This window comes from Olea europaea, chromosome 18 (genome assembly GCF_002742605.1).
Source record: "Olea europaea var. sylvestris chromosome 18, O_europaea_v1, whole genome shotgun sequence".
In the NCBI taxonomy this organism is placed as follows: domain Eukaryota; kingdom Viridiplantae; phylum Streptophyta; class Magnoliopsida; order Lamiales; family Oleaceae; genus Olea; species Olea europaea.
In genome coordinates this window covers 22756135-22816029 of record NC_036254.1, presented here as the reverse complement: position 1 = coordinate 22816029, position 59895 = coordinate 22756135, and the positions used below count along the sequence as shown (strand labels likewise).

Here is a 59895-nt window from a genome sequence, read left to right as displayed (position 1 = left end):
AGAAATCTTGAACAACTTAGTTTAAATAGATGGACTAAAGGTAAAGAAGTTAAACAATTTCTAAATGAATATCATTACCTTGTCTCTATATCAGGTAATACTTTTAATCAAAAATTAGGTAAAAAATTATTCCATAAATTACCAGGTCCTTTAGGATTAGAAATAACAAAAAAGTGGAATGAAAATAAGAATGTTATAGAAAGACCAAATCATTTATATAGAAAAATCAGATCATTTATGGAGTATAGGAATAAGAACACAATTCATAATGCAATGTTTAGAAGAAAAATGTGTTGAATTACAAATCCAGAATCAACTAAAAAAGACAGATTATAAATTTTGTAAAGATATTTTTACACCTTAGACTTATGGTAATAATTTTAGAGAAAAGAATAAAAGAAAATATGATAAAAGAAAAACTAGTCAACTTTTTAAGAAAAGATATTATCTTAGAAAATCTAATAGAAAAAAGCCTTATTTAGATGAAAGTAGACATGTCAGAAAATTTAAACCAGAAAGAAATTATCCTAATAAATTAAATTGTTATGTTTGTGGAGAAACAGATCATTTAGCTAAGACATGTCCAAAAAAGATAAATAATAATGATAAAAGAAGTACTCTAGTAGAATGTACTAATGAAGATTTGTTAGAAATAGATGAATATATTTCAGATAAAGAGTCAGTATATAGTATTATATCAATAGAAGATTATAATAATAATTGTAATCTAGAAGAACAATCAGATTATGAAAATTTCATACTTCTAACCAGGTATGATAAATTCCTGGAAGTCTACCTTGTAAAACAACATAACACTTAAATTTTTTGTGGTCTTGACTAAAGTGTTCTGAAAGAGCATATTTAAGCATGCTAAAAAATATTTTTGATCTTTTGGATTCTTATTGTAAGATATCCATAAATTGTCTAAAATACATTTTTCTGATTTAGTAACTGAGATATGAGAAAGTGTCTTAAAACTAATATTACTGTTTGGAAAATAAAATAATTCTATATTACCAAATCTTAACTTATCATGAGTCTGTAATATATTTGTCTGAGAACTTGAACTACCAACAATTGGCAATCTTGGCCTAGGGCCTCTTGGTCTTTACATCTGCAAGAAATAATCAGTCATATTCTTTATTTTTAATTATTCTACTTAAAATATCTGCTATCTGATTATCACTACCTTTAATATGTTCAAAATGAATCTTATTTATTAAAACTGTTTTATCTGGAATATTATAAGCATCATCTATTGTATTATCATTTAATCTTTTATAATTATAAAATTATCAAATTCTTCTTTTTCTATTAATTGACATTCTCTTTCTTTACTACACTCACATTCTTTTTCTATTATCCCACCACGCTTCTCAGAATACTCTGATGGAATATTCTTAGTATAAGTAGGTGCACAAAGTGAAAATTTTTGTAATTGCAAATAATATTTACTAATTAATATGCTACCATTATCTTTTTGAAAAATTTGTAAAGAATCTTACTGTTTGATAAAGTAAGATTTGATAGCATAGCTTTTTACTGTTTTCTTTTTGACGTTTTGAAAAAAGCAAAGATTCCTTGCTTTTGAAAAACGCTTCCTCTCTCTTTTCTCTCCTATAAAAGGAGACCATTCTTTCATTTGTAAACACACAAGAAAATATATACAATACAAGTTTTGAATTCTCTCAAATATGTTCTAATTTTCTTTCTCTCCCGAAAGGGAAATTCTTAATTGTTCTTATTCTTAGATAGAATAATATCCCACAAAAATATGTTGTTTTAAAAACTACCGATGGATCATTCCGGTAGGTATGTTTTATAGTTCTAAGATATGGTGCTAATAGTTAATATTAGTTCCAAATCTTGTAAGAACAATTTTTGTTCATAAATTTTTTATTTTGTAAAAGTTTTATGATTTTTGTAAAGAGTTTTATGTTTCATGCTGAGTATATGATAATAGCATGTCTTAACTCCAAGTTAAAAGTTTAAACTGTTTTTAAAATAAGCCCTGAGTGACCTCTCAAAGCGTAAAGGCCCAGTGAACAGGCTAGGAGACACATAGAAGAGGGAAAGGGATCACTATTTTAAGAATTCTTGTTAAGGGAGTGCCAGTGGTGTCCTTACAAGAATGGAGTTAGGCCCAAGTTCATATATCTCAGATGGCATGATTTTATTTTTAAAAAAAAAAGGGATATTATTTTATCAAAAGAAAAAGACATTTAAATTAAGAAGAGTACTGAATAGGATTTTTATAATTTATCCTAACGACCTCCTATAACAGCCTTAAAATCCTTGAAATAACCTCTTTTTCAGGGACCCCCCTCTTTTGGTATCAGAGCTTTTGTTTCGGTGCTGGTGATTTCAGTATATTTCTTCAGATTTTGTAAAAGGTATAACTCTTTTAATCATTAGAAATTACTTACTTGTTTTATGATTTTTAGAATTTTACTTGTAGATCTAGAAAAAATATTCTATAGTTTTACATACAGTCCTTCAACTAATGCAATCATGCAATTAAGTCCAACTATTAAAAAGGCAATTTGGTCCTTTGACTACTAGAATCAAGCATTTTGGTCCGTCAACTATTAGAATCAAGTACTTCGATCCTCCCAACTATTACAAAGGTTCTTTAATTGCCATAAGGTCAAGGCACTCATATTTCACTCAAGAAGCACATGTTCAAATCCCTCCTAGGACAAATATGATATTAAGGGCCCGTTTGGTAGGGATTTTGAGAATTGATTTTTTTATCGTTAGAAGAAAAGTGGGGTCCACATGTGAGAGAAGAAGTCAAAAATTACGGTTTGAATAGTAAAATAACGATCAAAAAATCAATTTTTTGGAGCAAAAAATCTCTACCAAACGGAGCCTAAATATTGTTCTAGCCCATTTTGGTAACAATTTGTTTAGATTGAATCGAATCCAGTTTCCATTCAACTCACTTGATTGTGACGGCTATGGGGTGATTTGAGCGATTATTGATTGATCATTCTATAATAAACTAATTAAAGTCATCCCGATCGGACCATTGTCCAATTCATTTTTAGGGTTGATCGATTCTTCTGATCCAATTTTAATAACTATAATATACATAGAATACTTTTACAATAACCATCTGATACCCTTAATTTGTCAAGGAAGATAATGACATTGGAGGCGGTAGCTATTGATTCAATTTTCAGATTTTTTTGTATTTAAAATATTTGCTTTCATCTATATTATATGGGTTTTGTTGTTTATAATGAATTGTAAGTATAAATTACATATTTATCAATCTTACAAAAATATTTCAAAAATAAAGTTATAAATCATATTAATATATTAAATATTTTTGAGATATTATTGTGAATGTAGGAAGATTAGTATACAATTTAGAATATTTTTATCAACATATCATATCCTAATATATATTATTAAGTTATGAACGATAATTGTTTCTCAAAATACATCATTTTGTTACTAGAGATAATTGTTTCTCTCACATCCCACTTTCTCCCTTTCGTAGTTACTCTCTCAAGTTCAAAAATCATTTTTTTGAAAAATCCTTGGCCCTTCTGTTATATAGCTTTCATCATTGCCTTGAGGGACACATTTGAAAGATTAAGCCAAGCGAGGACGAATTTGGAGCGAGGGTGTTGGCTAGCTGTAGTCCCCTCCCCACCCTATATTTTTTTGGGGGTAATTTTCCATTTTTTTTTTTGGGTAAAAACAAATTTTTAATATGTAAATTTTTTTTCACATATTAGCTCGCCTTGAAATTTTTTGCCCCAATCTTGAATTCAATCACAGATCTGCCCCTGAAGTCACGAGTCTACTTTTAGCATAATCACCTTTTCTCCCATTCGAAAATGCATTGTTAGAATTGCCTAAATTCCCCAGCCACTGTATCCCCAATATGTCATTTGTGTTTCCTAGTTCTAAGGGCAAGAAATCCTCCACTATTTTCAGCCTTTGCATCTCCAATGTAACTCCCTTACAAATTTTAAAACCATGGCATTTCACTTCCAAGAAGAGTGACTTTTGCACCTGGAAACGTGGGATTTCAACTTTTGGAGCACCACGTCCAACGGAGGTATGTTCAATGTACAGTGTCCATTGTTTGCTAACTCTCTTTTCTTTTCATGACAGTAAAGCTAATTCTTTTTGTGTTTACATGCAGACTCAAATCTATTAGGAATTTACTTATTATGTACAGCGAAAATAAAAACCAATTTCAATTCCCACCATAATTCATCTTTGTGTTTAGATAAGAATTGTGATAAAAATTATACCTTTTTAGATTTGCCAACGTCTTTGCTTAATCTTTGTTCCAGTAACCATGATTTGCCTCCCACGACTGTTCAATTGTTCAACCTCCAATGAATTCCACACAAAGAACAGATTGCAACCCCCAGGATTTTTTCCTCTTGTGTTAGTAAGAATTATAAGAAATCTCTACAAATTGAAAATCATAGCCACGTATTTATATTAGCCCAAATGGGCTTGGTCTAACCCGGTCCAATATTTAATTAAGTCATTTAATTAAATTCGGTCCATGAATTAATTAATCTAATTAATTAATTTGAGCCTATAAATAACCAACCGAATTAATTAATTTATCCAACGTTTGATTAATTTAATTAATCGACAAATTACAATCTTCCAATTATCTTTTGTGTGCGACCCATTAGGTCCCCGATCATGATATCTAACGACGTGAAATATTATTTTAATATGCTCAAAATTGATAAATTAAAATACCCTTTTAATTTATCACTAATTCACACTTGCCGTCCCAAATTGACATTCAGCAATGTGCTAGGGTAATACATGTGACAAAAATATCACGTGGTATGACAAAACTAAACTTGTTCGTTTATCGTAAAACTATAATCCATTCGTCAATATAATTCGATCAATTATGAGATATAGAAGTGTGTCAATCTCTATTATCGATCATATCTTTTATTTTACTATTAAGTCAATATGAGTCAAAAACTCCATTTCGACTTATAAGTATACCTTGACCAAGGATTTCATTATCAACTTAATTGAACGAAATGCAGGTCATAATCTCTCACTATTTAAGAATGGCAAATCCTTTATTGGTCATTCACAACCTTTATATGATTCTTGACATACCCAAATGATGTCGTATTAGAGGCCCTTAGTAGAGCAACATCCAACACGGTCAAAGCATGACTGTCCTCATATAAGGCACTATGACGACCTCAAGTCCAAGGAATAATTCCAATACCGAATGTTAGAGATTAACCATTGACACTTAAATAATTATCCATGTGAAATTTCTTAGCGGGTCTCCGATATTTCGTTCTATAACAAAACATTCACGCGTTCATTTAAGTGTCACCACACTTTAACTTGTGAGATCAACTACTTACTTTACAAGTAAGAAAAGTCACACGTGATGGTCTATCCGTAATAACGATATCCATATCTCGTTATTATTTACGACAATGGATTATTCAAGATCCAATCATATGTAATTTGTCTCTCACAATCACAACTCCTTGTGATTAACAAATTACTTAAATTTGAATTTTCGGACTCTATTACTTAATATTATTCATCAAAAATATTAATTTAAATAAATAACAGATCTTACAAAAAATAAATGCATTAAATATATTAAAAGTATTTACAACCTAAATCGATTGGATTTAGAGCATAACACTTACAAATTTCGATTTACACTAGATCCAATCACTCATGTATCTAATACCATAAACGTCAACATGACGATCATGTTCTTGTTGTGACAATGACTTTGTCAATGGATCTGCAATATTGTCATATGTGGGAACTCGCTCTATCTTTACGTCATTTCTTTGTATAATCTCCCCGATAAGATGATATCACCTTATCACATATTTGGATCGTTGATGAGACCTTGGTTCTTTCGCCTGTGTGATGACTCCATTGTTATCACAATACAAAGATATGGGATCAACAATGTTAGGAACGACTCCCAATTCATTAAAGAACTTCTTGATCCAAACAGCTTCCTTCACTGCTTCAGAAGCAGCAATGTACTCAACTTCTGTTGTTGAATCATCAGTTGTCTCCTATTTGGAACTTTTCCAACTAACCGCTCTATTGTCAAGAGTAAATATATATCCAGATTGAGACTTGCTATCATCATTATCAAATTGAAAGCTAGCATCAGTATACCCATGAATCTTTAATTCATCTCCTCCATATATCAAGAACACATTTTTAGTCCTTCTCAAGTACTTAAGAATATTTTTAACTGCTACCCAGTGTTTCTCACTAGGGTTTGCTTGAAACCTGCTTGTAACATTTAGAGCATATGAAACATCTGATCTCGTACATAGTATTTGATACATGATAGATCATCTCACCGAAATATAAGAAATATTATCCATGCGATTCTTTTTATCATATGTTTTAAGACACATATCTTTTTTGATATAAATCCCATATGGCATAGGATACAAGCCTCTATTGGACTCTTCCATGTTAAACATTCTCAAGATTTTGTCCGTGTACGAAGATTGGGATAAGCCAAACAATCTTTTAAATCTATCTCTACAGATCTTGATTCCCAAGATATACGCTGCTTCTCCCATAACTTTTATGGAGAAATTATTTGACAACTATAATTTTACTGATTGAAGCATTGGGATATTGTTTCCCATTAATAATATGTTATCAACATATAATACTAGGAATACAACCGCACTCCCACTTGTCTTCTTGTAAACACACGGTTCATCTTCATTTTTGATAAAATAAACTTTGTGATTGTCTCATCAAAATGAAAATTCCAGCTCCTAGAGGCTTGTTTTAATCCATAAATGGATCGATTAAATTTACATATCTTGTTGGCTTCTTTGGATTCAAAACCTTCTGGTTGTATCGTGTACACCTTCTCTTGCAAGTTCCCATTAAGAAAAGCAGTTTTGACATCTATTTGACATATCTCATAATCATGGTATGCAGCTATTGCAAGCAAAACTCGAATGGACTTCAGCATGGCTACAGGAAAAAAGGTTTAATCAAAGTCAACACCTTGTCTTTGTGTGTAACCTTTTGTTACTAGCCTTGCTTTGTATGTATGGACGTTTCCATCCGCATCGACCTTTTTCTTGTAAACTCATTTACAATCTATGGGTTTTGTCCCACCAGAAAAGTTGACTAAGGTTCAAACATTGTTCTCATACATCGAGTTCATTCGGATTCCATGGTCCCTTGCCATCTTTGCAATTCAACACTTAACTTCGCTTCTACGTAATTTGTAGGTTCATCATCCTCAACTAATAATACTTGATTAGTAATCGTGAATTCTTACCTTCTGAGAGGTCAAATGATCCTACTTGATTTGCGGTGAGTCGGAGTGTCTTCAGGAGTCTCTGCATCCTGATTAAGAGTCTGTCCATCAGCAAGTGTGGGATCGAACTCAGATTCATCTAATTGGTCAACAGTATCAGTGGATTCTTGAACTTCTTCAAGTTCTATCTTACTCCAACTACCTTCTCCTAGAATAAACTCTTTCTTTAGGATTATGGCATGTCTTGAGATGAGCACCTTCTTCTCAATAGAATTATAGAACTGATATCCAATTGTCTCTTTTGGATATCTCACAAATATGCATTTATCATATTTAGCCTCAAGTTTATCCGATTCATTTCTCTTTACATAAGCATCACAGTCCCAAACTTTCATTCCCAAACTTTCATGTGAAATAAGTTGGGTATTTTTCCTCTCCATAACTCGTATGAAGTTTTGTCGACCAATTTAGATAAGACACGATCTAGTGTGCAGCACGCAACAATGACCCCAAAATAATTTTGGGACGTTTGCATGGCTCATCATTGATCGTACCATGTATAACAATGTACGATTCATCCGTTTAAATACAACATTATGTTGTGGTGTATATAGTGGAGTCCACTACAAAAGAATCACATTCTCTTTTAGATAATATAAAAATTCTCCTTTAAATATTCTCCACCTCGATCTGATCTTAGCATGAGAATATTTTTATCAATCTATTTCTCTACTTCAAGTTTTAATTCCTTGAACTTTTCAAGTACTTCATACTTGAATTTCATCAAAGAAACATAACCATATCTAGAATAATCATTAGTAAATGTGATAAAATAAGAGAAACTACCTCTATCGATGATTGACATGGTCCGCATACATTAGTATGTATTAGTTCCAGTAGTTTTGCAGCTCTTTCTCCTTTCCAGTAAAAGGAAATTTGGTCATTTTACCTAATAGGCACGACTTACATTTGTCAAATGATTCAAAATCAGTTGACCCCAAGTATCTATCTTTATGTAATTTGAAAATGCGTTTGTCATTGATATAACCCAGTCAGTAATGCTAGAGATAGGTATTATTTAGATTATCCTTTTTATGCTTTTTATTTTCTATACTCATAATAAATGACTCAGTATCAAGAATATAAATTCCATTTTGCAACACACCACAACCATAAAAGATGTCATCTTTATAAAATGAACAACGATTATTTTTAACATGAATTGAAAAATCATTTATATCCAAGCACGAAATAGAAATAATATTTTTAGTAATGACGAGAATAAAATAACAATTTTCTAATTCTAATACTATGCCCGAAGGTAAAAGTAAGAAGTATGTTCCTACAACTAATGCAACAACTTTTGCTCTATTTCCCACACGTAGGTCAAATTCTCTTTTCTGCAGTGGTCTATTTCTCTTTAATCCCTACATATTTATACAAATTGAGATTCACATATGGTATATAATACCCAAGAAGCTAATGACGTAGACATATTAACCTTAATAATAAAAATACCTGAAGTAGAAATTTCAAAAGACTTCTTTCCCTTTAAGCTAGAGAGGTGAGCTTTGCAGTTCCTCTTCCAACGACCTTTCACTCAATAGTGATAGCACGGGTCATCAAATTTGGTATTATCCTTGCCTGCTTTTATTGCTTTGTTATTGCTCTTAGCCTTCTTGGATGTTTTTTTAAAACTTCTTTTGATTTTCCTCTTAATGTCTTTGGAGAATTGAATGGCTAAGACATGCCCAGTGCTAGCTTTGACATTGGGCTCTACAGTTTTAATCAACTCAGGGAGTGTGCATTCAATCTTATTCATATTGAAGTTCATGATGAACTGTGAATGACTATTTGGCAGATATTGTAGAACCAAGTCAATAGTTAGTTCGTGGTCCATGATAAAAATCCAATTGAGCATGAGCACTGACTGAAGATCCCTCAGCCATTTTGCACAGGTATAGTTGTTTGGAAGTCTCATACCTCTTCACACGAGATTGTTCATCATACAACTTCTTGAGATGAAAAATCATAGTGTAAACATTCATACCCTCTTGTTACTTCTGCAACTCATGTGACATAGCTGCAAGCATTACACATACTACAGTGTTATCGTCATCACTATGTTTGTTGTAAGCAGCCACCTCTTTCTCAGTGAAATTTTCAGTAGGTACCTCTGGAAGAGGCTGCTCAAGGACATACCCAATTTTCTCATGTTTGAGAACGATTCTCAAATTGCGATGTCAATCGAAAAAATTTGGTCCGATTAGTTTGTTTGGCATCGAGTGTGCCTCTCAAATTCATATGATTACTCATGATTCATAACTATAAACGAGGAAAGATATATAATCAATATGTATTGTAATGCATTTGCACAAATTTAATATGGACTTTAATTAAACGTGCTCCCACTATTTAAAATAAATTCAAGACCCCCATACATAAATTATTGAAATTCACATTTGATTCCCAGTGGGTTGGGATCTCATCTGTTATATCAAGATCTTGAGTGTATTCAACAAACCTCAATAAAACAAATGGGTAGATACTATTATCAATTGTATCTCTATGCAACTCTCAGATCATTAAACTGAAACTCTTTATCTTCACACATCTTATGTGTTAGCTTAACATACCTCTAAAACTTATCTCATTAAGTGTATTCAACAAAAGATAAATTTTAGTTAAGTCAAATCATCATTCAGATATATTAAATATTTCATAGCGTCAAATATATCCCCAATAGACCAACTTTGAGTGTACTCAAGAAACTGAGATCGATTTAGAATTTTCGCTTTTCACTATAATGACAGAAGGTAAATAATAGCGACTTAATATTTTAGCTAGGAATTTAGTATACAATGGTCTCATCAAATAATCATATATATATATATAATCATGCATCAACTATGCGACTAAATATACAAATAGTAGTATGGATGATTATGAACTTATTTTATCTAGTTTTCCCGAATCAAAAGAAAAACTAGTTGGTCAATTCCTATGGAGTATGACACTGAATTAATAACAATGCACCATCTCCATGGTTCCTCCATTTTTTCGCGCCTTCAATTAGTCTAACTGCAATCTGTATCCTATACTAGTTGGCAACCATACCTAAATGAAATTGGACTCGCAGGTCAAAAAATAATAAAGTGCTCGCAGGCTCATAACAACAATAATAATAATAACGGACTCACATATCCAAAATTACTAATAGCTCGTAGGCCCATAAAACGACAAGAATTAAATCAATCGTTCAACACATCCGCATGGTCGAGTTCATAATCATCCATACATGGACATTCATCACATAAATGTTTCCTATATGTCTAATATTATATGCAATGTCTCAAGAATCTAGCAATTATAGTCGTCAAAACTCATTTTAAAAATTGGATAGAAATAATTAAATAATTAATCATATAAATTAATTAACTTAATTGACGGGCATATTTAATTAAAATCATATTTTAATTAATTTTTGGATTAGAGTCCAACTCTACTCCATAATCATAGGGCGAAGTTATTTAATTAAAATCAAATTTTAATTAAATATCAAACTCTAATTTCTTTAAAATTGTTTTAGGATAGGGTAATTTAATTAAAATCAAATTTTAATTAATAACCAAATTGGAGTCCTAATCTAATTTCATTATATATTGGGGTAATATTAATTAAAATCAAAATTTAATTAACATAAGATTAGAGTCCAACTCTAATTAAAATTGAATTAATAGTTTGATTTAGGACAAAATTTCTATTTCAAATAAAATTCAATATGGGATTAAAGTTAAATATTTAAGTTAAAATATAATTTTAACAAAATATAAAGTCGTCAATTTTAAATATAATTTTAACTTTGGGCCAATTTAAAATATGGGTCAAACCCAATTAACACACAAATTTAAAAACTCATTTTAAAATTTAAATTTAAAACACCTTTTGAAATTTACATATTGACCCAAGTTTAAAATTAAAAGCTGACCCTTCTAATTTAACAAATTGTTGAACATGTCCATGGTTTAAAATTGTTAATCTTAAACACTTTCATAATTGCAGGAGCCCCCACGAAATTTCACAAATTTCAAAGGAGGCCCTCAACCCCAATCTAACCCTAAATGTCTATAAAGAAAGAAAACCCTAATTTTTTTTTTGTTTTATCTTCTGCATCTGTCAGCGGCTGCAGCCGCCTGATCAATCAAGTTTTTTTCTGTTTGTTTTTCAAAATAAAAATTTGCAGAAATATAAATACTTTAATTGCTAGATTCAAGAACATGATGAAAAATTAACTTTTGATTTCATAAACATATAAATCAATTACTAACAAACACAAAGTATGTTCTGATATCACCGTTGGGAATTTACTTATCATGTACAACGAAAATAAAAAACAATTTCAATTCCCACCGGGATTTATCTTTGTGTTTATATAATAATTGTGATAAAAGTTATACCTTTTTAGATCTGCAAACTCTTTTTGCTTAATCTTTGTTACAGCAATCTTGATCTACATCCCATGATTATCAAATTATCTAACTTCCAATGAATTTCACACAGAGAACAGATTGCAACCACCAGAATTTTCTCCTCTTATGCTAGCAAGAATTATAAGAAATTTCTACGAATTGAAAGCCCTAGTCACGTATTTATATTAGTCGAAACGGGTTTGGCCTGACCCGGTCCAATATTTAATTAAGTTATTTAATTAAATTCGGTCAGTAAATCAATTAATCCATTAATTAATTTGGGCCTATAAATAACCAACACAATTAATTAATTTATCCAACGTTTGATTAATTTAATTAATCGATAAATTACAATCTTCTAATTCTCTTTTGTGTGCGATCCATCAGGTTCTCGATCATGATGTCTAATGATGTGAAATATTATTTTGATTTAATCAAAACTGATAAAACACTCTTTTAGTTTATCACCAATTCACACTTGTCAAGCAATGTGTCCGAGCAATACATGTAACGGGAAATATCACGTGGTATGACAAAATCAAACTTATTCATTTGTCGTGAAACTATAATCCCTTCGTCAATATGATCCGACCAATTACGAGATATGAAAGTGTGTCAATCTCGATATCGATCATATCTTTCATTCTACTATTAAGCCAATATGAGTCGAAAACTCCTTTCAACTTATGAGTGTACCTTGGTCAAGAATTTTGTTATCAACTTAATTGAACGAAATGCAGATCACAATCTCTTACTATCTAAGAGTGACGAATCATCTATTGGTCATTCACCACCTTCATATGATTTTTGACATACCCGGATGATGCCGTATTAGCGACTCTTAGCAGAGCAACATCCAACACTGTCAAAGCATGACTGTCCTCATACAAGGCACTATAACGATATCAAGTCAAAGGACCAATTCCAATATCGAACGTTAGAGATTACCCACTGACACTCAGATAGTTATCCATGTAGAATCTCTTAACGGGTCTCCAATGTTTCGTTCTATAACAAAATATCCATGCGTTCATTTAAGTGCCTCCATACTTTAACTTGTGAGATCAGTTACTTACTTCACAAGTATGAAAAGTCACACGTGATGATCTATTCGTAATAACGATATCTGTATCTTGTTATTAGTTACGACTATGGATTATTCAAAATCCAATCATAAAGTAATTTGCATATCACAATCACATCTCCTTGTGATTAACAAATTACTTAAATTTGAATTTTTGGACTCTATTATTTAATATTATTTATCAGAATATTAATTTAAATAAATAATAAATCTTACCAAAAGTAAATGCATTAAATATATTAAAAGTGTTTACAACCTAAATCGATTGGACCTAAAGCATAATAGAGCATAATATTTTTACAAAATCATCAGTGTTGAGACATGGAAGTGGATAGATGGAATATGGGATAAAAGGGTTCAAGAAATCAAGACTGAGGCCTCGGTTGTAATTGAAGAAGAAGATCAAGAGAAGCCACGACTTGTGATGCCAGTAATTTTCTATAGGATTCAATATACACTTGGGGACATACCTTCACCTTATAAGTCACTTGTTTTGGTGTACCATATCTTGAGATGCCATGCTACACATATTTATCCTGCTGTATTGTACTGCTTTCAACATACGCGACGTTATTTTACGTGCAACTGGTCTTTGTTTTTAGATATATTTTGGTTTGGCTGGTACACGACTGAACAATTTTTGATACCATACTGAGTTTTGCAAAACTAGTTATGTAAAATTGATGCATACGTGTAATGATTTTCTTTTATCAAAGTTATGCTATTTGTATACAGTCTCTGTACCATCTTTTTATTTGTTAAAATAAATAATGTTCATTTTTGCTTTGTCAAAATAATTTTGGTTTGAACATCAATTTCTTTGAGAGTTCCACAGCTTTTGATTTGTGAGTAAAATGCATTCCAGTGTACTTTATTGTCCTATGTGTTGAAAAGAAAGGTTAGGGAGGTCCTATTGTTGGCACACGAGGAGTTCGTTATTGAGACTATCGAATGCTATGTACTACATGTCATTAAGCTTCTGTTTGATATAGATTAAAATCTGATTTTAATTTTAAGTTAAAGTCAATAATTAATTATAATTACACATATTATGTGATCCACAATTTTTAGACTATAAATTCCATCAATTTTTTTTTAATAAAAAACTACTAAAAATTTGATTTTAATATACGTCAAACAAGGGCTAAACAAATTTAGTCGTCACAAAAATTGGCGTCAAATGCTTTAATTATTTTAGATATTGCAATCCATCTCTTGGTGGTTGGTTGTAGGACTTGCAGCTTCATCTGTGTGGAGAGTGCTCATAAACGAGCTTCTGTAGCCATGGAGATATTATGGATTGAATGTATCATTTCTCTATATCGTCTGCAACTCTTGGTGATAATTTTTAATGATATGGTTTGTTCCCAAAAAAGTAATAAATAAATAAAGAGAAGAAAGAAAGAAAAATTAGCACCTTGTTTTGCTTGTTTATACTTAAAAGTGGAGTTTGTACGAGTTCTACTCAAGTTAAAATAATTTATCCTACGAGAAATAAATGAACTTTTATCCGCACCCGCAAATTTTATTCTCCTTTTCCTATACAAAGTCCAACCAAATAGTTCATGGAAAAAATAAATTATTCTTTCTAATTGAATTCTCATTATCCTAATGTCAATATCTTCTTTTTGTGCAATGCATTTTGCTGTCTCTAAATAATTTGCATATCTGTTGATAATAAAACCATCTTGATTAACATCAAATTCCATTCGGTTTGATGTTGTTGGAAAAATTAGACATGCATAAGTTATAGGAAAAATTGCAGTAGCGTTCCTTAACATTTTCATTTTTTGCAGCTTTTACTTTAAACTTCATTTTGTGCCAGTGAATATCTCTAACCTTTTATAAATATGCACCTGAGGTTTATCTGGATGGAAACCGTCTAAAACACTATCAATTGACTGGAAAAATTCCTTGAACTATCTGCTATCGCGACGATTTTATTGAATGTTGATACCTTTTTTGGACGATTTTTTGGATGTTGATTCCTTAATTTTTTCGATAAACTGACGGTATTTTAGACGATTTTTGTCCAAATGGACCTCAGGTACATAATTATGAAATGTTAATAACCTCCACTGGCACAAAATGAAAGTTAGGGTAAAATATACAAAAAAATGAAATGTTAGAGACCGCAGCTACAATTTTCCCTAAATTATATTCAAATAACATATCTTTTATGTGCATAAAATCGAACAGAATTTTGATTTACCAAAATCAATTACATAAAGTAGAAAAGACAAATGCATGAATATGAATTTGGTCGAGGCAAGAATTTGACTCTTTCTTCTTAAAACGATAATATCCTGCACGGGTGCTAATAGTTTTCCGGCATTCGTCTCCCAAAATACAATGATCATGTCTCGCAATAGGAGTACTTCAAATTTATGTTTTGAACCCTCTTTATGAAACTTGGCTCCAAATAAATGTAGAATTTTGAAGTAAATATGCATTAGTATAATAATGCAATTATGAAGTATATAAATGAATGAACATATGAGGTCTATATATATATATATATATATATATGTTGAAAATGTTTGTCTCAAAAGACACAACTTATAGAATAGACATAACTATTGGAATTAATCTCTATATTTGAAGAGAAATATTTCTAGAAAAATGGTAATTTCAAAAGTCATAATATTTCATATAGAAAGATATCTTTTCAGCGAAATAATTTATAGAATATTTCATAGTATTCTACGTAATTTTTCAATAATTCACGTATTCAAGTGAATTAAATTTGACTTAATTTTTCATTCACCAAATAACAACTTCCACTTCAATAATTAACAATTGGTCAAAACCAATATCATATACAAATTTCCAGCAGATGCTTATATCACAGCGGCTAGAGATGAGCCATTAGGATTGAAATTATTTTCTTCTCCAAGGAAAGTTTTTCTGAGTGCATTTTTGCTGAAATTCCATGCACAAGTTCTCCAATTGAAATGGTATAAAGGAAGGAATCTCTGCCCATAAATGGCTAGGAGTTCAATTGCTGCAAGGATGAACTCAAATTCTTCCTTGGGCATGTAATGAAGAAAGCTCACTCTTGTCCATTCTGGATTTATTCCAACATAACCCACTACACATAAATCGATTTTACTATGACAAGTTAAGGAGTATGAGTTTAAGTCCCCTTAAAATCTAAAATGATTAAACTTATCAATGGCTGACCTGAAGGCGAGCAATTGAGACTCATCCACATCGAGCAAACTGTGTTACAGGCTTGAATCCTGAAGAGGTCATTCAAAGGTTTGGCAACGAATGGGCCTTGAAGCGGCTTATCTCTGGTGTTTCCAGTTATTCTCCACATGTTTACCTTAGGCATGGGCGGAGCCATGTACTGTTGAGTGCGGGCAAATGGACTTTTGGCCCAAGCCCATGGTCAATCCAATTTTTATTCCTTTTATTATTATTATTATTATTATTACTTTCTTGATCATGTGATTTTTCTGTTTAATATTAGGGCTTTTGATTATGTGAATGTTGAATATTGCTAATATTTGTGATGGATTCTTGAAATTTTGATTTCTATCAATTAGTGATGATTTTATGGTGTTCTTCCAATTTGTAAAAATTAGTAGTTCTTTTCTTATCAATTAGTATTTAATTGTCATTTGTGATTTATTTTAGTGTGAAGTGTCAATGTAAAGATTCTTTAAAAGAAGATATTTCGTAGAAAATGTTGATGTGGAGATATCGAATAAAATAGATTTCGATGTTATACAACTTGCTATAGATCCAAGAATAAGGAAGAAGATTTTTATCTTATTGGTGTTGTCGCTATGTTATTTTTAGCATTGTCGTAATATCATTAAATCCAGAATCGAAAAATTCGAATTTAAATTTTCCCCGCACTGGACAAAATTTCTAGCTCCGCTCTTGACCTTAGGTGATGAAGAATATGTAGTAAGAGTACATAAGAAAAGATAATATGGCTTGTCTCAATGGTTTCGTAACAAATGTATTCTTCTATCCAAAAAGCAAATGCTGTTCTGGTTTTCTGAATGATTTGTAGAGTTTCAGCATCTTCTCTTTGTTCTATGTTGTCAATGTATATAGTGTCCTGGATTTGAAAAAATTTAGGATTGATCAGTAACAATTTAGGGTAGTCTATATAATCCTTTTGTCTTGCCGTTCGTTTATTGCTATAGAAAAATATAACGCAACTAAATTCTTAGGCCATCTTTAATCTTGCACCAAAATTTGGGGTAAATTTTGCATTATTTTACACCAAATCTTACATTAAACTAAAAATAATTTCCAACCCATTATACCAAAACTTACATCAAATAAACAATGTTTAAATATTTTATTAATTTCTTTGATTTATTTGAAAATTTATTTATTCATTTGTTCTACCACTACATAACTTACTAAATAAATAATTACATTAAATTAATGAAAATATTGAATTCATTAATAAATTAAAAAAAGGTAATTGGCACAAAACGTCCCTACCTTTCGAGTGTATTGTGGAAAACGTCCATACCTTCCATTTTTTGACATTTTTGCCCATATTTTCACATTTCTTTGTGTCGAAGGTCCTTTTCAATTTTTGGGTGTAAAATAATCAATATGTCCTCCTCTTTAAATAAAAGAAAAAAATAAAAGAAAAGAAAAATTGCAACTATAGGCGAAACTTCTAAAAAACCCCCCCCCCCCCCCCCCCCAAAAAAAATTTCACCTTCTTACCATACCTCACGCCCATGGCACCGCCAATTGCCGACCATTTTCAGCCACCTTCCGGTTAGCTTGGTAGCTGGACAAACATACCAACTTGAAGCCCTCAATTTCATCTTCACAACCTATCCAACCATTAGCCGAAAATCTAAAGGAGTTGGCCAAAAAATTACGCCAAAATTGGTTGCTCACGCAATATGAAATGACCAAAAATGGAGGCCAAAAACTCTATTTCCAACGACACCCATGGCACACCCATCCTCGAGGTCGATTATGCTCTTCATTGCGCTCCTATAGATGTCTTCATATCATCGAACAAAGCTGAAAATCAAAATCTACAGCCAGAAAATCGGAGTTTGCATTCGGCCGGTAGTTCTTGAGTACAATCTTGAAAATTGATCGTTTGGTTGATGAATTGATGCAATTGATGGAGGACCCATAGTTGTGACAACATTAGTTGATGATTACATGCTAGAATTGGTGGATTGGAGCCCTGTAGCATTATCAATCGAAAGGGGATCAGTCAAATTTCTTTATGTACGAACTGTCGAGGCTGTTTCTACAATTTCTGGCCAAAATTGACGATGACCCATAGGTTCATTAGGTTCGCCTTGAAGAAGCGTTGCTAGAAGGGTTGGTCTGCGATCGTCGATTGTGACATCGACGACGAAAAATGTGTTTGAAGTTGCCATTTCGCTGCTGAAGAAATCGCCTGGTTCTACAATTTCTGTTTAAAATTGATGATGACCCATAGGTTCATTAGGTTCTTCTTGAAGAGGCGGTACTAGGAGGGGTGGTCCGCTGTCGTCGATCATGACGTCGGCGTCCAAAAATGGAGTTGAATTTGTTAATTTTGCTGTTGAAGTTGCGTGGACAGCCTATTTTGGCGCGATTTCTCGGTCAATTTCTTTAGATTTCCGGCCAATGGTTGGGTGGTCGTGAAGAGGAAAGTGAGGGCTTCAAGTTGGTATGTTGGTTTGACGGTCAAGCTGACCGGAAGGTGGTTGAAAATGGCCGGCAAGTGACGGTGGCGCCGGGGTGAGGTGTGGGAAGAAGGTGAAATTTTGGGGGAAGGACATTTGCACTTTTTTAGAAGTTTCGCCTATAGTTGCAACTTTTCTTTTCTTTTTCTTTTATTTAAAGAGGAAGACATATTGATCATTTTACAACCAAAAAACAGTGAAAAGGTCCTTCGATGCAAAGAAATGTGGAAATTGGGGCAAAAATACCAAAAAATTGAAGGTAGGAACGTTTTCCACAATACACTCGAAAGGTAGGGACGTTTTGTACCAATTACCCATTAAAAAAATGTAGTACAATTAATATAAATAACCTTGTATGTGGTTGTTGTAATGTTTTCGTCATAACTTTAAATAATCGCATTTGTTACATTTTAAAACATTTTAAGTATTTTTATTTTAATTCATTCCTTAATTATCGTTGATCGCACTATTAAAATTTATTAGAAATAATATAATTTATTGTATTAAAAAAATGTATAAAAAATGGACGCAAATATCCTTAACCAATTTTTTTATATTTTTATAAAGTGAAATAGAAGGGCAAACTTGTATAACCATTTTGGTGCAATACATTGGAGTCGATTTGCACCAAATATTTGGTGCAAAAACGGTGCTACATTGGATACAATCTTGGCAACCACAATAAACTATGTATAATATTTGGTGCAAAAACGGTGCTACGTTGGATACAATCTCAGCAACCACGATAAACTATGTATAACGGGCCTTACTCATCAGTAGAATCCCAGGAGAACTTCGATTATCAACAATCTGGTCACTTAACTTCATTATAACAACAATTAAACCACTCTGTTTGTGCAATGGCCGTTAAAACCAAAGCCTGCTTAAAATTATCTCATTTTTGTTGGATATTGGTTAAATAAATTGAGAATTGAAAATCGATTAAAGTTCGTATCGAATTCGGCCAAATACTCAAAAGCTCGACTCAATCCGTTTAGGCAAAATTGTTTGCCACTTCGCCGCTTCGGAGCGCACAAACGGGGATCGACCTGCCCGGTCAGGTCGCGAGGGTCGAGGGGGCAGCGCCCCTCGTGGGGGGGTCGGGGGCAACGCCCCCGAAAGAGAATTTTGATTTCTCTGCATGTATTGAAGGGTATATTTGGCATTTCGAAAACCAATATCGGATGAATGAGAAATTACGAAAAAGGTCTCAACCATTAGTGAATAGACACCTTTTCATAAAGGTGCATTGTTTGGAAAGGGTGCATGGTTTGGCCTCAACCATTTCGTCCACACCCCTTCATGGTCTATAAATAGGACCCTTTGGGTGTCCTATTCCTCACAGTTTGATATGCAAAAACGTCTCTCATCCTCTCTTCTATCCAAAATCAAAATCATTTCATTTATTTTGATTTTCTTTCATTTCATCTGTGGAGTACATAAGCCTACATTTGGTTCGTTGTACTTGTGTTTTGGAGTGCTACAAACACAAGTGTAGCCGTTGTATCTTGGGAGTCGATTGCCGAAATCCGTAGGCACCGTTGCGGGGCAAATTCGACTTAAGGACAAAGAGTCCAACTCTTGCCTCGGCTTTGTCACCATCATTATACTTATTTCGGCGTCACTATTCACAAAATTCTTCCAACAATTTTAATTTCAAAATTTAGTTAAATGATGATATATCATCTTAAAATTAAGGACACAAGTCCCATGACCCATCATTTAAAGAGACATAGAATGGGTACTTTCCTGAAACACCTTTACTGCAGAGAAGGGGACATGAAGAAAGAAAATATGTTGATTTCGTAGAAAAACTTAAAAAAGAAGGATCGCACTAGACGCATTCTTGAAAGAACGTGTTGTTTTAGTACTATTGAGACATTATTATTTGAAATCGAATAGATTCTCTACTAGATACTGCAATAAATTCAGTTTAATCGCTATGCTACTAACTCTTTTATAAAAGTATGTATAAAGAGTAATCTGTTTAGGTTTTCCCAAGAAATTGCAAATGAAACTGATAGAACGATGATTTTTATTTTTATTTTTTTCAGAATTAAATAGCTACTATGCAAGTTGGTATTGAAATATCACTTTTTTAGTTCACGTGGCAAGAAGCTTTGGCTTGTCCTGTCTGAATCCAAATATGAACAAATTGTTACTTCATTTTCATACCCATACTTGGCATACTTGTGACGAAGATGGACAAGAAAGCAAATCATGTCCAAAGATTTAATGCATAGTGGACGTAGTTTGCATACCAATAAAAATTCGCAGATCGCCTTGTCTAATACCAGCAAGTTCCGAGGCCCCAGAAATACAACGGTAAAAAACCCATAAAAAACTAAGAGCGCTCACTTAAACTAGATATACTGAAAAATCTAAAACTTAATACTTGGCCTACTACAATTGGCGTGTTAATTTTGGTCTATTGTTCCCTCTTCCGGTTTCCTACCAACAGTGATCACTCATACGAACGAAAGTCCATTTAGGTATGCAGAAAACGCTTGTTAAAACCTGAAAATACATGACAAGAATCTGAACAAATATCTTCAGACCTGAAATAAACACACACTCCAAGAGGGTATGTCCTTTTTAAGATGTGATCCGTCACATATTTTGGTTCCTGGCCAGCTTCCAAGGAACGTTAATCAATATAACATTTTCCAAGCAAACTCTTGCATTCAATTCAAGAAAACATCATAAAAAACCCAGTTTACAGTGCATATTCATAGTAAACTCTCTCTCCCACCAAAATCACTGTGAAATGGGGTTTTCGTTGCTCTTTTTTCTCCTGATTTCATTACGTCCAACAGTTTCTGTTGATGGAAACTTGGATTTGATCCAAAAGACTTGCAAACGCACAAAATACTATGAACTTTGTTTATCTTCACTCAAATCTGATTCCACCAGCCCAAAAGCAGACATCAAGGACTTAGCCCTTGTTATGATTAGAATTGGAATGGACAATGCCACGGCCACCAATTCTTACCTTTCTTCCCAAATGCTGAATACCACAAATAACACACTGATGAAGAAAATCATCAAGGAATGTGCTGATAAGTATGCCTCTGCAAGTGAAGCACTGTATAATGCAGTTCAAGATTTGGGTGCAGAATTATATGATTATGCTTACATGCATGTAATGGCAGCTGCAGATTATCCCAATTCATGTCATGATGCATTGAAGAGATATCCAGGACTGATTTATCCACCTGAAATTGTAATAAGAGAAGATGGCTTGAAGCAAATCTGTGATGTTGTTTTGGGGATTATTGATACTCTTGGTTGGTAGCTGGCTCTATATTATGTCCTGCTATCATTATTGTTTTCTTTTTTGTAAATTTCAGGAGGGATTTCGATATCTTTTCTGAATTCAGTTTGCTAATCTGTGTAGTAGACTCAATGAATGTCAATCGACGTTTTATTGGGTTTAAAAATAACTTCTTCGAAAAGCATCTACATACTTCCAAATTTAAGTACATTTAAACTTCGTGACACTCTTCAATGTGGCATTCTGATGCTTGGATAAAAGCTATCCAGGTCATCCAATGTAAAAAATCATAATCCCACTTATAATATGTTCTGAAAAGCATTTTATACGCTGACCTAATAAATTTTCTCGTATGCCTCTCTTACTTTCTTTCATTTTTTTTTAAATCCAATGTACCAAAATATCTTTAATATTTTAAACAATGCTTATTAGAACATATGGCTGTTACCAAGTGATTGAACTTGGCCTTCGTGAGAACTGCTATTCAGAAACTCAGCCTAAAATATTTCATACAGCAATATTAACTTGTGCAAATCAACTCGAGCAAAAAAGACGAACTAAGCTTTATTCTCCATAAATTTATAGTTAGTTTCCCATATCCTTTTTCACACTCTATTCAGTTTATTACACAATCTATTAACTCGAGCAGAAAACATAAATATAAAGTCTACCGGTGTGCTGAAGATTGAATGGCTAGTCGAAAATGAACAAAGAAAAATAATTGGTTATCCAAGAAATGGAGATCACTCTGCAGAACTCAAAAAGGAAAAGGTAATATGACCACCCATTAGTGACATGCAAAAAGCCAAAAATAAAGTTCACACAAACCATTTGCAAATTGTAAGCTAAATTATATGCACTTTAATACCAAAGTCCAATATCATGAAACAATGTTAGTTTTCCATAATATACACAGTTTCTTTCCCCTTGAACATTGTTTATTATGCTGAAATCATTTGGAAACAGCAAGATTGCAACCCCTTTTTGTACAGATACATTTAAAATTGCAAGTTGAATACTGAATGCATTCGAAGTACAAAACATCGTTTCACCCGGGTTTCTTTGACCTCTACAAACTTCTGAACATCTCTCTTTTTCACATATGCACAAAAAGAAGCAGAAAAGAAAAAAAAAAAAGAAAAAAAAAAAGAAAAAGAAAAAAAAGGTCAATGGAAGGAACAAAAGAGCTACTCCAAAATTGGGAGCTTCAGATAGGATAATAAAGCAGAGAAACACAAGAATGAAGCAAAACAAGAATGCACAAGAAGCCAATACTGTCTACAAAATATGTGGAAGTTGAGAATCCAATCTCTGCTGCAACTCTTTGATCTTTTCTGATAGCTCAGCCTTTTGCCCCTTGTAGCTCTGCAACAGGTATTCTTTTCCCTCTACCACTTCCTTTAACTCGCTCACTTCCCGTCTCAACATCTCAATCTTTCCCTCATCTCCTCCCCCATTTTCTGAGGACTCCACATTACTTTCAACTTTAAGATACCCATTTGAATGGCCATTCCTGCCTCCGGTTGGCCACGCTGGAACCATAGGGGGATTGTCACTAGAATCCACATGCCCCACGCAATGATCAGCAATTGCCTTTCTTAATCTCTGTATTTCCCTCTCTGAATCGAATATATCCCTGTTAGCAGCATCCAGCAGTGATTGGAGATGGGAAGAATGCGAAAGCTGAGCACCAAGAGAGTTCTGAAGTTCCGTAATTTGATCCTGCATTTCCAATATCATGTCATCTCTTCTCTTTAACTGCCGTCTCAACTTTTGTATCACTTCTCGCTTGCTGAAAATATCAGAACCAGATTCTGAGACACATGGTGAGTCAGAGCTGTTTGACTGGTGGAATGGCTTCTGAAGCAGCTCAAGACGATCAGGAGAAGATGCCCAGATTGCACCATTCTCTTTGCTAAACTCAGAAGCAGGCACAGTGACTAAAGGAAGTGCTATTTCAGGTTCGGTAACTATTTGGCCATTGCACTGTTGTTTGATTTCCACCATGTTTCGAGATCCTGTTCCACGAAATCACATAAAGAATTAAAGTGTGAAGGTATGCATACTTTTTGATAAGTGAAAACCAACTTTTACCCACTCTCACATGAAATATCTCATTATATCTTCTAGAAAAATCAGTACGAAGCATTTTCTTCATAAAATGAAATCATATTAAAAGAAAAAAATGTACAAGTTTCAAAAGAAACTAATTTAACTCTCAGAACAACTCAAGGATAGAATCATGACTGAAAGTTTGAACCTGAATAACATTTGTGGCAACCATGCCCATCTCGAGGAAAACAATAAGAATTTGAATGCAAATGGCTGTTCCTTGACTTCTTCTCGTCAGTAAATTTTCCACTTCCTACATTGTAAACAACTATTTAGAGCATATAACAAATTTACATACAACAAGAACGATTTCAGCTTTATTCAACTAAGAGTTGGCTACATGAATCCTTTTTCATCACTCAGTTCGGTCTAGTGCTACACCCCTTAGAAGATCTAACGAAATCAATTTTTATTTATTTATTTATTATTATTATTATTTTTTTGTGACAACGCAAATATATTGTGTAATAATACCTTTTAAAAGGTTGCTGCTAGTTTCTGGTCGTTTGGCGTCAAGGACCTGCTTTAGCTTATAACCCAGACGAACTGATAATGTACTCAACAGAGCACCGCCTGCGATAAGGACCCAGTTAGGGCCCTCACCCTGCAAACCTCTGGAACTCCTAGGTACCTCATTGGTCCTTCGCTTCATTTCATAAGCTATTGAACGAATGGATGGGAATCTTCTGGTGCATCCAAGTAAGCCCTATATCCAAAGTTCAACACAAATTCCTTACTAGGTAAAATATATGAGGCAAAAGCTTTACTTACTCAAATGTCAGAAGTACTACAATTGTAACAACAAAAGGACCTTCATGAGTGAAAGATGGAACAACCCAATAGTAAATTTTTTTCCAAACTCTCCTTTCTTAATCTACAAGGAACAGTAAATTGTTCATTAAATTTATTGACTGCCCTATTGATGAACTGCATCCAGCTTCGGACTAATCGAGAAATTTTGTATTTTACTTATTTTGCATTTTTATCATAACCACCCTTCTGGACGAGTAGGAATTTAGGGTGTTTCTGGATCTTTTATTTATTTATTTATTTTTTTTTTACTTTTTTTGCTTTGCTCTCTACCTTGCCTATCACATGATTTAAATTTTAACTATTTTGTGGTATCATGATGTTCACTACTTTGATTGTTGAGCATTAACTAACTTATGGATTTATAATATTTACCACCCTAGTTCTAAGGTGATTTTGAGCCTTAAAAAAAAAAAAAAAAAATTATGCAACCAACCAGCTCTTTGGGTGATTTTGTATTTCTACCACTTTGTGGTTTTTTTTTTAATGTTTACCATCATGGAGGCAATGTAAATTTTTTAGCCTTACCCAATTTAGGGTCTTTTGTGCTCACCATCCAACCTTTCGAGTGATTCTGAATTCTAACCATTCTTAGCATTAATCAATTTATGGTGTCATGAGCTCACACCAAGCGTTTCAGGTGGCTTAGAATTTCAACCCCCCCCCCCCCCGGGTGTCCTCGTCCAACATATTTGAAGGTTTGCCACTTTGTGGTTGATAAATATTAATAAGATATCCTACCAACTTCGATCTTTTTGCATTAAAAGTTTGTCTATAATCATGCTACTGTCTATTTCGCCTTTTTCTAACTTTGAAAATGTGAGTACTTTTGATTTTCATTATAATTGTGTCATATCACAACTTATGAATGCAGCTCTCCGACATTTCAACAACCAGGTTTAAGAGAAGCAGGGAAACTTGAATGCTAATGGCCCTTACTTTAACTCAAATTGAACTATTCTCCATGAAAATACAAGAACAAATTACAAAGAAATAAATGACATTTACTGATGCATACCTCATAAAAAAAACTACTAGTTCGATTATCAGTTCTAATTCTTGTTCCATTTCTAACTATAATCCGATAGGCTCTAATCCAATCCAACACAAACCAAACCCACAGCTTCATTTCTTAGAATCAAATATTAGTACAGGAAAGAGAAAAAAATCATGCATACAACAAATGCACTCACGCACACACATTTAGCCGCATGGGGACCAATATATATTATAAAATACGTCATATTTATTGCACAGAGAGAGGGAAAAAGGGAGTTTTTACAGACTTACAGCAATTTATAGCGGCGGCGTCGAATCAAGGTGTAATGAAGACATAAACAGTAGCATCAGCTGAAAAAATCACATTTAACATCTTCCTTGATTAGAAAATAAGGGTATTTTAGGGTTAGGGTTTTTCTTGATTTGTGAGGGGAAAAAAAAAGAAAAAAGAAAAAAGAAAAAGCAGAGACCAGTTTCCGTAGGTAAGAGACGGTTAAATTTTGAAGGAGAGAAAAAGAATATAATTAATAAAAAAAGTTCAATGCCAAATGTGAAGTGATCAGAGTGAAATTCTATATTCAGATAAAGTAGTATATTAGGAAAGAGAAACATACAATCAAAAATTTCTGGCACGACAAAATTTGTTCTGGCAGTACAATTTTGTGAGGTGGAAACATGCAATTAGCCCTTGGTAACCATTATTTCAATTTTTTTTTTTGCTCGTACTCATTTTTAACTATACATTTACAATAAAATATTTTTCACGTACATCTAAAGTTTGTTCCTATTTTTTAATCATACATTCTCTAAATATTTAGCCGTTAAATGGAGCCTAATTTTTGAAAATGCCTCTCTTGTAATAATCATCACTAGAGGTCACCTAGTGAACAACATTAATCAACATTAAACAAAGTCAGAAATTTTTTTTAATACTATCGAAGTAAGTTATTTACTTTCGCTTCATCATAAGAAGTGGCAAACTACATATCCGTGTCCAAATTATTGTCTACAGGGCAACTTATTCCACTTGAGAGGCTCTTGATGGGGGCTTGTACCTCTCAGATCAATGCTCGATATTATTAGATTAAACGTTGTCTTTTTAATATTTGCAAAGGTCCATATTTTTATTACGGAATATATGGATCATAACTGCATCCTCATAAATGAACTCTCTTATTCAACAACCAACCAACGATCAATAAATTATTGATTGTGTTCTTGATGGACTTGATCTAAATTATGATGTTGTGGTTAATACATAACACACTATGTTCACCATATTCTCTTCTGACGACATCTAAAATATGCTTCTCGATTGTGAAAATTGATTCGAATTATATCACCATACCACTCAAGATCAATCCACCACTACTCTTCTTGATTCCAACAATCGTGATGCTAAGCGTGGTTATAGTAACCACGGCAGAAATCGAGGTAGCATCTATAACAGTGGTTGTGAGGTATCAGCATTGATCGTGCTATCAATTTATTCTTTGCAACACCAATTAAGGATATTACAAGAAATGACAGCTACTATATCGTAATAACACTGCATCTTCCTCGTCAAAGTTTGGTAACTCGACAATGGTGAAGTACTTACCTCGTCCAACCACGCCAAATTTTGAGTGGAAAACAACAAAATGTATCGTCAAGTTAGTATTAGCTTAACGGACTCAACAAATGATTCAGTTTATCACTTCATGAGAAAAATAATAGATGACCATTTTAATGAGGTAAAATTGCAGTTTTGGACCTATAAAAAAGGGCCCTTTTAAGCGGAGAATTAAATTTTTGGTCTTACTATCCTGAAGTTATATCATCAATAAAAGAAACTAATGAACATGGCAAGCAAAAATGGACACAGAGTTTACCAAAGATATGGTACTTGCAATAAAGTTGTAAGAAATAACAATATGGTTTTCACATTTATAAACAGTTGCTGTTGCAGTTAGTATTACTATTACAACAGTGTAAAAAATTGAATCTGATCAGTAGACAACAAAACAATTGATACATTTCCCCTTTTGTTGGACAAAAGAATCGAAAAATGAACAAATAAAATATGTTTCTTAACAGGTTCTTCCGCTCATCTTTACTATACACCTCTGTTCAAAATTTGCTGCTATTTTGACAACTGCACAATTCCTTGGTCTTTAACTGGACGATACCTTGGCTGGATTGTGAGCTAGATATCATACATTCTTGAATCTGCATAAAAGAATACAATACTTTTCAGCTACTAGTTCAATCAGATCTAATAAAACAAAAATTAAAGGATCACTCATCCAGCTCAAATGATTATGGTTCCTTTCTCTACTTTATTTCATTTATCACTTTTACATTATTTTCAAGGATCGGAATTAATGTTCCCAGACGAAAACGATAGAGAGCCATCTCTAAACATCATGATGCAAGATGCTTAAAAGACCTAGTATGAGCCCTTGAGTAATAGTTGAGAATGCCCAGGATAAAGATATGAAGTGTAAGATTGGAAACTCTTTATCAAAGTAAAAATTCAAGGTGTAACAGTCAATCAGAAAAAGCAGTGGCATGGGCTCGCTATTTAGAGAGGGGTCATATATATTTATCTAAATTTAGTCTTCAAAATGACATCTCAGGTGCAAGCCAGTATCATTTCTTATAGGCCTGACACGTGGATAATTTTCAATTTTTATTAAGTAGGGGGTAGCAAGGTTTGCTTACGACTTTTCATTTCCGTGAACCAACTCATTTCAAAGCTTAAGAGTGTTAGGCTGGAAAAACATTTATTTATTAAGGGTCTGTTTGATTTAGAATTTTTGAGAATACATTTCGTGAAAAGAAATTTTTGAAGATTGTGTTGTTAAGAAGTAGGGACAAGGTATAGGTCCACGTTCAAAATTATTTTATTGAGATAATGTGTGGTTGAAAATGTGTTTGGTAAAACGAGTTTTAAAGAATCTGTATCACATGAGCTAAATTTAGTCTTCCACCCTAATAATTACAGAAGCTCTCTAAGAAAGTAAAGTTTCAGATCCATTAAATCAGTTACAATATCAATATATATCACACGATTGTCATCCAAACTATCAAGAGCACAAAAAGAAAAGGTGTATCTAAACTTGCTCAAGAGTTGTGTATTCTTTCCATGGAAAGTGAGATAAAAATTCAAACTGAAATCATACTTAGTCGCAAATGAGTTGGTCAATGGAACTTCTATACATACTTATACGTCACGATGTGACCAAACCATAAGCAGCATAGCGATAAAACACCACTTCAAACTGCCTAAGAAAGAGAAAAAGGGCAATTCAACGTACCTTGTGCTTGCACTCGTAGAAGCAGGTTCATTGCTACCAAGCAGATATGAAATGACTATCTCATTCCATACATCGGGTACTCCGGGTAGACACCAGTGGCTACAATCAGATAAAGATGGCCTGTCACTCCAAGTACCCACATGTGCATCACTTCGAAATGCCGACATCGGAGTTATATGCAAAACAGTAACAGGAACTGTCATATTGTTTACCACCTCGAATACTGCATCTGAAAATGAACTACTATCTTTCCCCCCAGCTTCTAAAAGTGGAAACTTTGTGACATTGCATTGCCTCAGAGTTAGATTCCTGGTGCAAAACCAAGCCACCATTCTTTTGATAAATCTCTCACAATGAGTCAAAATACACAGTAAAGAAGATTAAGGGGCAACTGATGCAGATAGAAATTGCTCACTAATTGTAGCAGCAGCTTCATAACGAACAAAGTATCACTTTCAAAAGCCTTTTAAGAGTATAGTAACCAAAATATTAAAGATCGTTCAACTTTTGAAGGCAAAATTATGTATTTATCAACGGAAGTAATATGAGGTGAGTCCCAAGGAATATGATCCCTGTCTCAATGTTTGACATATAATACCAGCTAAGGTAAAATATTAACTCTGTTCCATTTTAAGGAAAATGGATAATATGACAATGAAGAGGATCCGTTATATATAAATGCAAGGAAAACCAACATTTGCAGCAAAGTGAAGTACAAATTTGACAGCATGAATATGGAAAGCTAAATATTGCTCAAAGAAAAGCATATTACCTCCAGTGAGAAGGCTCAAAAGTTCGGAAGAAGACCTGTGTTCTTTTAGGATTTATCATGCTCTCGACCCATGAAGACCAAGTGCTTAATGCCCTTCTGAAGGCAGAGGCAATCGGCATTCCAAGCTTTAGTGAATTGCCAACTTGAAAATAGCATCCCCTGTCATGACAAGGAATTCAGAAGTTAGCTAAAAACATACATCAAAAGACAGCCATACACTGTGAGAGTCTCCCATTTGAAACAAAAAAACTACTCAACTTATTAGAAAATTTTTTATGTGCCATTATTTTCTCCAACACTATCATGTCAGACATCACATGCAGACAGATTAATGTAAAGAACATTAAAAGTACAATATGGTATTATGTATCTTGATATAACAGACCATTAACAACTTATGGGCAAAAGCTGGAACAACTTGTTGTGAAAAATGCGAGTCTAGAACTTATCTAGATTAGTAAATGAGTCTCAAAAGCCTATCTAGATAAATTAGGATGTCCAAGTCTTACATAAATTTCCCAAATGAAGAAACTTACGAGCGGGACAGTTAAAAGTTACCTAAAAAGGATAGAAGGAATCCCCAAGAAATAATGCAACAATTTTGAGCAAATACGTAAAAACCGTTACATTTCATTACCCAAGGGGGAAAAAAGGTAATAGTGTATCCGAAGATTCAGGACTATATGTTATTTAAGCAAGCTTGCCTTTTCAGGCATAGGATAGCAATCTGTTTACGTATAATCATAATGTAGAAATCCCATATCAGTTATGGGATTATTGTTATATTAGTGTGAGGTATAATTAGAACTAAGTTAGGAAATATCTTATCTTTCTTAAGTTAGAATATTATTTTCCTTTTCTTCACAATTGTATTGTATTATATATTGTGGCATAATGCTGTAAGATTAACCAATCAAGTGGGAAACAATTACTTTTCATCGTGTCTTTATTGTCATTATGGTATCAGAGTCGGGTTATATCCAAACCCGACTCTCGATGGCCAAAAACACCGCCAATAGTAAAAACTTAGCCTCCTTTGAAATAAAAACTGGTGAAATTGAAACCATCCCTACCATGATTCAAATGGAGGTGATAATTCCTCCTTCCAACCCACGGTGCAGAAGCTCAACGGTAGAAATTACAGAGAATGAGCTCAATCAATTAAATTGGGGGTCGATGGGAAATGAAAAATTAGGTACCATATCGGCGATACGAAGAGGCCCATGGATGCAACACTCCAACAAAAATGGAAATCTAAGAACTCCATGGTAATGCCTTGGTTAGTCAATTCGACGAAGCCAGCAATTGGCAAAATCTATCTCTTCACAGGAATTGCAAAGGACATATGGGACACCGTTCGAGAGATGTACTCCGACGCGAAAGATTTGTCCTAAATCTTTGAAATTAAAAATATATTGTGCCAGGCCAAGCAAGGAGAAAGGGATGTCATTGAATATCACATGGAGATGATTGTCCTCTGGCAAGAATTGGACCGCAACATCGATGAACAGTGGGATTGCCCAAACGACAGTGTTCGATACAAGAAAAGAGTGGAGAATGAACGAGTGTTTTAATTCTTGGCTGGGTTGAACAGAGAACTAGATGATGTGAGAGGCCAGACTCTTGGTCGCTGGCCACTACCTGCCACACGCAATATCTTTGCCGAAGTAAAGCGCGAAGAGAGTCATTGGGCTATTATGCTAAAGAAGGGCCTGATTTGGGAGCCTAAATGTTTAGAGAAATTCAAAAAATTGGATCTGGCCCGAGACAACAAAAAGGTTGTCCATTATGTGACCATTGTCGAAAACCTAGTCATAAATAAGATACATGTTGGGATTTGCATAGAAAGCCCTCTGATTGGAAACCAAGACAGAACACCAAAAATCATTGCTACTAAATTACAATTGATTCCACTAAAATACAAAACTCTACTCCGAGCAATGCATTTAATTCCGAGCAACTAGAAGAACTCTACAAAATGTTTTCCAACGTTCAGTCATCTAGCTCGTTAACCTCCTTGTCTCACAGAGGTAATTTCATTGAGCTCTAAACACCACTTCACTTTCCAAAGTACCATGAATTATTGATTTTGGTGCATCCGATCATATGACGGACTCCCACCATCTATTCCTTTCATACTCACCTTATGCTAGTAATCTTAAAGGAAAAATTGCAGATAGCTCTTTCTCCCCAGTAGCTAGAAAAGGAGTATTCGAATCTCTAATTCCATCACACTCGAGCATGTTCTACATGTCCCAAACCTATCCTGCAATCCACTATCCATTAGCTAATTAACAAAAAGTTCAAATTGCTCCGCTAACATTTTTCTTCTCACTATGTTTTTCAGGACTTATTGTTAGGGAAAACGATCGGTACTGCTAAAGAGTGTGAGGGACTACTACTTTTACAAGATTTATGTGAGTAAACAACGTCGACTTGTTGGTCGTGATTCTGCCTTTGTCCATAAGAATAGTGAAATTCCTTTATGGCATTATGGAATGATTCATCCTAATTTTTAGTATCTAAAATATGTATTTTCTTCAATATTTTTGAATAAAATACCTTCTTATCTTGAATGTGAAATTTGTGAACTTGCAAAATATTATCACTCTTCATTTGTACAAACTATCTAAACTGTTTACTGTAATTCACAATAATTTATGGGGACCATCATGAATCCCTAATCTCGCCCAAACAAAATAATTTGCAATGTTCATCAACAATCATAATCGAATTTGTCGGGTTTATATGCCAAAAGAAAAAAATTGATGTTTGTTCCGTGTTCATAAATTTTCATTCCATGGTTCAAACCCAATTCCAGACAAAAATCCAAATTCTGCGCACAAATAATGGCACAAAATATTTCAATGATAGCTAAAGATCTATCCACAACAAAATGGGATAATCCACCAAAACTCATGTATCGATACACCCCAGCAAAATGTAGTTGTCAAACAAAAAAATAGACACCTACTTATGGTAACTCGTGCCATGACGTTCACTACAAATATAAACAAAACTTTTTAGGGTGATGCTACTTTAACATCAGCCTATCTCATGAATAAAATGTCTAGCCACAAACTCAATTTCGAAACTCCTCTCCAAAAATTTTAGAAATTCTTCCCTTACTCTCGTCTTGCCGTTGACCTTCCTCTAAAAGTGTTTGGATGTACATCCTTTGTCCATATACATTCCCATCATCGAAATAAGCTCAAACCTTGTGCATTTAATTGTGTATTCATTGGATACTCACCTACACAAAGGGGTATAAATGCTATGATCCAATCACAAAAATAGTGTTTGACAGCCTTGATGTCACTTTCTTCATAACAGTCCCTATTTTCAAAATCCTCTCACCAGGGAGAGAACTTAAGTGAAGATTGGTTCTTGAAAATCTCTTTTCATCCCTATGAATCTATCTCGAACACTGAACCTACAACACCATCATGTCTCAATATGCCATCCACTGAAGGTAACTTGAATTCAAGGAGGAGCAGAAAGAACAACATGACAAAGAGTTCATAGTTTACTCAAGAAAGTCAAAATTAAAGTATAAGGAAAAACTCACACTCGAAGCACCAAGAGAGTTAAAATCAGTGATAGCTCCAGTAAGCTTTCTCCAAAATCACCTGACACTGATTTACCTATTGTTCTTAGGAAACAAACTAGATCATGTACTCTTCACCTTATCTCAAATGTTGTTTCTTATAAAGCTTTGTCTCCAGGATTTCGAACTTTTGTCTCTATCCGTGTCAGCACAGAAATTTCTAGAAATATTCACGAAGCCATGAAAATTCCTAGGTAGAGAAAGGCAGTTATGGATGAAATGCCTCGGAGACAAATGAAACTTGGGATGTGATGGAACTACAAAAAGGAAATAGAACTGTTGGATGCAAATGGACCTTTAATGTGAAATATAAAGCAAACAAAACAATAGAACGGTACAAAGCTCGCCTGGTTGCAAAGGTATACACTCAAACTTATGATATATATTACATAGAAACATTCGTACCGGTTGCGAAATTGAATGCAATTTGAGTTCTCCTATCACTAGTAGCAAACTTGGATTGGCCCCTCCAACAACTTGATATTAAGAATGTATTCTTGAATGGGAAGTTGGAAGAAGAAGTTTACATGATATTACCACCTGAATTCTCCAAGAAAAATGAAGAAAATAGAGTATGCAAACTAAAAGTCTCTATACGACCTTAAGTCATGGTTTAACATATTTGCAAATGTGTTGAAAAATCAGGGATACCAACAAGGGCAGTCAGATCATACTATATTTTTTGGAGTATTTGAAGATGGGATAAAGACCATTCTAATCGTATATATTGACGACATAATTCTTACTAGAGATAATGCAGTCAAGATAGAGACTAAAAAGGGATCTAACAACAGAATTTTAAGTAAAAAACTTGGGACAAATGCAATATTTTTTAGGAATGAAAGTAACCAAATCAAAGAAGGGTATCAGTATTTCGCAACGAAAATATATTCTGACCTCCTAATTGAAATTGGTATGTTTGGGTGCACAACAAGTGACAACCCTATGAATGCGGGAAGAAAAATAGAGAACATCGGAGAATCAGTTGAAAATGACAGACATTAACGACTAGTTGGGAAACTGATCTATCTAGCACACACTAGACCTAATTTTGCATTCACGGTAACTATGGTAAGCCAATACATGCATTCTCCAAAGAAGCTCATCTAGAAGCAATATACAGGATTCTGATATATCTCAGAGGCTTTCCTGGTAAAGGAGTACTGTTCAAGAAAAATAAAAAGAAGGAAATAGAAATATTCATTGATGTAGATTAGGTAGGAGCAATAGAAGATAAAAGATCAACCACTGATTATTAGACTTTTGTAATGGAAAATTTGGTTACTTTAGAGTAAGAAACAGAATGTAGTAACCAAAAGAAGAGCTAAAGCAAAATTTAGAACAACCACTCAAGGAATATATGAAAGACTATGGCTAAAGAAACTCTTGGAAGAATTACAAATTGCAATGAAATTTCCAATTAAACTTTATTGCGATAACAAAGCAACTATCAGCATCTCACTCAATCTTGTTCAACATGAAAGAACCAAACACATAGAGGTTGACAGATACTTCATTAAGGAGAAAGTTGAAAATAGAACCATCTGTATGATCTACGTCCCTACCAAAGAACAAACTATAGATATATTCACCAAAGGGCTACAAAGACAAATCTTTGATGATTTCAACTACAAATTGGATATGATTAATATCTATGACCCAACTTGAGGGAAAGTGTAGAAATCCCGAATCAATTATTGGATTATTGTAATATTAGTGTATAGTATAATTAGAACTAAGTTAGGAAATATACTTTCTTTCTTAAGTTAGAATATTATTTTCCTTTTCTTCACAATTGTATTATATTATATATTGTGGCATAATGCTGTAAGAATAATCAATCAAGTGGGAAACAATTATTTTTCATCGTGTCTTTATTGTCTTTACACAACACAATACATGACTGGTTTGGAAATTTTTAACACCATGAAGACTGCTAAAAATTATGCAAGTCCAAGTAATCATGAATTTGAACGTAGAAGTCGAAAAGTTAGTAATAGTAGGACCAATTAGATTTTTTTCTTTCATTTGATGATATCATAGGGACTAGAATGCAATCATATTTTCTTAACAACATTCTTTTAATATTCTTCAATACACCATAAATGACAAACATTTTATTTGGAGCCCTCACTTTCCAAACTATAACAAAATATACTATATCATCAAATTCTCCTAGAGAAACAGAGTAGTAACAGCTGTAACATCACCAAAGATGATTAATCCAACTCTTCAACTTGGAGGGGAGAAAAGGAGGGGAGTGGGGGTTAAATCTTAGAATACATGGGAGTAAAGAATTAAAGCACCACAATTTAGTGGCTTTGGGCTGTTGTGAGTGTTATTTGCCCAAATGTATGTGCTTGTTTCTTAGTGCTTTTAAGTGCTTATATGTTGCGGGTCCTATGGAATGTGGGGATAAATTGTGGATCCTAAGAAATGTGTGGATAAAAAATATGTTTAAAGCTTGATTTATAATGTAAGCTTTGCCAAAAATGCTTTCTGTCAAAACAATAAAGTGAGACCAAGATTTTTGTTTTGCCACAATTGAAGTGGAAAACACCAAAACGTTCCTAAAAAGTATTTTGATCCAAAAAACTCATGAAAAAGTTCTCCTAGCCAAATGTAACCAACTAAGCAAAACACTCAACCTCTGTCCAACACTATTATAAAGTGAAGCAGTTGAACAAAATCAATCCTGAGTGGTTAAGTTTAAGAATCATTTTCTCAAGAATAAAGGTTTTCCTTGTTAAGAACTTCAATTGTACTATCTACAGTATAAAGAGAGAGGTGTCTGGAGGAGGAGCTGATTGTAGAGCTTTTGTATATTTACTCATAACTGCGTGGAAAGATCTAATAAAAACACTTTCAATCAATCACTATATGTATAGAAATGGAATAGACGGGACAATGAGAAATTCAAGCTTAAAGGAAGAAGGAAACTTACATTCCAAAGATCTTCCCAGGAATCCACCATTGACCAGAATTGAAAATAAGAACATCTGAATCAATCCACTCCCTACTGATATCATCCAACTTGTCCAACTTAAGTGTTGATCTAACTCTCCTTGGTACATGTTTAGGTGCCCAGTAGTGTTGCACAAGGAAAACTGATCGGTAGAACTCGATAGTGAAGTTAAAGGAACTGAACCTTACGCCTAAAAATCTAATTTGTTTCGTGATCTTGTTCCCGTTGACTTCATACACACTATTCTTATCTTCCAGACCATTCATTAGTAAACATATTAAAGACTCCCACTGTGTTCTACTCATCGAATCACCAACAAAAACAACTCTTTTATTTCGGAGTATTTCCAAAACAAGCTGCACATTAACTTTCGGTATGGCACAATTCTTTGGCTTCCACCTCCATTTTATATAATCATTATCCGTTCGACCATTGTCCAGGCAGTTGAATCCTTGCTCTACAAAAGGGCATTCCGACGCATTGTACAAGGGGTAACTATCATCCAGTACCCAATTTCCATTATATACATCACATGTATCTTCTGAACCACTGAAGTTGGAAAATCTATCCGCGTGGTCATGGAATGTATGGGTAAGATTTGGTAGGACATATAAGTACCCACAACCAATAACAAAGAAAAAGGAGACCAAAGAACCAATCACAATTAGTGCACAAAACAGGCGAGGAACCCAAGTTTTCCTACAAAATCCGGGGCTGTTAATACTTGCAGCCCTCTGCTTAAAGGAAACACTTCTACTAAAACTACTCATAGTCTCAATAGGTAGCTAGCTCAAGACCACCACATTTGACCGAAATAACTTCAAAAATTGGAATCAAGATTACCATTAGAGATCCCTTGTAGGGCACTCAATTCACTGGAAACCTTATTGCCATAGAAAACCAATCAATACACTAACCATTTACCAACCAATCACCATCACACCAAATTTAGCTGCAATCAGTAATATCAACAAACAGTAATTTTGTAACTGCAATTTCAAAACATCGAAATGCCATGAAGTATAAAATTATTCAAAAATCCAAAACTTCACCCATGTCCATCCAGGAGAGCCTCAAGAATTCAAACTCTGAATCTTATTTCGATCACAACCCAGTACAACAAAATTAAAAAAAAAAAAATTCAAACGGGAATCCAAGATTTCTCCAGAAAAGCAATCCCAACCAGGAAAGAGTGTGGCTCTTTAAAATCTTGAATCAAACTGAGAAGTATAAGAACCAGATACAATGCATAGATTGTTTTGTAACTATAGACTGTGATTACCAAATAACTAAGCTGGGTGGATGATCCACTTTGATGAATCTTTGAACGGCTATGAAGAAATGGAGCTTGCAGAAACCTTAAGCGAAAGAATTGGAATTGGTGGAGATCGAGAAAGTTGAACAAACCCATAAATCAAGAATTAGAACAATAACTACGTGGTATGCAGAGCGGTTAGATTTTCGGCAGGGGCTTATTTTGTCAATTCCTTTATGCCAATTATATGTAAGGGTATGTTTGACTAGGAGAATAGAAAACCTCGGAACCTTTAATTCACCTCCTTATCATTAGTTAATTAATTTCCCTCATTTAAATGTCCACTCTTAAGTTTCAATAAAATCTTAATTGGATCATTAAATTTTAATTATCATAACATTCTGACGACTATTGTCTTCCAAACCGTTTCTTAGTTGGCTACTATGCTGTAATTGATCTTCTATGTAACGATTATATGACATACTTAAAACATGAGGGCCATGACAATATATTAAGATTAAAATGTTAATATTCTTATTATATTTTTTAATACTTTTATGAAATTGCAGTGGTAATTTGACACGATCCTAGAAGTTCCTTTGCTGTGTGATTATCATTTATGAAATTTTATCAATTTGAGACACTAAGTATGACAAAGTGGTGAAATTAGAAATTTCAAAAAAAATAAAAAAAATTTGAAATTTATTGACCAACTTGAAATTTCACTGAAAATATGAAAATTTTATTTTACCATCTCGACGTGTTAGTACTGGATCTTGGCCTCATGGACCCATTAGATGAGAAGAGTTACTATAAGTTAGTAGGGCAATAATAAGAATAATGATATATACTAATTTTAGGGGGATAAATATATATGTATAGGGGGGGGGGGGGGTTTACCAAATGGCGTCCCCCTCTCACAATGTATGGCGGGTTTCGCGTGTATTTAAAAATGACGGCCCGTGCTCTTTACCCTTGTTGTGAGTAGTAGGAAAGATTTGTTAAAATAATTCGGTATATGTAGCACAGTCCATTTTAGAATCAATGGTACTACAACACCAATTTAGACGGTGTAATATGATGAAATTATAAGCGACTCATTTAAAAATAATGTTATCTAACATTAACGGTATTGAATATTAATTTAGATGTCAGCATATGATCAACTCTATTAAATAAGTCATAAATCATTATGCCTATAATTTAATGCCATCTAATTGGTTTTTAACACAGGTAGTGTTAAATAAAATTACTATCTTATTTAATGTCACTATTATAATCTAGATTGATATTAATAGCATTATACAATGGTATATAGGACTATTGATATTAAAATATCATCCTAAGTGATAAGTTTCATAACAAACTTATTAGACCTATAATTTAATGCTAACTAAATATCATATAGAGCGGTATTTTAATATACCATTATTCAATAATAACTAGTAATATGCCTGTATAGTTGGCTCTAATTAATTTCGTTAATCATTTCATCAATATTCTACTCAATAATTATAGCTACTCAACGTTTAATTAATTAAAAATACAAGTAAGATTACTAATTATTCATTTAATAGTGGTTACCATGATGCTAATAATTTGTTATAAGTACTTGTCACGTCCCAATTGATTGAACTTTAATTTTAAAATGTTGCAAATCGATTTGACCCTGAACATGAAACTTTAGGTGCTCAAATATTGACTTGTTAATTAATGTACCCATTGATTGTATAAGGGTCCCAAGTGGGATTTGTGAAATTTTTATGATTGATATCCATAAGATGATCAATAAATCTGATTGGGATCTTTGTACAGAAAGAGGGGAAAAAATTGTTTTGATATCAACCCTAATTTAAGCTTCAAAACTTCATACAGAAGTAGAAAAGCAGCGGGTGTATGCGAGAGAGAGAGATTTGGGGCATGCATTTAAGTAGAAATGGAATCAGACAAGTAGTATTTATTTATTTAAAGAGAAGGAAAAACGTAAGAAATTGAAAGTTGAAGAGTTGGGTCATTGCTGTAGTCATAGAGGGCTATGATTTTTTTCCTTTTTACAATATGTACTTTTAACCAAGGAGTTCATTGTCTTGATGAACATCATAATCCCTAGAACATCTAGGGTTTTATTCAGAACTGTACAACATAATTACACAACAATTAATTGTTGGGTTGAAATGTTGAATGAATTGGCTTAAATTTGATAACTAGATTAGGCATCTCATAATCATTATAATCATCTTATATATATATAAATATATGTCAAAAGCATGTTTCTCTGTGCTTAAAATTATGGATTATTCTTGGAGTACATAAGGAGGTCCATTTTGGACAGACGGCACCCCCTATTGGAGGTACGCTCGTGACCTCCAATAGGAGGATGGTTATTCTTATGGTACATAAGGGGGCACATAAGGGTGTCCAGAATGGACATCCGGTATTTACGTACCCCAAGAATAATTTTAAAATTATAAGTTACATTTTTAGAAAATACATTTATTTTAGGGTCCTTTGATAGTGTCATATTTCATCTAATGGGTGAACTCCAACCAAATATGAAAGTGGAAATGAAGTTCAAATTTTAAGGTACAAACATTTAAAGCATGTTTTTAGCCAATTCCATGAAAATCAAACTTCATTTTTAGTCATATTTAAGGAGATTCATAACTTTTATCAACTTTTCAATTATACATTTCATCAATTTTTCATAAAAAGAAATTGAGCCAAGTCAACGTGATTTTCTTCTCATTTGACGGGAACAAGATTTTGACGAGGCAACACCCCAGTAAACCTCTCCAATTTTTCGTTATTGAGATGGAAGTTTGAGTTCAACCTAAGGTGAACATTGACTTAACGTGTGCAATGTTTTTAGTTTAGCAACCGCATCTCAAGGGTAAAATAAGGAGGTTTTGTTTGTCTAAAATGTGGAAGCTTGCCATGACATGCCAACCTAATTAATTGTTCATGTATTTCCTTCTCAACTCTATTTAATTATTTTATGTTTGTGATTTCATGTCTCAATATTTTGGTTCGTCATATTTTTTTCACATTTTACATTTTTTTAATGAGTAATAATATCTAATTTCACTGCTTCAGCCTATATAAGTGACAACACTACCACATTCTTCAATAAATTATAATACATAAAGTAAGAGCTACATAGGTGGTGTATGCAATTCAATTTGCATGGAACACGGGTGGAAAAGTCCATCGTTTGAAAGTGACCGGTTCGATTGTTGAAAAAAAGAGGAAGGTCGGTAACATCGAAGGTAGAAGCCATGTTGTCACCATCATCCCTCATGTTATGTACCGTCAGAGTATCACGTATATTCCAAGAAGGCAATGGGATGGCCGATTCACTTGCCATACATGAAATCAACACCCGCACAGTTACATGGTGTGATGGTTGCCCAATATTTTTTGTACGATCTTGAAAATTTTGAAGCCTAGACAATAAATTATTATGAGACCCCTAAATATAATTTTTATACAAGTGTAACAATCTCTTTTTGCATCAATCATTAATTTTTCTATAGCTTTTCAAAAATAGAAGGAGCTCTTTTAAATAAATAACTTATTTTTAACTTTCATAAAGTTTATTTTACAAATTTTAAAGAAACGTTATAAGCTTAACAAAAAATTATATGAGAGATGTCTTTCAATTTTTTTTTTCTTTTTGTTTTAAAAGAGGGTCCATTCTTTCTTAAAAATTTATTTGCACAAGATATATATCAAGCACTTTTACTCCGACTTTCATCTCCTTTCTAACAACCAAACTTCTCCTCGTATATCAAGAAAATTTTGATTTTTGGAATTATTTTACTTTTAAAATATACAAGACGATCATAATAAAATTGATTTAGATAAATAGATTAATAAAATTAGATGAATAAAATCATTTGTTTCTAGTTTCAAGAGAACGAAATTGAACCATAAACCAATATTCTTTTTGATAATGGAACCAATAAATTTTTTTATTTTTATTTTTAAAGATATGGAACCCCAAACCGAAATCGAACTATTTGGTTTTAATTAGATTGGTTTGGTTTGGTTCTGGTTCTGGTTCTATTACTTAAATTTTCAAATAATAAATGTAGATTAAAATATATTACCCTATCTACAAGTTAATAATATATGTGTAAATAAAAAAATAAACATCAAACACTAAGCAAATTCAACTTCAAATTATCAATTATCAAATGAAATAGTGCAATAAGTCTAAATTAACAAACAAAATATTGTCATAATTTTAATACACAAATATCAAGTACTATGCCCAATATATTGTGTCTAATAACATTGATTCACTAATGTAGATGAATAATTCACTCACAAAAGTTGGATTTTTTTGGTGCGATCCGCTGAATTGTTAACATATATATGAATTTGGTTCTTGGTACTAAGAGCGAAAACCAATAAAATTTTATTTTATTTTATTTTATTTATTATTATTATTATTTTTTAGAATCGAATCGAACTGATTAGTTGGGTTCGGTTTTGATAGTCTGATCATTTGCTCATCCCTATATTGTTCATAAGGGTTGATTGGCTTATGCCCAGATGTAAGGGCCCAAGTGGTTTGGGTCTCTTATTTAGTCCCATCTTGTGGTTTCATCGTGGCTTATTAAACGAATGGAGGACAAACTTAAAAAGATAAAGATAAATTTTGTTAGAGTTTTGGACCTTTAAATTTTTTTATTTTTTATTTTTTGAGGCCCTGAGCCCCGGGTTCTAAAATGCATGCATATATTCGATATTTTTTTGAAATGTCTCGCATATGGGATATGCGCATAATAATGCTATCAATTCATTTTGTTGACCATATATGCGTGCTTAAACTCTGAAACATACATGGTTATTGTGTTAAAAATTGTGTCAAAATTAGTCTAGCAAAGTCCAACCTATTTTTATAACTTCGAAATAGCAAATTGAACTCAAGAAATACCAAACTAGTCTAAGTCATCCACGTGATGAATTATAGACAACAATCAATTGGGGTTTTGATCATTAGAAGAATCAAAACAAATTTTTCATAGAGTTGTAAACTATCCACATCAAGCTCGACCTCCTTCTTATTTGATCTTCCTCTAGTTTAACTAGTAAGTCATGCTAGTAATGCACAATCTTTGATTGTTGATGGTTGTGACAATCATGAGTATGTTGATAATAATATCTTACAATCTACAAGACGTAATAGAAATTTTTGAGTTGAAATAAGAAGCCTGATACTAAGATTATTTTGCATTGGATGATACGAAATATGACTTGGATAAAGAAAAGGAGATTGAAATATTGGAATCCAGTAAAGAACTAGACAAAATTTAGGATTTTTTAAGTTGATATTCATGTGTAATCTAGTTGTGGGAATTGATTGCCAAGTAATTGTAGTTTATGGTTTTGAGCAATATATTTTTATTAAAAATTTGAAGAATATATATGAAGTTTAAGCTTTCATATACGCCTTTTAACTTTTTGATTAGTCCATTTTGACTTGTATTCGAGTATTGAAGTATATTCATTTTAGCACCTCCTTTATGATGGGATTGCACGATAGGTGCCAACCTAGTTAAGATGTATTGCTAGTTTCCATCGTGAAGTAGATAGGGGCAGAGCCAAAGAACGATGTTGGGGTGGGTTGAAATTTAAAAAAAAAAAAAATCGGTTAACTCAAGTCATAAAAGAAGCTCTCTACGCTACAAAAAAAAAAAAAAAAGTCTAAATGATTAAGCTAATGATACTAGGGTTGGCAACAGTTCGGTTATGGGTCGGTTCGGCCAAAACCATAACCGCACCACCAATTTTTTGACCATACCATAACCGCACCATAACCACGTAAATCGGTTCGGCTCGTATCTCAGTTCGATTCGGTTAATAACCATGAAAATAAATTATTTTTTATAGGTTCATCCGTCAAATTGATATAAAACAATTTATGAAAAAGTCAATAAAAACAAAAACAAAAATATTCCAAGCGAAAATGCAAACATTATCAAACAATATTCCAAATAAAAATGCAAATATTATCCCAATTTTCAATTGTAAAATACAAATTTAACAAACAATATTATAACTATAACAATATTAAACTTTTCCTTCATTCTTAATTGTTGTGCATCGAAATTACTTGATTCATTCTTCTCCACAAGTCTTACTAGCATAGATCAACACTCAAAGTTGATTTTCATATAGTAAATAAGAAATGTAAGTAGAGAATACAACGATACTACATATTCCAGAATGATCTTAACTAAGATTTAAATAAAAAAAATATACCTCTTCGTCGGCTTTCTTCTCACTAAACGTTGTAGAAGTTCTAGAATATGATGAAGAAGTAAATTTTTTTATACACAATAGAAAAAAATTAACAATAAAAGGAGCCGTGCATGAGTTTGTGGTTTGTGAAGAGTAGGGTTTGCATATATATACTGTAATACTAATGCTATTATTATGGGGTACTAGTAAGTGGGTTGGCCGGCTAAGTCATGTAGATGTAATGGGGTGGGGAGATTTTGTTTTGGGCTAGATAGAAAAGTAGTGTAAATCCTAATAATCAATTCAATTGTTTTTTTTTAGCGAGTAATCGGTTCGATTTCGGTTCGACGGTGTAAATACTATACTCACACCGCCACGAACCGGTTCATTAAAATAAAAACTATATCCGCCCCATTGCACCATCGGTTCGATTTTTTTCGCCCCATTCGATTGGGTTAATCGCGATTTTCGATTTTAAATGTTCAAATTACCATCGCTACATGATACTCATGAGAAAGAGGGTCAAATATAAACAAGTACATTTAGATGTTAACCCTAAGATGTCCTGTTACATCATTGTATATTTACTCGCCAAATAGGAAATCGGAACCCTCTCTAGCAATTATATAAAGTGGTAGAAGCGTGATAAGTATGAGCAAAAGATATATATTCCACCAATTAAAAATAAAGGAAATACCTAATAAGTATTCTTCCAAACACTAATGTTAAAGAACTTTGACAACTAATCATTTCAAACAATTGAAAATTTTGACTAAAAAAAATAAAAAATATATTATTGTACGTCACCATTCTCAAAATTTTATTCGAATTGGGCATCAAACTTATACCAACACATTCTAATCTCACTTGAAGTGGGAAAAATCGATCAAGAGTATTAAAGGTCTAAAGAAAATGAATTTATTTCATGTCCATGTTTGGCTCACTAATAATATACTGATAGTAAATTAATTTATAAATAAATAAGTTTTTGACAAATATTTTTTTAGTAACAAAATAAAAAATAGAGCAAGTTACTAAGTTTAGTAATAATATATATTTCATAGTAAAAATAAATAAATTTTTAACTTCTAAATATGAATAAGTAATATATGAAAACTTACATAGAAATAAAAATTAAATTAATTTTAAGCTTATTCAAACATGTAGCATCTCTTAATGTTATAATAAATAATTTATTAATAACTTTTATCAATAAAAATATTAATATAAAATTTAATTATTTAATTATAAGTGAACTCTTTAAACTTAATCAAACATACATGAAATAAAATGCATCAGTAGATAATGGATCTTTCGTGTAGCATGAATACGGATGAAACAAATATTAAAATTTTGAGGATTCTTTAATAAGTTTGAATAATTGGACATTTGATGGATTGGGATTGTAGTTGGCTTGGCGTGGCTGGACTATTTTTTATATACATTCCACCTTGCAATTGGGTTGAATTTTCTTTTATTGTTTACACTCCCTTGCATATGGACTGGCGGCAGGCCTGGCCCCTACTTCGATCTGTTTTAGTCCAAGCCTGCCCTCCCCTACTTCGTCTAGGCATATCTAGCCCCCGTTTGATTTCCATTCTTTGGCCACAAAAATGAAAAATATGACTGTTATCCATTACATCAAGTCACCATATTTGACTTTCTATTTTTTGTGTGAATTTTATAACGACTATATTTTCATTCTTATTCTGAGAAAAGTGGGAATCAAACGGGCACTTAACCGAATATTTTGTGATGTAAAAAAGATGGATGGACTATATCTGGAATGAGGTCAAGATGACATTGATACTTTCTTCGGATGAAGCATTGCTAGTACGAACAAAGTCCTGCATCATTTAAATATGAAGTATATGATTGGTTACTCTAAGACTCACAATTTACTATCCCCAAATTTCGTAAGATCTGCAAGTTATAAAAACTCTAAAACACTACCAAAACAACACTAAGTTATCAAGATGAAATCCCAATTCTCTGCATAGTCTGACCTTGAGAGATATTTCTAGCTAAAACTATGGCAAGTTCACAACATGAAGTGTCAAAGAAAGTGCATGAAACAGGTAATATATGGAAATTACATCACTGTGGATTTTCTGGTTGAATTCTTATACAGAAAGTTCAATTTTTAACATCCATAATTCAATTAAAGTCTACTCTTAGCTATAGAAATAGTTATTTATACCTTTAAATCAATCATTGCCATACACGCATTCACACAGACTATTACTGAGATTTGCACTGTGAATTTAATGATACAATCAGGGAAAGAAGTAAATAAATGGGTTAATGAAGAAAATTCAAGAACTTTGCTAGCTAGCGTGCGTGCATACGTAGGATTTGATCATGATAACTGATCTCTTGCTTGATTTCCATTATCTGATACTGCAAAAGCAATCTTTTTGGGCTTCGGTGGATATAATATATAATTAGTACTACAATCTTGAAACATTTTCTTATTACATCATCAAAGCGGCAAATAATATAATAAATATATAACAAAGCTCTTTAGTCAACAAAATTGTAACAAACCTTTTCTTATCATCACATGGATCTTATAATTTATAGAAAAGGAAACCCTTGTAATAATTTGCTTAATCATCACCATTATATACATTTTTTTTAGTTTATACTAGAATCATTAAATAACAGCATAACAATCAAACTAATTCAGCCATTAGAACTCAATGTAAATTATGAGATCCCTCAAACCCATTACCTCCAAATGTGTATGAGGTTCGGGCTATGGCGGCGTTGGAGGTGGTGGCGGAGCCTGGAGCTTTACCCATTGTTACTGCCAGCCAATCTTCTGTTGAAGTGGGGGTTTGGAGCAGTCGAATTTGTCTTTTTAAGAACTTGACATAGCAAATGGCTTCATCTAGCATAGATGCAGTGTCCATCTTTGTACCTCCGGGCACAAGTCTTTGCAGAATCTGCATTTTTTCGCTTATTTTCTCTCGTCTGTGCCTTGCTGCCACGCTTTGAGGGTCGTCGCTTATACGGACATTTTTCCTTTTAGGCTTCCGAATAGCGGCCGGATCAATCTCTACTGGTTGCATTGCAGCAATCTTGAACATCATTTCTTTCATGGCTCCTAATTCTTCCTCAGGTTCTTTTTCTTCCTCTTGCTTCTCAAGATTCCTCATAGGATTGCTAAATATATTTGGAGCTTGTAATAGAGTTGATGATGTGCAGTGATTTTGGAGAGGATAATTTGTACAGATTGTATGATCAAAAGGGAGTTGATGATCGTGACGAAAATGGTGATCTTCCATTACCATATTAGGGTCCCAAGTGGGATTTGTGAATTTTTGATGGTTGATATCCATAAGATGATCAATAAATCTGATTGGGATCTTTGTACAGAAAGATGGGAAAAAATTGTTTTGATATCAACCCTAATTTAAGCTTCAGAACTTCATACAGAAGTAGAAAAGCTGCGAGTGTATGTGAGAGAGAGATTTGGGCATGCATTTAAGTAGAAATGGAATCAGACAAGTAGTATTTATTCAAGGAGCATTATTTAAAGGGAAGGGAAAAACGTACGAAATTGAAAGTTGAAGAGTGGGGTCATCTGCTGTAGTCATAGAGGGCTATGATTCCCCCGCGCACCCCCACCCCCCGAATTTTCAATATGTACTTTTAACCAGGGAGTTCATTATCTTGATGAACATCATAATCTCTAGAATGTCTAGGATTTTTATTCAGAACTGTACAACATAATTACATAACAATTAATTGTTTAGTTGAAGTGTTGAATGAATTGGCTTAATTTGTTAACTAGATTTGACATCTCATAATCATTATAATCACCTTGTATATATGTCAAAAGAATGGTTCTTTGTGCTTAAAATTATGGATTATTCTCGGGGTAGATAGAGAGACACATATGGGTATCCATTTTGGGCACAGAGCGCCCCTCCAATACAGGCGCCTCCATTAGGGGGACAATTATTCTTATGGTACATAAGGGGGCATATAAGGGTGTCCAATTTTGGACACCCTTATGTAATGGGTTATGCACCCCAAGAATAATTCTAAAATTATAAGTTACATTTTGAGAAAGTATATTTATTTTAGGGTCCTTTGATAGCGTCGTATTCCATGAAAAATGTCATATTCGAGAAATTCGTTTTCTATCTTGACTATTTGATACGAAAGTGAAAATGAAGTACAAATTTCAATATACAAACATTTAAAGTGTGTGTTTGGGCATTTCCAAGGAAATCAAATTTTTATGGTTTTGCTGATTTTTTCTTTTCCACATGGAATTAATTTGCCTTTTCCACATTTGCTATCAAACGGACCCTTAATGTACATACTCAGCGTCATACTATTTTTAACACCATCTATTTCTTGAGATGGTGAACTCCTAAGAGTTCATTAAACGAAAGAGAAATATAATATGCTTAGAAGGGCGAAGAAAATTCGAATCCAAGTTAGGAAATACAATATACTTTGGAGGGGTCCAAGAAACTAATGATTTATGAAAATCTAAATTTTCACATGATCTAGTTTTGCACTTGTTATCAAGAAGACAAACACAATACTAGTATTAGAAGGATCATAATTGAAACGACGTCTTAAGAAAACAAAAATGTGTTTTCTTAAATTAAAAAGACACTGATATGGCACATTTAAAATGGAGATTAGAAATTAGTATGGAAGATGCTTTGATAGATCATATCATTGACGAATAATCTTCTGTATGAGAAGGGAACTTATCTCTCAAATTATATATGATTATAAGCACGGCACCGCCTCGTTGAATTCAAAAAGATCACTGAAAAAGTGGGAGATGATGATCTCACACGTTCTTTACTAGTAAAACTCTGTTGGATCAAAATGTATATCTCTTGACCAATTTAATAAGTGTTAAAAAGGCTGAGTAACCTAAATCTCAGTCTACTAACTAGATATTGATTCTTGAGTCTTTTAAGATGGAACCTATAGTTTTAAAGGAAAATAATATTTTGTAATTTACAGAAATTAATTAACAAAATGAAATCAAGATTAATTAACAAAATGAAACCAAGATCCTTGGTGGAATAGTTTGAAGAAGGGTTGCATTAGGAAGAAAAAGATTAACAAATTAATTAATAAGATGCGTGCATATATGCGCGGCATGTGTTATTATGAGTAATTGTAAGTGTTGATATAAGCTTTAGAAAAGGATAAAGGGAGAATAAAATTGATGCAAGAGGATCCGAGTTGAGTGACACTGATTTGTTAAATAGCTCGTTGATAACGCTGAGATACCATGAGATGACGGATAGGCGCAAAAATAGAAAATAAATGCAATCTTTCCTTAATTGGGGTAATTTTGATACGTCTTTAATAATTTGACAATAACTTTGGCTACGGTTATCATAATCGATATTATGACCCCAATCCGAAAAGCTCTCTTCGGCGCAAACGTCGTGGTCACCTAGCTATGCTCGGTGGGCGTCAATTTCGAGCCCAAAATCCGTTGTTTTCCTTTTCAAAATTTAATGTTTAGTTATTTTTTACTATTTATGGTAATATTTCGTTTCCCTTTTTCTAGACGTTTAGCAACTTACTTCTTTTATTTCATATTTTATTTTGGTGTGATTGTTAGGATTTTGCTATTTTTGATAATTTTTCGATAATTTCATATTTTTGTAGCTATTTAACCCAACTTGTAGGTTAATTTTTGTCATTCTTGACTATTAATAATATTGAGTGAAGTTTTCAGAGAATTCTCTTTGTTTTTGGCGTTTCTTTCTTGCGAATCCTCTGTTGCAACTAGTCTATAGGATAATTGCTATCCTATCCTGAGTCAAAAAAGCAAGAAGGATTCACACAAAAAGCTAAACATTGACACATTTAATTAATTAAAATGTATTCTGAAATCTGAAACTGCTGAAGTGATTAGTTTTGAGTGGAAAAGGAGAGCTGAGGTCATGATTCAGAAAAAAATCCGAAGAGATAAGATACATCCTGGAGAAAAGGGTTCTAATAATTTTTTTTTTTTTTTTACTTTTTAATTAATTTAGTTTTTGGCTTTTAGGGTAGGAGATGACAACGCTGACCAATGGATTATTTAGGTTTTGAATTCAAGTAACCTCAGAAAACTGGTATATCACCAGAAATGACAAAAATGGTGTTCTTTTTCTGAAAAGAAAAGAGTTTTGGTTACATGCAAGGTTGGACCCAAAACTTTAGTATTGTGGGGTCAAAATTTTAAAAATAATTTTTTTAATAAATAATACAATATCAATGAAAATAAGTTAATATGTATTTTGACACTTTGAAAACATCGTATAATTACATCGTTATTAATATTATTAAATAAATTTCATTACTTGTATAGTTTTGTTCATCATTTCACTGGCAAATATTGAGCTAACATTGAGTAAATTAAATTGAATATAGAAATTAAATGAATCGAAATAAAATTCAAGTTTAGTTTGAAATTCAAATTTAAAGTAAATGTAATTCGAAAGTAATTCAAATTGCATTTAATCCGTAACGACCCTAAAAATTTACGTCATATTTCATGTAAGACTTCCAAATGAAACGATATAAATTATATCGAAAAATTTATCGTGCAAAAATAATAATTAATTGATATATATATTTAACTACATCGTTTTGAGACGTACGTTTGATATATATATTTAACTATTTTCGATATCCGTTTGGACTATTTGATATAAAAACGATGTAGTTTTCGAAACAAACTTTCACATGGCATAAACGATTTGTGGATTCAGATAGTACATGATCGCAAACGAATTTTTAAAGTTAGGATATTATCGAAATTCTTAAAATACTAGTTTCAAATGGCAAATTTTAACATGTCATAACTTTTGTTATAATTGACCACTTCACATGTCATTAATGAGTGAAAAATTAGGTCATGAGTATTTCGAAATAGTATTAAGAATGTAATATTTTGACTTCATTTGACATCCCGACGAATGCATCAAAGTAGATTGTAAAATAAAAATAAAAAAGAGCAAAATTTGTGGGGTCATTTGACCCCACATAACCCCATGGGGTCCGCCCCTTGGTTACATGAACTCTAACCAAAAATTTTTAAGAAAAATATTTTCTTTTGAGTAGGTTTTTATTTTCCTCAAAATAAAAAAAAATTCTTTTTTTAGGTGATATTTTTCATATCAATCAAAAACTCTATAAGGGTCCGTTTGATTGCAAAGGTAGAAAATGCAAACGAATTCCATATAAGTCGGAAAAGGAAAAATCACCAAAACTATAAGAATTCGATTTCCATGGAATTAGTCATAAACATACTTTAAGTATTTGTACTTTGGAATTCGAACTCCATTTTCATTTTCGTATCAAACAGCCGAGGTAGAAAACGAATTTCACAGATATGACATTTTTCATAGAATACAACGCTATCAAACGAACCCTTAGAGAAATTTTTTTCTCAAATTTCATCAATATTCGCTATACAATTGCAAATCAACTAATTCTTGAATTTGAAACTAATGAATCAGCGAGTTTTTTGCATGTCATCATAAATTTCCAATGCTCGTGAGTGTATGGTTCGTTCTTTAACATATGTATTGAACTTTGCATCATGTGATCTTCTCATATTAAAATATTTATTAGGGTAACCATGCACAGCACAATCCGTTCTTAACCAGGATAAAGACCAAAGACCAAAGGGTATTGAGTACACGTATATTAAATCAGGCCACTAAAAGCAAAACGGCAGCATCTTTTCTGGGATGTAAAAAGTCATAGTTCTAGCGTCATTTTTAGCTGACTTTTATTCTGTCTCCTTGAATCATCAAAAATTTGCATTATGAACAGAAAATCAAATCATACTACGTGCTGCGCATCCACAGATCAATCATTTTCTGGTCAATATATACGTATATACATACAATCTTATGCATTATTTAGTCAATGAATGCTATAATTATATTACTGCTGAGTGCTGTGCATCCACAGATCAATCATTTCGGACTGCTATAAATGTCCGTCGATATTCAAAAGCATGCATGTATATATGAAGAGTTCTCTTCAATGGTATGTTTAGGAAAGTTCAAAAGAAGAACCTTTGGGCAACCACAATTGTAGGGTTCTATATTGGTATACATTCGTCACCTCTTTAAAACTTCTATCACAATTCACAAACGTAAAAGTTAATGTTCTTTCCAATTTTACGCACTTCATCCGTCTATTAAATCCCCTTAATTAGAAGGGAATTTTTGGGGACGATTTCAATTTTAAGTTAATTAAATGATTTTTACAAGTGGAACAGTATTTATTAACCAGCATCTTAGTAATAAACCAATTTGTTATCTCGAGGGAAATTAGCTAAGAAAATGTAAACAAAATGTCCCCTAGCACCACAATTATGTTGTGGTTTTCAGATTAAAGAAAATAAGGCAAAAAATACAAAATAATTTTTCAGTTGATGGATGTTCTTAAACAATTATTTTAAGTTTTGATCTTATTCTATTTATTTTTCAAATTTAAAATGGACATAATAGATTTTAATAGGTTTTGATCAATGATAACATGCTGTGATTTATAATAGAATACGCCCTAATAATGCATCTAAACTTAAAAAAAAAAAGGTTAAACCCCAACCTTGAGAGCCCCTACCACCCTACTCCTGGAGCATCGCGAGGGAAGTAAATCGCGAGATGTGCCCAGCAGGCCAGAGAACAAGAGTTTGCCTTGAGTCCAATTCCATATCTCAGAATTTGAACCCTCACACTGCGGCTGCCAACAAGATTGAAATCACCTCACTCCTGTCCTTTACAGCAAGGTTGAGTAGTAAAAATAATTAACATGATCTATCCAATATTTAACGAAAATGATGATAGCACTTCACTCTCAAGAAGTGCTAGAATTAAAAGACACCCTTGGATTTGCCTTAATGGGCAAGGACTTCAGAACAGATTTGTTCACTAAGTCTCACACATGTGCTCCGTATGAATTCTAGGTGGGACAAACTCTTGCTTCTTGAGCTCTCATTTATTTGAGTTAGGGGAGGCATTTAGTATCATGTATCATTAGAAAGTTGTATGATGGCCATTTTCATCATTTGCTTTCTTCTTGATCTTTATATGCCTCGGTGGTCAGATTTAATTTCATTGTTGTTGGGTTGTGATGCTCAATGGCCTTTTAGGGGTTGTGATGACAAAAATGGGCTAAAGCCCAATTGCTAGTTTATAATTACTAGGCTCTTGCCCAATAACTTGACCCGATCCACCCTGGCCCAAATAAGTTTAAAACGTGTTTCTGTCGTGAGGCGTTTTTAATGCAGCTAGAAACGCGCCTTCTTCTGTTTCTCTTGGGAGCCCCTGACCGTTGGATGAAACATTGATCAATGGTTGCCTTTTGTGGGTATAAATATATCCACCTCTTGTCCTAATCAGCTGGAACGTCATTTTTCTTTCTTGAACAGCTACCTGAGACTTCGAGATTCTTCCAAAACCCTTCTTCTTCTTCGTGAACTTCCAATCTCTGATTGGATTCGATTTCTGAGTAAAACTTCTGTGTGTAACCAAATACTAAGAGATTGGTAAGGTTTTGGTGTGTGATTTTATCTTTGTGGTTTCCTTTAATCTAATAGAGGAAAACCTTAGGGTTGGGGAATCGAGTAGGTCAAACAGACAGGTACAATCCTGTGTTTTTTCATGAGCCCGAGCCCTGAAATGAAAGGATATCCATCTGATGCCTTTTGGTTTGAGTTTCTACGAGCTGCAGAACAAATAATGTTTCTGGAATATTTTCTTGTAACTCATTCTTGATTGTTTTATATATTTGTGCTCATATCTTTGTGTAACAGTGGTATCAGAGCCTTCGATTGGCTCATGTGGGTGAATCGAACCACGTTCTTGCGAGATACTATAGATCTGTGATTGGAGTAGTACTTTCTTAAGTATTGTGGACTATCGGTTTCGTGAAATCTGTGGTGGTCAAGTGAAACAACCACCACTGTGGTTTAATTCTTTGAACCCCAAAAATTTATTTTACTGTCTGATTTCTAGTTACTTATCTTAGTTTACTAATAATGCTATCCTAATTGTTTTTGCATATGGACTTGTGTGATTAGTGATAATCTGCCTATACTTGTCTATTAATCAGTATTGAAGTATATTTGTAAATTTTGTCTCTGATTCTTGTTTTACTGAAATACTATAACAATACTTGTGATTGTTTTTGTTCTCGATTTTTTGTATTAATACCTCTCAAATTTTTTGTTAACAAAAACCTCTACCCTCCACCCAAACCTTGACCTGAGATCTTGAGTCTCACGGAATCCTGGTAGGGCTGGGTAGTTGATCTTTAAGCTTTGTATTGGATACAGTGTGTATGTTAAAGTTGTTATTTCCACACTTACACATATTTTGCTGCCTTGCCTGTAATAGTAAAAATCTCTGCCTCTTATCTGCCTATTGTGATCAAAATAGTATTGTTAAGTGTTACCTGTTTGATCTATAAAAATGACCACCACTAGCTTTGAACTTGGGGTCTTTAATGGGAAGGGAGATTTTCCTATATGGCAACAAAAAATGAGAGGGGTTCTAGTACAACAGAAAGTGTCTAAGGCAATAACTGGAGAGTTTCCTGAAACAATGACACAAGAACAGAGAACTGAAACAGATGATTTAGCTTATACCTCAATCATTCTCCACCTGTCTGACCAAGTGTTAAGAAAAGTAGGAAAATTAGAAAATGCTAAGGCCCTATGGGAGAAATTAGAGGAGCTGTATTTAGTGAAGTCTTTACCTAATAAGCTCTTCCTTCTAGAAAGGTTTTTTAGCTTTAAAATTGATCCAACCAAAGACCTAGATGATAATCTTAATACCTTCAATAAATTGGTACAAGATATCACTAATGCAGGGGATAAAATTTCTGAAGAATATAAAACAGTAGTACTTTTTAATGCCATACCAGAGGCATATAGGGATGTCAAATTTGCCATTAAGTATGGTAAAGACACTTTGACTCCTGAAGTTGTTATAAATTCTATAAGAAGTAAAGAACTGGAGCTTAAAACTGAAAGACAAGGGAAGGAATCTGAAATTTTGTTCATGAGAGGAAGACAACCAAATAGGCAATATAATAATTATCCAAATCAAAATTATTTAGGAAACAATAACAAAAAGAAATTCAGAAGTAAATCAAGATCTAAATCAAAATTAAGAAATAACAGGAAGTGCTATGGTTGTGGTAAACTTGGACACTACATAAAAGATTGCCATAACAAGAAAATAGAACTTAAAGAAAAGAAAGTTGATGAGGGAAATGTTGTTGAGCCTGCTGAACCTAATACAGTTGATTTATATGTGGTGGCTCAGCAACCTGATCTGGAAGTGGCAAATTATGCTCACAACAGATATGTCCATGAGTGAATATTGGACTCAGGTTGCACTTTTCATATTACACATGAAAGGTCCTGGCTTCAAGATTTTAAGAAGGTAGGAGGTGGTGAAGTGGTTATGGAAATAACATTGCCTGCAAAGTTGAAGGTTTAGGTAATGTGACCGTAAAATTTGAAAATGGATACACGTATACCCTAGAGAGAGTGAGGTATGTACTTGAACTCAAAAGGAATTTGATTTCTATGGGAGAATTAGATAATCTAGGGATGTGTGGTAGGATTGGAGATGGGTTGATGAAAGTGATCAAGGGATCTCTTGTCATCTTTAAGGGTATAAAGAAAAATGGAATTTATGTAGTTAAAGCTGAAACAGTACTTGAAAATAATGCTACTGTTTCTAATACTGAATCTGATTCCACCCTAAAATGGCATAAAAGGCTTGCACATGTTGGTGAAAAAGACCTCACAATCCTACATAAAAGGAGGGCATTTGGTAAGGCCCAAATATCAAAAATACCCTTCTGTGAAAGTTGTACTTTTGGCAAACATCACAGACTCCACTTTGATTCTGGGAAGCATAAATCTACTTCCCCATTGGAATATGTCCACTCTGATTTGTGGGGTACAACCTCTACAACTACCCAAGGGGGAAATAAGTATTTCCTCTCAATAATAGATGATTTTTCAAGAAAAGTGTGGGCGTTTCTACTAAAACACAAATCTGAAACTTTTGAAAAATTTAAGAATTGGAAAGTCCTTATTGAAAATCAAATATCAATAAAGATCAAAATTTTGAGAACTGATAATGGACTTGAATTTTGCAACTCAGAATTTGATAAATTTTGTGAACAAAATGGAATCCTAAGACACAAAACTGTTTCATACACTCCACAACAAAATGGGGTGGCTGAGAGAATGAATAGGACCTTGTTGGATAAGGTCATGTGTATGATGGTGGGATCTGGAGTTCCCAAGGTATTGTGGGGGGAGGCTGTTGTGACGGCTTGTGAACAAAATGGAATCCTAAGACACAAAGCTGTCCCATACACTCCACAACAAAATGGGGTGGCTGAGAGAATGAATAGGACCTTGTTGGATAAGGTCAGGTGTATGATGGTGGGATCTGGAGTTCCCAAGGTATTGTGGGGGGAGGCTGTTGTGACAGCCACATATATAGTGAATAGAACCCCATCTAGTGCTTTGAAAGGAAAGACACCTGAAGAGAAGTGGTCTGGGAAACTACCAGACTATTCCTACCTTAAAATTTTTGGGTGTACAACTTATTGTCACCAGAATTTGGAAAATTGGAGCCAAGGGCTCGGAAATGTGTGTTCTTAGGTTATCCTGAAGGGTTTAAAGGCTATAGGTTATGGGCTAGAGGTCATGGGGATATAAAATGATAACAAGTAGAGATGTTATCTTCAATGAGGAAGAGATGCCCTGTTTAGAAAAACAAATGTCTTTAGACCCTGAAAATCCAAATGTGACAAGGTTTCACGTGGAGTTGTGATCTCAAATAGTTTCTGTTCGTAATAATAATATGGGAGAAAATGAACCTATACTACCTCAGACTCAGACTGAATTAGAACATTCAGGTGTGCAGGAACATGAACAAACTGAAATGAATGATCCCAATCAACAAAGTGATCTTAGTGACTATCAATTGACTAGGGATAGGCCTAGAAGGAACATAAGAGAACCTACAAGATATGAAGACTATTTATCCTATTCTGTTATGTCTTACAATGACCTAGCTTATAAGGAACCCAAGACCAATACTGAAGCCATGAGTTGCAACCAGTCTGGTAAGTGAGAAGCTGCCATGAGAGAAGAGATGAACTCTTTAATGAAAAATAAAACTTGGGATCTTGTGCCTAGACCTAAAAATAAATCCACAGTTGATTGTAAATGGATTTACAAGGTGAAAGAAGGCAGTACAGATAATGAGCCTGTAAGATTTAAAGCAAGATTAGTTGCTAAAGGGTTTACACAAAAACAAGGTGTGGATTACAATGAGATATTTTCACCTGTTGTAAAATACACAACTATTATAGTCCTACTTGCATTAGTTGCACATCACAATTGAGAATTAGAACAAATGGATCTAAAAACATCTTTCATGAAAGAACTAAACATATAGATGTAAAGTTGCATTTTATTAGGGATATTGTCTCAAATGAATCTGTTCTTCTTGAAAAAATTCCTACACGGTATAATCCATCAGACATGGAGACAGAGGTATTGCCCCTTTCTAAGTTTAAATCATGTTTAGCACTTTTGAATATTGATACAAGTTAATTTCTCCAATACAGGTACAACTTGGTGTCAATTGGAGAGCTGCAAGTGTCCAGAAACCCCATTGGCATCAAGGTAGATGTTGTTGGGCTACGATGCTCAATGGCCTTTTAGGGGCTGTGATGACAAAAATGGGCTAACGCCCAATTACTGGTTTATAATTACGAGGCTCTTACTCAATAACTTGACCCGATCCACCCTGGTCCAAATAGGTTTAAAACGTGTTTCTGTGGCGAGGCGTTTTTAACGCAGTCAGAAACATGCCTTCTTCAGTTTCTCTTGGGAGTGTAGAACCCCAAATAATTCTAGACACCTTAGTGATACTAAGACATGAATATTGGATGACTAAAGTATACTTTAGATTTTTAGTCTCATTTGAGACCCATTTTCGACATAGGAAACATTCGATTTGGAAAATGTTATCTAAATAAAAGTTGTAACTTTTTGAGTTAGCTTTCCAACGTACTTTGAATTACCTCAATTGAATATCGTGAGAAAAAGTTATGATAGAAATACTGAAAGTTGTGCAGTGTCAATCGGACTACAACCGGTCGACCGAAGCTGCCTGAAATGAAAATTCTCATTTTTATCTAGAATTTAAATATTTATTTTCATCAATTATTTTCTCAAATGGACACACACGTTTTTGGCAATAAAAACCCCACTAAATTGAAGCATTTAATCTCAAATTTAAATGGCATCCATGTTTTCTCTCTTAAATGAAATTTGACCCTTCATTTGCTTTAAGTTATAGGATATTTACCTATAAATAGAGACCTCATTTCACTCATTTTTTCTCACACCAAAAGCAAGAGTTTTTATATGCTAAAGAAAGAGTTTCCAAGAGAGAAAAAAGAGAGGGAGGAAAACTATTTTTCCTAAAAGTTTAAGAAGTGTTTTCAAGCATCAATTCTCAATGGTTTTCAAACATTTAAGGAGTGCATTTCTTTTAATGTCCAAGTTTCATCAAAGTTTTCAATCCAAGTTTTCAAAGTTTCAAAAGCATCAATCAAGGTAGGTAGAGGTGCAATGTGTTTAATCGTGTTAATTTATAAGTTTTGATTCATGTTAATGTTTGGATGTCAAATGGTACTCCGGTACGGCATACCCCTCTATGTTGAAGAAATGTTCGTATGTCAAATGGTGCCCTTGGGTACGGCATACCCCTTCATGTCAAATGGTGCTTCCGGGTACGGCATGTATGAAAAGTTATAAAGCTAATGTTTTGAAATGTATAGCTTGATCACGAATGCACCTATGACACCTATTGAGTTTTTCAACTCACGAGTTTAATCCCATCTCTACAGATTAAAGGAATTCTACCTCGGGCGTGGATGGAGGAGAAGATGGAGAGTGATGCAACGAGCCCACCGAAATTCGGTGAATAAGTGATTTGGATTTATTTTTATGAAATGTTTTCCAATGTTATTTCTTTAAAGTTTTGAATAACGCAGAATGCGAGAACAAGTTATGTTTTCTTCAAATAAATTACATTTTGTTGTTTTGAAAAATGATTCAGTGTTTTTGTTTAAAGTATTTGAAGTATTGTTATTTAAATTATTATCCGAAGATGTAAGCTTCCGCTAAAACGTATACACTTTGTTACTAAACCACCAGTTAAGCTAAGTAAAGTAAGTAGCGTTCCGGTCCACTAAGGGTCGGGGCGTTACGGGGAGCCCCTAACCGTTGGATGAAACCTTGATCAATGATTGCCTTTTGTGGGTATAAATATATCCACCTCTTGCCCTAATCAGCTGGAACGTCATTTTTCTTTCTTGAGCAGCTACCTGAGACTTCAAGATTCTTCCAAAACCCTTCTTCTTCTTCGTGAACTTCCAATCTCTGATTGGATTCGATTTCTGAATAAAACTTCTGTGTGAAACCAAATACTAAGAGATTGATAAGGGTTTGGTGTGTAATTTTACCCTTGTGGTTTCCTTTAATCTGATAGAGGAAGACCTTAGGATTGGGGACATCGAGTGGGTCAAACAAACGGGTACAAGAAAATATTCCAGAAACATTATTTGTTCTGCAACTCATATCTTTGTGTAACAATTGTTTTAGTTTGAATTATAGAACTTAAGCTCCGTTTTTTCTGTCAATGAAGATTCTTGTTCTCTCAAAATCAGAAATGACATAAAATGGAGTAATGATGATACCACATGAATTAGATTGCCATGCAGTGGTAACTATTGTTCTAGTAATACTTAATATTGAAGAGAGGTTTGCCATAACATTGGCTCTTCCCTCTGCCTAAAACAAAGCATACAATATTCAAAAACAGTTGAAAAACTATGATGCATATAGGTGAACAATCTTGGTTAAAAAAAAGTTATTCAATGCAAGAAAATTAAATAACAGGTGAAAGGAAAAAAAAAAAAAA

The 59895-nt window shown here is 33.3% G+C and overlaps 4 protein-coding genes across 4 annotated transcripts; 1 reads left to right on the top strand and 3 right to left on the bottom strand.

Annotated features, from left to right (window-relative positions):
- The first annotated feature begins 21289 nt into the window (after positions 1-21289).
- Positions 21290-21866, top strand: LOC111366874 (cell wall / vacuolar inhibitor of fructosidase 2-like). Its single transcript, XM_022987562.1, has one exon. The coding sequence runs from the start codon at positions 21290-21292 to the stop codon at positions 21815-21817; it is 528 nt and encodes a 175-aa protein (XP_022843330.1). The 3' UTR covers positions 21818-21866.
- An 810-nt stretch (positions 21867-22676) lies between these two features.
- On the bottom strand, positions 22677-26206 carry LOC111367812. The gene is made up of 4 exons (XM_022988874.1): positions 26009-26206; positions 24383-24614; positions 24057-24161; positions 22677-23814 (listed from the first exon to the last, which is right to left on the bottom strand). The coding sequence occupies exons 2-4, from the start codon at positions 24558-24560 to the stop codon at positions 23075-23077; spliced, it is 1023 nt and encodes a 340-aa protein (XP_022844642.1). The 5' UTR covers positions 24561-24614; positions 26009-26206; the 3' UTR covers positions 22677-23074.
- A 1407-nt stretch (positions 26207-27613) lies between these two features.
- Positions 27614-37849, bottom strand: LOC111367811 (protein trichome berefringence-like 7). The gene is made up of 4 exons (XM_022988873.1): positions 36340-37849; positions 29789-29947; positions 29017-29325; positions 27614-27925 (listed from the first exon to the last, which is right to left on the bottom strand). The coding sequence occupies exons 1-4, from the start codon at positions 37128-37130 to the stop codon at positions 27910-27912; spliced, it is 1275 nt and encodes a 424-aa protein (XP_022844641.1). The 5' UTR covers positions 37131-37849; the 3' UTR covers positions 27614-27909.
- An 8638-nt stretch (positions 37850-46487) lies between these two features.
- Positions 46488-47352, bottom strand: LOC111366523 (transcription factor HEC3-like). Its single transcript, XM_022987262.1, has one exon. It carries the CDS (start codon positions 47206-47208, stop codon positions 46564-46566), a length of 645 nt encoding a protein of 214 aa, XP_022843030.1. The 5' UTR covers positions 47209-47352; the 3' UTR covers positions 46488-46563.
- Positions 47353-59895: the final 12543 nt, after the last annotated feature.

Excerpts from the sequence above, each read along its gene's own strand:
- LOC111366874 (XM_022987562.1), top strand. The coding sequence starts at position 21,290 with ATGGGGTTTTCGTTGCTCTTTTTTCTCCTGATTTCATTACGTCCAACA.
- LOC111367812 (XM_022988874.1), bottom strand. The coding sequence starts at position 24,560 with ATGAAGCGAAGGACCAATGAGGTACCTAGGAGTTCCAGAGGTTTGCAG. Across the intron at positions 24,162-24,382 it reads TAGCAGCAACCTTTTAAAAG|GAAGTGGAAAATTTACTGAC; the intron begins GTATTATTACAC and ends TTTACAATGTAG. Across the intron at positions 23,815-24,056 it reads TTGCCACAAATGTTATTCAG|GATCTCGAAACATGGTGGAA; the intron begins GTTCAAACTTTC and ends TTCGTGGAACAG.
- LOC111367811 (XM_022988873.1), bottom strand. The coding sequence starts at position 37,130 with ATGAGTAGTTTTAGTAGAAGTGTTTCCTTTAAGCAGAGGGCTGCAAGT. Across the intron at positions 29,948-36,339 it reads CCTGGGAAGATCTTTGGAAT|GGGATGCTATTTTCAAGTTG; the intron begins GTAAGTTTCCTT and ends TTGTCATGACAG. Across the intron at positions 29,326-29,788 it reads TTTGAGCCTTCTCACTGGAG|GAATCTAACTCTGAGGCAAT; the intron begins GTAATATGCTTT and ends GTTTTGCACCAG.
- LOC111366523 (XM_022987262.1), bottom strand. The coding sequence starts at position 47,208 with ATGGATATCAACCATCAAAAATTCACAAATCCCACTTGGGACCCTAAT.